The sequence below is a fragment of the Cupressus sempervirens genome, chromosome 6, assembly GCF_028749045.1.
Source record: "Cupressus sempervirens isolate cs-2001-9-10 chromosome 6, ASM2874904v1, whole genome shotgun sequence".
Taxonomy (NCBI): domain Eukaryota; kingdom Viridiplantae; phylum Streptophyta; class Pinopsida; order Cupressales; family Cupressaceae; genus Cupressus; species Cupressus sempervirens.
The window spans coordinates 418,826,869-418,898,957 of NC_143123.1; the positions used below are offsets into that span (position 1 = coordinate 418,826,869).

A 72,089-nucleotide genomic window follows, 5' to 3' on the forward strand; every position below is an offset into this window, starting at 1 on the left:
TTTTTTTCTAACTATAAAATAATTTTTGGTTTTGAATTTGAGATAAGGTTTTATCCCACCATTATTGATTTAATTGAAATGGATCCTTCTAGTAGCTTGATGGATCTCTCCAAAAGTAAAATAACTCTATACACATGGATAATTTTTTGATTAATGGTAAATACAAGTTTTGAAGGGACCCCAAAACCCTTTATAATCTCTTTAAGATAGATATTCAATGAGAATATTTTCAACAACAATCACTGATAAAAAAATAACATAGAAACATCAGATGAAAACAACAACTACCATTAATAGCTAATGGACAAAATAGCACTACAAACCCAACACAAAATATAGTCAAAAACCAAAAGAGATCAGCATAGGACTAAAATAACAACAAGGGCTAGGACCACCCAACTACATCATCTGCATAAGGAGAGTCTTTGTCTCCTTTTCTAGTTTCTCTAGTTTTTGTAAGGACTCAAGTTTATCAATCTTCTCTTTAGTAGTTTATTTTTTCTCACTCTCCATCTTTCTTTTGGTTCTTGTCTATGTTCTTTTTCCATGTCCTTCTTTAAACCTAGTTAAAGTCTCTTCATCATTTCCATATTAATGATCCCTTTGACCTTCAAACTTTTGAAGAAAGCATTCATGCCTTTGAGGTTGATCATTGAAGCCCTAAGACCTTCATGGTTATGGAGGAGAATGCTTCTAAAGATTGCTTTATTTTTATTAATTCTCTCATTGATCTATTTAAGTTGTACCTCCATAATTGCCTTATATTCATTATTTTCCTTTGTTTGATTCTCTTTTTTGGTTGGCCTCTTCCCTTCCTCATCCATTATTTCGTGAAGATCCTACATTCTATTATTAAGCTTCTTAATTTCTTCCACCATCTATTTGTCAAGTTTTTAGGAATACATGTACCTACCTTTAACATATTGAATAGTGTCCATAGAGTTATCCTGGTCAACTTTATCCTTGATAATATTCTAGTTTTGAAAAGTATCCACTTTACCTTTTTCTTTAGGCTCAAGAAAGGGGTTTTCTTCTATGAAACTAGAGAGAGGGATATTTGTAGGGTTATATTCTTTCTCATAAGTGTCATTAGGATCATTTCTCTCTAATTCAAGAACCTATGTTTCCTCATTGAATTCAAGAGCCCTATTTTTACCAATCTCATATAGAATAGAAAAGAATAGTTTTCCTGGGTAGTAATTTCATTTTCATCATTATCCTATTCTCCTTTTCTACCTTCCTTATCATCCTTCACTTGCTCATGTTCCTCAGCTTCCCCTTCTTCTTTACTTTCCTTTGTTTCCCCTTGATCTTCCTCACCTTCCCCCATATCTATAAAAAGGTGATCAAACTAGAAGTAATCTATTCTATCTTGATATAGAGAATGCTACTTTTCTTATAAAATTTGATGATGTATGGCTTTGGCACAAGAAGTTATGTCATGTTAATTTTGATAACTTGGTTAGTATTCATAACATGAAGAAAGTTAAAGGTTTTCCTAAGTTGAAGAAACCTGACAATGCAATGTGCAAATGATGTCAATTAGGCAAAATGACAAAGTCAAGTTTTAAGAATAAAACCTATGCCTCTAAAGAAATAATAGATATTGTTCATACTAACCTGTGTGGACCAATTGAAGTGTAAAACTACAAGGGAGATAAGTACATTATGCTATTTATTGATTATTATTTTAGAATGATGACAGACATATTTTTGAAATAGAAATCTGATGCTTTTCATAAGTTTAAGTGGTAATTAGCAAGAGTTGAAAATGCAATAGGTAAAAGTTTGAAATGTTTGAGATTTGACAGAGGAGGAAAATTCACATCAAACAAATTTGAGATGTTCTATAATGACAGAGGAATCAAAAGACAGACACTTGTCCCTAGAACCCCTCCACAAAATGGAATAGTTGAAAGAATAAATGGGTGCATCATGGACTATGCTAGAACACTCATGATGGAAAAGAATGTTGCTCTAAAATATTGGAGAGAAGCTGTAAGTATAGCTGTCTATACCTTGAACTATGTGCAAATCAAGAAAGGTACTCATTCAACACCTTTTGAACTATGGTATGGATATCAACCCAATGTAAAATATTTTAAGGTATTTGGAAGTAAGTGTTACATTCTTAAAGATGTTAGGAATGGCAAGCTTGATGCAAAAAGTGAAGAAGGTATATTCTCAGAATACTCCACAAGAAATAATTCCTATAATTTTTTGAATACTAACACTAACAAAATTGTGGAAAGTGCAAATGTTAATTTTGATGAATATATAGAAGTGCATGAGGTTGAACCTATGAAAAAGCTAGAAGAATACAAACCATTTGTATACTTTTATGAAGGAATGCCTACTGAAGAAGATGTTGCAAATCAAGTTACAAATCAACAAAAAGTTACAATGACTACGAAGTCACACCCTATGAATGTCAAGTTGCATTGAGGAACTGAGCTGCATTCAGATGCTAAGTTATAGAATAAAGTAGATGCACATTCTAATTCTGAGATTAGTACACATGAGAGAGATGTTGAGATACCTAGCAGAGATACACACAGTGATTCTAAAGATGAAAGACAAAATGAAGAAACAAGAATTGAGCCAAGATTGTCTAAGTATGTCAATAAACATCATCTTGTTGCTCAAATCATTGGAGACAAAGATGCTAGGCCAATGACAAGAAATGGATTGAGAAGTGAATCATGTTTGCTAAGCTTGAAGGAACCCAAAATAGTGAAAGATGCATTAGAAGATGTTGACTGGTACAAAGCCATGGAAGAGGAGATTGAACAAATAGAGAAGAACAAAACATGAAGTCTAGTTCCTAGACCAGAAGACAAGAATGTGATTGGTACCAAGTGGGTATTCAAAAACAAGTTAGATGAAAATGGTGAAGTCACAAGAAACAAAGCAAGATTAGTTTGCAAGGGATATGCACAAGAAGAAGGAATTGACTATGGAGAGACATTTGCCCCTATTGCTAAATTAGAAGGAGTAAGAACTCTACTTGCTTATGTTGCATACAAAGGTTTCAAAGTTTATCAGATGGATGTTAAATTTGTATTTCTGAATGGCATATTAGAGGAAGAAGTTTACATAGAATAGCCAGAAGACTAACCAATGATGATGGTTGTGACTTTTGGGATTGTTATCCGATTGGTACTTTAGACTATGAGAACTTGAAACCCAATAGTGAAAAATTGAACTTTTATGTTTTTCAAAACCTGATGATTTATGAAAGCTACATTTGTTATATACTTTATGTGATGTGTGTTTTACCTAGTGTTGGTTTCAGGTTTGATTTAGTATGTTAACCAATTAGGATGTTTACTAGAGGCTTGGGGAGTTTTGTTTTGTAATGATGTCATGGTTATTATTTGGTCACAATATTTTATACCTAACCATGATGATGTATTCGCGTATTTCTTTGATGAGTTTTGATCATTTTTTTTTAGTGATTTCTAGTTGCTTGTTTAGGACTAAGGTGAATGGTGTGATTTTCAAGGTGTAACCTTTGAGTTTTTGATCTATTATCTTTTGATGCTTTCTAGTTTCTTGTATAGGATTGAGTTTCTTATGTTGACTTATCTGTTGGTGCATTCTAGTTTCTTGTTTAGGATTGGGGTGAATATTGTTTTTTATCTATATGTTCTTTCCAGTTGCTTGTAAAGGGCTAAGGTGAAAATTTTAATTTTATGAGTTTTTGTTTTCATTAGCTTACGGTAGGTAATCTATGTGTACATTGGTAAGTGGCTTGCAATGGAGGCCAAAGCCCTAAAGAAGCTACCTGTGTAACCCATTGTAAGTTGTTTTAATAAGTGATAAAATTTCATTAAATAAGAGTAAAATGAATTAATAAGATTCAGTGTTGTCTGCGCCCATGCCTTGTGTGCTAGTACAAGCTAGGATGGGAGTAGAGAGGATGCTTGGTTGTGACCTTGCTTCATTAGTATGCCTTGTTTGTATGAAAGGATGTTGATGCCACATAGAGACACTAGGGGGCTAGAGTCTAGAGAGGTTGCTAGGGTAACCTTAGAGTTGGCTCATGCGATGACACTTGTCCACTTGCATAGTAGATTTCCTATGTGTCTTTTTTGCCTCTGAGTTTAGATGTCACTTGTGTCTTGGTACCCTTTGAGATAGATTTCTATCAGGATTTCCTTAACCTAGATGATGGTCATGATTTTTAGGATTTTTATCCAATTGGGACTTCAGATTATCTCCTCAACATGGTGGGAGTGGACTATTCAGGTTCCACAAGGTTGGGTGGTAGTATTTTTTCTTATACCATTGAGATCTGACAATTTGATGTCATTGTTCGATGTCCTTGTACAGTAATTCCTTTCATTTTGATCTTGTGTTTTCTAATGGATGGTTATATTATGTTGTATTGTATTTGATTTTCAGATATCTTATGAGATGATGTATTTTATTCATGATGTATATTCTTTGAGCTTTTCATACTCTGTGACTTGTACAATGGATGATTATGCAGTCTAAACTTTGACAAGTGACATCCTGTATAATTGTATATTATTGGATTCATACTTATGTTCTATCTATGATAAGAATTTTTTATGTATCAAATTTAATATTAATAAAATGTATATATGTGACTCAAGAGCATAGAACCCTTAGGAGATGTAATCTATTTATGGATTGTTTTCATGTATGTGGGTTTTAGCTTCCACTATATTATCTATTGGTTTTTATTATCTTTTAAAATGTTTGGCAAACTTAGTAAAACTTTAGGTTTATTTATTTTGGGTTCCTTGGTGGGGTTACAGTCTATCCAATTAACTTTGAGACAATGACAATATAACAATTGATATAACTCTTTTATAGATATTCATAGCATCATGAATTACAATATTAGTTGGGGCTAACAATATTAGTGTATCCTTTCCTCAATTTGTTATTCCTTTCATGTTTATTATTTAATATCTTTTCACATTATTCAATAATGGATATTTCCTCCCCATCCATTGTCCAAATTCACATCTTTCAAAGTTTACAATCCTTCTAGGAAACCATTCGATAGTTTGGTATGTCCACTAGCCACACCCTAATCTCTTCCTTTCATCTATATATAGAGATCTTATCCTCGGATTCCATACTACTTTATATATATATATATATATATATATATATATATATATATATATATATATATATATATATATATATATATATATATATATATATATATATATATATATATATATATATATATATATATATATATATATATATATATATATATATATATATATATATATATATATATATATATATAGGATTAAAATGAGTTTTTTTCCCTCTTTGTCTTGACCTTACAATGTCATTGTCTGACATGTAGTTTAGGAATATTTTCCCATGAAACTATTTTGGGGATTTCAAACAAGCACTTTTTCCATCACCTTCTTTTCTGACTATAAAATTATTGTTGGTATTGAATTCAAGATAAGGTTTTATCCCACCATTATCTATTTCATTGAAATGGATCCTTCTAGTAGCTTGATGGATCTCTCTAGAAATGAAATAACTCTATCCACATGGATAATTTTTTATTAATGGTAAATATAGGTTTTGAAGTGACCCCAAAACCCTTTATAATCTCTTAAAGATAGATATTCTAAACAATGCTTCATTTTTATTAATTCTCTTATTGATCTATGTAAGTTGTACCTCCATAGTCACCTTATATTGATTATTTTCCTTTGTTTGATTCTCTTTTTTGGTTGGCCTCTTTCCTTCCTCATCCATTCTTTTGAAAAGATCCTACATTTTGTTATTAAGCTTCTTAATTTCTTCCACCATCTATTTGTCAAATTTATAGGAATACATGTACCTAGCTTTAACATGTTGAACAGTGTCCATAGAGTTATCCTGGTCAACTTTATCCTTGATAATATTCTAGTTTTGAAAAGTATCCATTTTACCTTTTTCTCTAGGCTCAAGAAAGGTGTTTTCCTCCATGAAACCAAAGAGAGGGATATCTATAGGATTAGATTCTTTCTCATAGGTGTCATTAGGATCATCTCTCTAGTTCAAGAACCTATGTTTCCTCATTGAATTCAAGAGCCCTATTTTTACCAATCACATATTGAATAGAAAAGGACAGTTTTCCTCGGTATTAATGTCATTTTCATCATTATCTTGTTCCCCTTTCCTACCTTCTCATCCTTCACTTGGTCACATTCCTCAGCTTCCCCTTCTTCTTTACTTTCCTTTGTTTCCCCTTGATTTTCCTCACCTTCCCCCATATCCATGTCCTCCATTGAGATATCTATTTTGTCACTTTTTATGCTTTCTTTGGAAAGGGAAATCTTCATCCTTTTGGAGTCTTTTTCCTTAAATTTTGTATTCTCTATCCCTAAATCTAATGAAGAATCATCAAAGGAATCATCTATTTCTTCTTCATCTCTAACTTTCTTTTCAGTTTAATTTGGCTCAATTTTTTCACATTTTCTTTTCTTCTAGGCTTCTTCTTTTTCTTTCTCTTGATCTTTGGGTTCCATGATTTTCCCTCCCTTATGCTTCCCATAGCAATTCGATATGAGTTTTATTAGACCCTCATGGAGAATAAGGTTAGCCAAATCATTACAATGTTTGTTGAGGCTATAAACTAGAGAGTTGTATAAATAAAAAGAGATTAATATTCTCTTTTCATGACTAAAGTGATTGAGACGAACAAAGTGATAATTCCTAACCCTAGTGAATCTACCATCAAGACTTAAATATTCCATAATACATCTCAACACTCTTCTCCATTTTTTTGTAACCCCATTTTTTCTTAAGTTGACCCATTTCAAAAAAACGGTATTCTTCTTTACCAAATTTTCTTTTTCACTCTTACTTTTTGGGAATATTTTAACAACCTCCTTAGATTGCTTGATGTCTTTAAATAATTGCTTACACATGTTCTTGATCTTAGTCACCTTAGCAATCAGGTCCACCATCATGTCCACATTTATGTTGTGCGGGATGGCTCTCTCATTGCTCCAACTATCGATGAAGTTCTTGGTAATATCACTGTCAACTCCACAAGATTGTTTCCTATGAAAGTTTAATAATTTTAATCACTTTCAATATTTTTCAAAGTTTTAAGATACAAAACATTTCGAACAAAGTTAAAGTTTGAGAAAAAGAATTAAAATATATATCCACTTGTACAATTTATTTCATGCAAAATAAATTTATCAGTAATATTTTTTATCACATTTGGTGAAAAAAAATTATTCCAAAAATTGTAATAAGTAATTTACCATTAGGTTTTTTTTGGCAATTCTTTAATAGAATGGTGATTAAGATAGGGAAACAATTCATTGTCAAAATTAGTAAAATTGAATCTATAAAGTTCAAGAGGATGGAGATTTTACTTTCTTATTGGAATTAAATTCCAAATGATTTTTCTTTAATTTATTTTTTCAAAATTGACACCTCCCACCTTTCTTTACATTCAGTTATTAAAATATAGGCATGCTAGTTAATCCTCTCACGACAAAAAAAGTAATGTCATAGTTTTTAATTAAATTGATAAGAAATTACATGTCTTGTTACATATTATTAGAAAAAGAAGTGGATCATATCCAATCCTACTCGTAGAATGTGAATCATTACAAATACATGTAAAATGTGGAGAATATAAAACATATGAAAATGCAAGAGTCTTTAATTATAAATGCATGTGGAAGATGCATTCTAATTTAATTTATATTCAATGTGGGATCCATATTAAAACATAGAATTTATTATTTTTTCTAGTGATGCAATCTCTTCTTCACTACATTTAGAGGTCTTCCTTTGATCTCACTCTCTAACATTTCTATGACCACCTCTAGGTCACATATTAGGTTTAAATATTGTGGTAAAGATGGCTGACACATTTCCAATATAGAAAGATCCAATAGAATCTTGGTTTAGAATTCCCCTTTCTAACTTGGTAATATAATTTAGTCATCCTTTTAGATTTCACACTTATTAGGTTGATCACTTTCACCCATTTTTCATTTGTAGGTGTGATCTCTTAGTCTTCTATGAGAAAACCATGGGAAATGAATGACATAATAATTTTATGATAGGAAAGAGATTGGGTTTTTGGATTCCTGGCCTTTGTTGGCCAATTTTGAAATAGAGACTAAGGTGATTAGGAAAAAGAAGCTTAAAAATAGCGTCAATGTTGACCCTCTCCTTTGAGGTGATTACTCCAAGAAAACAATTATTATTTTATCGTCATGCATTTGTATTCATTATTAAGATTGGATTGAGTGCTTTGGAAACAAATTAAATGGCCTAAAGTGGATCCATTTTTTTTAATAGATACATCTGATGAGATTCCTAAGTGGATTTAGATGTGAGCAATGAAAAGAATAAAATAAAAAGAATATTAACAACATGAACCTTTTAGGACTACTTAAATAATAAGAACAAAGATATAAATCTCTTAGGCATATAATAATTCAACATAAACATTAGCAAAGTAAGTTTATCTTCACATTTATAAATTACATTAAAATAATCTTAAAATGAAAAAATACTCAAACCGCATCCCTATATTCTTAGCCTAAAAGATAAATCCACTTGTATCCACACAATCTGGCAAATGTATGATATCAATTCTATCAAAAAATAACAATCAAAAAAAAACCACAATAAACCAAATAACTAAATTTGTAAGGGTTTTAGGCAACATCATACACCACTATGATGATCACCTTAGCAATCAATTCCACCATTATATACACCTTTCTATTGTGCATAATGACTCTCCCATTGCTCAAACTATCAATGAAGTTCTAGTTAATATCATGGTCAACCCCAAAGGATTGTCTCCTATGAAGGCTTAATGATTTTAATTACTTTCAATATTTTTCAAAGTTTTAAAATACAAATCATATATATATATATATATATATATATATATATATATATATATATATATATATATATATATATATATATATATATATATATATCCACTTATGCAATTTATTCCATGCAAAAAAAATTTATCATTAATATGTTTTTATCACATTTGGTGATGAAGAATAATTCCAAAAATCGTAATATGTAATTTACCATTAGACTTTTTTGGTAATTTTTTAATAGAACGGTGATTAAGATAGGGAAACTGTTCATTGTCAAAATGAGAAAAAGTGAACCTATAAAGTTTAAGAGGATGGAGATTTTACTGACTTTCTTATTGGAATTAAATTCCAAATGGTCGTTCTTTAATTTATTTTTTCAAAATTAACACCTCCTACCTTTCTTAACATTGAGTTATTAAAATATAGGTATGCTAGTTAATCCTCTCATGGCAACAAAAGTATTGTCATAGGTTTTTATTAAATTGATAAGAAATTGCATTTCTTGTTACATATTATTAGAAAAAGAAGTGGATCATATCCAATCCTGCCAGTAGAATATGAATCATTACAAATGCATGTAAAATGTGGAGAACATTGAACATATAAAAATGCAAGAGTCTTTAATTCTAAATGCACATGGAAGATGCATTCTAATTTAATATATATATATTCAATGAGGGATCCATATTCAAAAATGGAATTTATTGTTTTTTTCTAGTGGTGCAATATCTTCTTCACTACATTTAGAGGTCTTCCCTTGATCTCACTCTCTAGCATTGCTACAACCACCTCTAGGTCACATATTTGGTTCAAGTATTGTAGTAAAGATGGTTGACATGTTTGCAATATAGTGAGATCTAATAGAATCTTGGTTTAAAATTCCCCTAAATCTAACTTGGTATTATAATGTAGTCATCCTTTTAGATTTCACACTTATTGGGTTCATCACTTTCACCCTTTTTTTCATTTGTAGGTGTGATCTCATAGTCTTCTATGAGAAAACTATGGGAAATTAATGAAGTGATAATTTTATGATAGGGAAGAGATTAGGTTTTAAGTTTACTAACCTTTGTTGGCCAATTTCGCAATAGAGACTGAGGTCATTAGGAAAAACAAGCTTAAACATAGCATCAATGTTGACCATCTCCTTTGAGTTAATTACTCCAAGAAAACTATTTTATTTTATGATCATGCATTTTTATTCATTATTAAGATTATATTGAGTGCTTTGGAATCAAATTTAATGGTTTAAAGTGGATCCAATTTTTGTTTAGTAGATACCTCTAATGAGAATCCTTAGTGAATTTAGATGTGAATAATGAAAAAAGATAAAATAAAAAGAATATTAACAACTTGAACCTTTTAGGACCAATTAAATAATAAGAGAAAAGATATAAATCTCTTAGGCATATATTAATTCAACATGAACATTAGCAAAGTAAGTTTATCTTCGCATTTATAAATTACATTAAAAAAATCTTTAAATGAAAAAATACTCAAACCGCATCCCTATATTCTTAATCTAAAATATAAATCCACTCATATCTACACAATTAGAAAATGTACAATATAAATTCTATCAAAAAATAGCATTCAAATAAAAACCACAATAAACCATATAACTAAATTTGTAAGGGTTTTAGGCAAGAGCCTACAACACTATGGTGACTTGTGAGCCTCTCCTATGGGAGGTCTTGGGTTTGAGTCTACTACAACTTAACACATAATGATAATAAATATCAAAAAAACAAAAACTAATCTAGGCTTTGGCCCTTTAACTATCAAAAAATATAAATCTCCAAGGGTTTCATAAAATTCTCCCAAACAAACAAAAACTAGTAGAACTCATCTTATTGATAGAAATGCTAAAAATGTTTGGCTTTGAATAAACCCCCCAAAAATTATTGAACTATTTTCCATAGTTAAAAGGAAAATAATTCAGGAAGAGGATTGATGACTTTTCAGAAGCATAAAGTCAGTTCGGGGAGCAAAGCTCACACACAAAGCATATCGGCTTAAAATTTAGAGAAATGTAATGCCCCGCCAAGGGATCCAAAAGAAATTACCTAAAGTTTTACTAAGTTTTCCAAAAAAAAAAAAAAATTACAAGAAAGATTAATCCATACACATCAAACACATAGTAGTGGAAGCAATAACATACAATCAACTAGAAGCATACATAATAGGTTACATTCCTTAATGATCCCATGATGTTGAATCACATTTAAATTTAACTAATATTAACTCTAGCAACTACCACATCCATATGAAAGAATAATTAAAAAATCCAATGTCCATTTAAATAATATACATTTGTTCTGAATGCCACTTGGCAATAAAATTCAGAATGCTCAATCATCCACTGTACATGTCACAGGGTATGAAAGGCTACAAGAATATACATATATAGAAATAGAAATACATCATCCTCCTTGAATCCATGATATGAAGTACAATAAAATAAATGAAACCATCTACCATACATGATACATCCATCCATCATAAAAGATATATACATCCATCATAATGATATATAGAAAGAATGAAAATAAATGCAAACAATGTAGCTCTAGCCACAGTGACTATGGATGGATCTCAATGGTAAGAGTGAAAAAGCACTACCACCTGAACGCATGGAACCTAAATGGCCCACTCCCACTGTGCTGAGGAGATAGTCTCAAGTCCCAAATAGGATATCAAACCACATATCAAAAGTACAAATTAAGTCTAGAAAATCCTGAAAGCAATCTAACTCAAAGGTTCTAAGACAGGTTGACATCTAGTTCCCAGAGGCACATAAGACACGTAGGAAATCTACTATGTAAGTAGGAAAGTGTCATCGCATGAATCATGCTGGAGTTACCCTAGCAGTCTCTCAGGACCCCAGGGTCCCTAGTGATCTCTATGCAGCCACTAGTATCCACTCATACTGACAAGGCATACTACGGAATGCAAGGTCACAACTAAGCGTTCTCTCTACTCCCATCCTAGTGTATACTAGCACGTTAAGCATGGGCGAGAACATACAAAGACTCTTATTAAGTTTATTTTAATCCCCATTTAGTGTAATATTTTCACTTATAAACAACTTACAATGGGTTACCTTGGCAGCCACTTAGGGCCTTGGCCCCCATTGCAAGCCACTTCTCAACACTACATACAAATAACCTACCCTAGGCTCATAGAGTACAAATCAATAATCATATAAAAATCACCTCAATCATACACAAGTGATTGGAAAGCATCAAAAGTTAAATCATAATAATCACATCAATTGTCTGCGAGCAACTAGAAAGCATCAAAGATAAATCACAATATCCATTGGTTCTCAATGACCAATTGGAAAGTATCCCAATAATATTGATTAAAGACTCCAAAATAGTCAAGTCAATTATGTCATAACATGACATCATGAAGAACAAAGAAACCAAACACCTTAGTCCTATCAAAGCGACTAGAAAGCAATTCAAATATAACTGATCAAGGACTCGTAAATGGTTAAGTCAAGTAAGTCATACATTCCCCTCAATGTCATACAAGATCATTGGAAGGCAATAACGAAGAGTAAATACAAACATATCATAGAGCATACTAAACACATTACCATGGTTGGGTTAAAAAGATCGAAATCAAACATCATAATATCACAAATGCAAAACTCCCAAGCCTCTGGTAACAACCTAAGATTGGTCAAAACTAGGTCAACTCCAAAACTCCAAAATATAGACAATAGCAAAATAGTACAGTTTCATAGTTTGGATTTGATTTGAAAGCATATTGATGAGTTAAACATGAGGTTTTCAATCTTTGCATTTCAATGTACGTTTTCAAGTAGAAGAATTCTCAGTTTATTCTACAAGTCAACTCGTTCATTAATTTGGATAAAATATAAAATTATTCCCATTTATATTAAGTCAATTTCCCTAATATACTCTAAGGATAATTTATGTATTTATCTTACAATTACTAAAATAATCCTAGTATATTTTCAATTTACAATTTCATTAAAATCAAAATTAAATAAGTTTTCAACCTTATCAACTAATAATCACTATTAAAGTCATTAAATTATATTAAATAAAATTATATTATGTAAAATTAATAATATATATATATATAAACTTTATTTTAATTAATTATTAATAATTAAAAATATTTATTAACTTATAAAACTATATATTTTTATTTTTATTTTTTTTAAATTATTAATGAATGAATTTTATTTAATTTACAATTTAAAAACATCACATAATATAAAAATTTAATAAAATTTAAAATTTAAAATAAATTAATTTTTTGTTTTTGTTTAAAACACATACATTATAAAGCGTTTATAAAGGCCCGCTGGCCTGTCTACTTACACAACATCGCAGCAACTCTACTACTACTGTAGCAGAGTAATGTCACGTTAACAATAGTACTTGCTGCCATAGTAGCAGTGTCTGCTATGAGTACCAGTGCGGCGACAGGGTAAAAAAAAGGTAAGGTGGTAGGGGGTGGGTAAAACCCACCCCTCTCCAAAAGTTATATTATAATTTTTTTTTTAATATTTAAATCAAATAAAACTCATCCAACAATAATTTTTGAATATAATTTTGTTTATTTAAAACAAACCCCTCCTTTATTATTAAGTTTTAATTATATATATATATATATATATATATATATATATATATATATATATGTATGTATGTATGTATGTATGTATGTATGTATGTATGTATGTATGTATGTATGTATGTATGTCATTTGCACATATAATCTAATAGAAGAATTACTATCAACCATTCAAATTTTCCTTTTTAGAATTTTCTTCTCTTTCAAACCCTACCCAAATTTAATTTCTTAGTTCTATTTTAATTCAAACCCAAATCCCAATTTAATTTCCAAAATTATGATTCTACTAAAGGAGGATTGCAATGATATTTTAATCTCCCATAATTAGACAAAAACAACATGCATACTTGAATTCCAAATTACAAGATTGAAAGATTCGTCACAGAGAATTATTTAGACAACCATTAATAGACATGATGAAGACAGAAGAGAGAGAGAGAGAGAGAGAGAGAGAGAGAGAGAGAGAGAGAGAGAGAGAGTAATAAAATATGCAAAAATCACAAGCATCTACCTGGACACTGATGCTAGTCGGTATGTCCTAGAAAATTATAGAGAAATCTGCTCCTCTTAGAACCTTCTCCTTTTCGAAAATTTCTTCCTTCTCCCAAAATTCGTGGTCAAGATTTGTGTCCCCCAAAAAAAGAACCCTCCAATTATGATAAAGAGTTCTCTCCTTAAATCAAGGCACTAATTGTGTGTTCACTTGGGAGAACTCCGTGCTCACCAGACTTCCACTCCTATTAACTTTTCTTAATCTTTTCTATGTCTTTTCCATGCATGTTAAATTGAATTATTAAATAACTTTATTTAATTTTCACTTGACTTCTCTTTTAATTAATTTATTAATTTTCAATCGCATTCGCACTTTATGCAATTAAAATATCTTTATTAAATTCACTTGTTTTATCTTTTAATTAATTTCTTATATTTTAATCTCATGCACGCATCATGCGAACTTAAAACTTCTAATAAATTAATTTCTTTTTTCACTTCTAAATTTATTTTCTAAACTTAATTGATAAAATATTTATAATATTATTTAGCATTTATTTTAAAATGAACTCTAAATATATTATTATTAAATTAAATAAATATTATCATGTTCTAAAATTATCCTTATAACTTTTATCTTTGAATTTAATTCTTTTTATTTAATTAATTTTGCCAATTAATTAAATATAATTAAATATTAAAATATCATAATAATTTTCCATTAAATTAAATCATTAATTTAATCTTTTAATTAGACTTAATTAATACAAAATTCACCAAAGACTCATAAAGCACAATACGAAAATCCATCATAGCAAAACACATTCAAAATCAAATTAAAGGGTTATTATCACGAATTAACGTCATTTGACACATTCGGAGGGTATTCAACTCAGATACAAATGGCTTAAAGGTTTAGGATTTGGACTTAAGAATTTATCTCCCCTCTCCTACCGTTGAGATAATGCGACAGGGTACACTCATCCTGGCAATTCAGGGAAGTGGATACCTAGTACTCGTAACCTACATAAAATCCATGCATGTACAAACACAATATTCTAAGCTAAATAGGCAATGGCTGGAAGTGGTGCATAGTGTAGATCCCGACTAACAGGTGAGTACGACTCCCTTCCTTAACCACATCAAAAATGCCATACATAAAGAAAACAAATAGGCACACCATACACATGCAGTATTGGGTAAGTATCCATAAGAAAATACATATGATAATAAATCTTCTAACTAATCATCATCAATAACTGCAAACACTGTGATAATCATCATGCATATTTCCCAATTTAGAATTTTCTTCTCTTTCAAACCCTACTCAAATTTAATTTCTCAGTTCCATTTTAATTCAAACCCAAATTTCGATTTAATTTCCAAAATTATGATTCTACTGAAGGAGGATTGCAATGATATTTTAATCTCCCATAATCAGACAAAAACAACATGCATGCCTGAATTCCAAATTACAAGATTGAAAGATTCGTCACAAAGAATTATTTAGACAAGCATTAACAGACACGATGAAGACAGGAGAGAGAGAGAGAGAGAGAGAGAGAGAGAGAGAGAGAGAGAGAGAGAGAGAGAGAGAGAGAGAGAGAGAGAGAGAGTAATACAATATGCAAAAATCACAAGCGTCTACCTGGACACTGATGCTAATTGCTAGGTCCTAGAAAACTATAAAGAAATCCACTCCTCTCATAACCTTCTCCTTTCTAGAAATTTCTTCCTTCTCCCAAAATTCGCGGTCAAGATTTGTGCCCCCAAAAAAAATGAAGCCTCCAATTGTGATAAAGAGTTCTCTCCTTAAATCAGGGCACTAATTATGCATTCACTCGGGAGAACTCTGTGCTCACCAGACTTTCACTCCTATTTTTTTAATCTTTTCTTTGTCTTTTCCATGCATGTTAAATTAAATTATTAAATAACTTTATTTATTTTTCACTTGACTTCTCTTTTAATTAATTTATTAATTTTCAATCGCATGTGCACTTTATGCAATTAAAATATATTTATTAAATTCACTTGTTTTATCTTTTAATTAATTTCTTATATTTTAATCTCATGCACGCATCATGTGAACTTAAAACTTCTAATAAATTAATTTATTTTTCCACTTCTAAATTTATTTTCTAAACTTAATTGATAAAATATTTATAATATTATTTACTATTTATTTAAAAATGAACTCTAAATATATTATTATTAAATTAAATGAATATTATCACATTCTAAAATTATCCTTATAACTTTTATCTTTGAATTTAATTTTTTTATTTAATTAATTTTTTTAATTAATTAAATATAATTAAATATTCAAATATCATAATAATTTTTCATTAAATTAAATCATTAATTTAATATTTTAATTAGACTTAATTAATAGAAAATTCACCAAAGACTCATAAAGCACAATACGAAAACCCATCATAGTAAAACACATTCAAAATCAAATTAAAGGGTTATAATCATGAATTAACGTCATTTGACACATTCGGAGGGTACTCAACTCAGATACTTGTCCTAATTTTCAATTAGGACAAATGGCGTAAAGGTTTAGGATTTGGACTTAAGAATTTATCTCCCCTCTCTTACCATTGAGATAATGCGACAACGTATGCTCATCCTAGCAATTCAGAGAAGTCGATGCCCAATACTCATAACCTACATAAAATCCACACATGTACAAACACAATATTTTAAGCTAAACAGGCAATGGTCGAAAGTGGTGCATAGTGTAGATCCTGACTAGCAGGTGAGTACGACTCCCTTCCTTAACCACATCAGAAACGCCATACATAAAGAAAACAAACACGCACACCATGCACATGTAGTATCGAGTAAGTATCCATAAGAAAATACATATGATAATAAATCATCTAACTAATCATCATCAATAATTGCAAACACTGTGATAATCATCATGCATACATGAAATATAAAGTACCAAGTAATCTCATCATAAATCAACTAAATCTAAAACAATATTTGATAATCTCAAAACAATACTACTAGTAATCAAGCATAAAATTGGCCTAAAAGAGCTCGGCAATGATAACAAAAATCAAACTAGGAGTAGGCACTACAAGAAAGATCATTGGTTGGCATCTTTGAATTGATGAATCTAGTATCTCAACTCTTTAAAGAAATATACAAGCACCACTATACATAGGAACAATTTATTATGCATGAAAGAAGAAGATGGAATCTGGAGTTCATACTAGAACTTAGATCATTAAGAATGACTAGTACAAAGAAACGTGCATGGAGAGAACCATGTTTATGATGGTGACTAGTACAAATAGAAGTGAAGGAAGTTAAAACATCATGTTCAATTGTTGAAACCTAATACTAATGATGCACCAATTTATCTCATCATTCAAATATACTCAACCATGTGATAACATATTTGAAAATAATTTTTTGAGAATTTCATTCATTTGATTATTTATGATTATTTTCTTTATAAAATCATAGAATGATTTGTATGCTAAAAAGGGGGAAAATAGATTAATAACCAATTTATGTTTTAGATTTATTATTAAACCAATTATTATTTCATTTAAAAAATAAAATAAAATATCTTTAGTTAAATTTTGTGATTTGAGATTATATGCATGAAAAATGACAAAATCAAACATAAATGTTGCTTACATATCTAGATTTTATTTTTTAATTTATTGTACTATAACTTAGTTTAATTCTAGAATTTGGAACAATTGACATGCAAAAAAGAAAAAACAAATTATAAATGTTGTTCATGTCTAGATTAAGTCCTATTTTCTTCAATTTGACAATTATAAGAATAGAAATGACACACATGCAAAGAGACAAGATAGAAGAGAAATGTTGCTAACAAATATTGCATTTATATCTAGATTTTAGCTTTAAATTTAGAGTCAATTCATTTCAAAAAGTTGAAAATAGATATTGTTTTAGCTTTGAAATTTCAAATGACTTGCATGTAAAAAGAAAGAAAAATTAGAAATGTTATTGTTGTTGTTTTCTACTTTACAATTACAATATATTCTATTAATTTAAAGTCAAATGATTTTTACTAATGCCTACATACTTAATAAGATACACATATATCAACCTGCATTATTAGCATCTTATTCAATTGCCATTAAAATCTACAGGTAAAAATTAGTTTTAGATTTTTTATTTTATTTTTAAATTTAAATAATAAACATGTTGATATGATCATAGCTCTCTGAGATTGAATTTTTGTTAATATAAAAAATAGGCTATTGGCATTATTTTATTATAATTAAAAAAAAATTGCAATCTTGTTATTCCCTGTTTAAAGTGCAAGCACTGGGGAAAAGAACAATGAAGAAAATGCTCAATCTATCCAAAAAGGTAATCATCCACTCTACTTATGAATATAATTGCCTCCTAATAATTGAAGAGGGCTTTGAGAACACATTCCTTCCCTTACATATATAAAATTCATTTTATTATAACTTATATTTTCGCCTCTAAATTTCACTAGAGGGTTTTGAGATTGCATATCTTCCTTTGCATTGAGTCATTTGTTACATTAGAAATACCAACATTTTGCCCCACATTTGTGATGACTTTGAGAAGGAACTACTTTTCTATTAAATCATATTATATAGGTTAGTTATAATTAAAGAGTCTTGTCTAGGTTCCAACTGCTTGATAAGGAAAAAACTTGTATGCCTAATAAGAACTTCTTAGCTAAAATGTGTGATGATTAATGAATCATCAGAATGTGGATCAATTTAGAGAATTTTTTTAATAAAGGATTGGAACAAATGTGAAGAATACTAGTCAAATGAAAGAAGAAACCACCCCTGGCAGAGCAAGAGGGAAAGAGGCGAGAGAGAGAGAGAGAGAGAGAGAGAGAGAGTAGAGAAGTAGCTAAGAAACAAGACAACCAAAGGAGTCCATCACAAAGGAGGAAAGGGTACAACAAGGGAGCCAGAACAGGGGAGCGAAGATCAAACAACAAAAAAGAGGGATTGAGCTCACCCAAATACAGAGAAGGTGATCTCGGACATGAGAATGAGAGGAAATGCATACAAGAAAGAGGCATACCAAGATAAAAGGATATTTATAGAGCTACACCTACCATAATGATGAGGAAAACAGTTCAAAATTGTCGTTACCATGAAAGATAGTGTTATGCCTAACATTTATCCAAACATCTATCAGCCCAAAGTCGCCATGTTAAATAACATATCCATAATTTACTAATTTAGAATCAAACAAGAACTTGATATACAAATATAAAATTATTTAATATTTTTGATTTAAGGAGGATTTTTTTTTAAATCTTTGTTTATTTGCGAAATTCTTAATTAGAATTAAAATTCTATCCTATTTGATATCGCACAAGAAATATTCAAATTGTTTAACAATTACAGTTTGCACCACATTTGCATAGTCCGTAAGGTAGGGTAGAGGGAAGTATAGAGATTAGTGAAGACATTTTGCATCTTGAAAAGGTGAAGAGGATAGAGGCAAAACTTGTATGATGAGAGTGAAGTAAAAGATAAAAATTCACTTGGACAGGTAGCACTGGAGAAATGTAGAAGAATTTCAAACATCCGTTGTCGTCTAGTCCGGTTAGGATATCTGGCTTTCACCCAGACGACCCGGGTTCAAATCCCGGCAACGGAACAACTTTTAACTTTAGCAGGATTGAGAATTTTCTCTGAACATCTCCAAAGTAGGAAACACAAATTTCAGGTTTATGTTTCGATCAGAGAAAGTACAACAGCTGGAATAGCTCAGTTGGTTAGAGCGTGTGGCTGTTAACCACAAGGTCGGAGGTTCAAGCCCTCCTTCTAGCGCACCTAATCTTTAGAGCTTTTGCATTCCAAATTAAATTTTGGGAAGCGTGATCAATCATTATTTTTTGGGTTGACAGAACTAACAAAAGCTGTATTGCCTCCATAGCATAGTGGTAGTGCGTTCGCTTCGTAAGCGAAAGGTCGCGAGTTCGATCCTCGCTGGGGGCTCACGTTAACCACCTCTTCCCCAGCACATGATGGCAGTATTCCCAACAGAAATCGACTCTGCTCCCCAAAAAACGCTTTTATCACTTGCAAGTTTCTATGTCTAAAATTAATCTTGTAGGTGATTTTAATAACAAGGATCCGTGGCGCAATGGTAGCGCGTCTGACTCCAGATCAGAAGGTTGCGTGTTCGATTCACGTCGGGTTCAATCCCTCATGGCTTTTGCAGAGCTTTGTTGAGTTGCTGATATCAACAACCTTCTTCATCCGGCAAATGCTTCATCTCTTAAACACACTTGTATCCTTTTCATTTATGCTCAGAAAGAGAAATTTCACAAAACGGAAACATGTTTTCTTTTCCACACATCGTCCAACATGAGCACGCTGCTTGATCGTCGAATTGCCTAGAAAACTGAATTCAATTTAGTTTTGTCACAAATGCCCCTCTAAGTAAAGTAGGCATTTGAAAAGCTGGAGATGCGGGGTATCGATCCCCGTACCTCTCGCATGCTAAGCGAGCGCTCTACCATCTGAGCTACATCCCCTACGCCTTTAAACTCATTTCCTTTTCTGCTTACCAATGATTTAACATCTGCGGATTTATGTTATTAATCACCATCCCTCTGCCGAAAATCCTTGCAACTAAATCTACTGACCATGTCCCTTGCAGATGCGACAGGTCAAGAAACCATTATTTTGTTGAGGCATCTCCCCATACTCCATTCAAAAATCCCCAATTCGGCACACAAAGGAAGGAAGTTAGCACTAGTAATGGAGATTTGCTTCAAAGTTTCTGGCCACCATGGAAATCTATGCAGAGACATTACAATCTCTTTCAACAATTGGTTTAGTTCTTGGGCATTTTTAGGGTGCCCACTACAATTGTGATTCGAAATTTTTGTCATTTGTAGAGCATGTGCATAATGCAAGAGGAAAATGATGAAGGTTTATCTTGAGAGCCTCTTTGTTGTGTAAAACCTGCTAACTCTTATTGAAGCCGTTCGAGAATGATGGGTAAGAGGAAGCTACAAATGACACCACACACAAATAGTGTTACAAAACCCGTAACCTAAGTGAAGTTGGGTGCATTCTCTTTGATTTTACCCATTATTCCTTGATGTAATTCACCAATGTTAAACCCTTAAAGATCAACAAACTTAAAAACCCAAACATGGTCAAGAAACCATTATTTTGTTGAGGCATCTCCCCATACTCCATTCAAAAATCCCCAATTCGGCACACAAAGGAAGGAAGTTAGCACTAGTAATGGAGATTTGCTTCAAAGTTTCTGGCCACCATGGAAATCTATGCAGAGACATTACAATCTCTTTCAACAATTGGTTTAGTTCTTGGGCATTTTTAGGGTGCCCACTACAATTGTGATTCGAAATTTTTGTCATTTGTAGAGCATGTGCATAATGCAAGAGGAAAATGATGAAGGTTTATCTTGAGAGCCTCTTTGTTGTGTAAAACCTGCTAACTCTTATTGAAGCCGTTCGAGAATGATGGGTAAGAGGAAGCTACAAATGACACCACACACAAATAGTGTTACAAAACCCGTAACCTAAGTGAAGTTGGGTGCATTCTCTTTGATTTTACCCATTATTCCTTGATGTAATTCACCAATGTTAAACCCTTAAAGATCAACAAACTTAAAAACCCAAACATGTGTTAGCCCAAAGAAACCCGACAGGTAAACTAACTGAGTTGAGAATAAGAATAATCTACGTATTGATCTTTTGAGACTACCACTTGATAGACCAAATCATCTCAAACAAGTGGAGAGTCCTAACATATTGAGCCTATCACAAACAAGCGGAGAGTCCCAACATGTTGAACCTATGCATAGACCAAAGGAAACATGCATAACTAATCATGGTGGATCTATTGCTTTAGTGGAGCACTCCCCTCTAGATAGCCTTAGACATTCTAAATCCACCATAAACTCTACATCTCAAAATTTGGAATTAAAATCAATTAATTACTTTTCTTTACCTCTTATTCAAATATATAAGCAATTCTCCCTTAAAAAGATAGTGACATTCCTTCCAAACATTTTTGGAAGCTTCCTCCCTATTTCTTTGTCAGTGCTACCTTTTCTTTATATTTCTCTGCCACCACTTCCAACTCCATTTTGAAATTTTTCATGCTACACAACCCTACAGCTCCCTCCCCCATCTGCACTAAAAATGTTGAGCTACAAATAAAGATAATTGTTTAAGGAGGAGGTAGTCCTCTTTCTTGACACCTAAATTGGAATTGTTGAGTGGTTTTGTCAGGATAAATTAAATTTCTTTCTATTGTATCATCAATTTCTATTTGAATGGCCATTTTTTCCTTAAGATTTTCTTGTAGTGGTTGGGTGAAGTTGTGGATCTGAATGCAAACAAGTGGGAGTTGAAAAACAGAAACACTTCAACATGTATAAATATTGTTGCTCGTCTACCATGTTATAAATTTTATGAGATACAACAGACCCAAGGATGACTATGAAATTTGTTGATTCCCATCGTATCATCATGGCTACAAGCATAAGCAAGAAAAATGAACCTGCATGTGACAATAGGGCCAACTTTATTTCTGACAAAATGAGCAATTTATGAATTGATTCCCACACACTAGGTGAATCATAATAATAGAACTCTGGTGAATGACCAAGTCCAAGATTTTTGAAGGCCATTTATTTTTTAACTACGTTTAAATATTATTATTTATTTGTCACTTTCACGATTTGCACTCCACTAGACATCAATTTCCCTCATTATCTTGAATGAATCTGTCTTCTATCTTAACCATTTTTTAGTCATTCCGTTTTAATTTAGGCTGCATTCAAATACAGACATTTGTGTTCATGTGTTATTTTCTTTTCAATTATATAACTAATGACCCCCAGTGAGTTGTGCAAGACTTGGGACTAATTTCGTTTGTCAAAGACTTTTTTTTACTAATCAAAGTGGTTTGAAAGAGTCATGTGTAATGCAAATTATTTAAATAATTTGATTGTTCAATATTAATTATATGAAAGTGGCTATAAATTTTCCCAATATTATATTTTCCATATAAATGGGAATGCAATAATGATATGCACTTGTCTAAATCAGACGTCGAAATAGATTGACATCTATATAAATTTTTGTAATTGATTAAGAATCTACGAATACCTAATATCTATCTTATATGGTATGCATTTGTGGTACTAGAAAAAAGATCAAAACCCAACACATATTTAGGTTGGCCTCTACAAGAGTAATTGACAACCCAACAATATAAAGTATTAATGGAGCATATTTGCATTGTATGGAAAGGGTGAAAGGCAATGGTTTTAGTTAGAAATTTGTGATGGCTAATATTGTGATCAATTTTTTTTAAAAGTGACCAAGAGCTTGATAAGGGGTGAAAATAATAAGAGATTAGTAAATATCAAATAGGGAGAAACATGATGAAGTAAAAAATATATTATATGAAAGCATATTATAATATAAACAAAGTTTATGACCTTAAAAACATGTTGAATAGTGAGAAGTAAATATTAAAACACATTATCATATTTAATATTTAAAAAATATAAACTCAAAATTTATTAGTAGAACAAAAATACAAATTTTAAATCTTTAGTTTAAACCCTTTAATTTTTATTTCTAAATTTAGTTACACAATAGCTAATTAATAGAATGTATATTTTATTAAGAGGAATAATATGTTTCTATTATCATATTATTTGATGATTTTAATAAATAATACTGACTAAAAAATAAAGTGTGTGTGTGTGTGTATAAAATTTCATATTAAAATATCAAATATAAGATATTTAATTTTTATTAAAAAAATATTTTAAAACCTTACTTTTGAAATAGCTAAATAAGCCTCATTTTTATATAAAAGTTAAATTTCTTAAATTATCTAGTAGGATTCTCCATTCAATCAATTGAATCAACTCACTCTAATATTTAATTTATGATAGGACAGATATTATAGGATACTCCATTCAATCAATTCAATTAGCTCACTCTGATATTTAATTTATGATAGGACTGATTATTCTTTTAATTTATGACAGGACTGATATTGTATGTCCAGATCCACTATTCTTTTAATGCCACCAAAATATTGACTTTTAATGGCATGCCACTTCACCAAATTCAATATTTTCCAAAAGATTCTAACAAGTATTAAATGCATACTTATCAATTACTCTTTCTTTGTTTTGTTATTTAAAAAAAAAAAAAAAAATTTGGCAAAAGTGGACGAACCACTAAATATATTAATTTTATATAAAATCTGATTCAAGAGAGCTCAACCAGGAAAGAATCAATAAGAAAACCTAGCATCATCGCTCATAATAAAGATTATCAACATTTGCAACCTTTTATATCAACAATTAACTATTCAATCTTATAATTTTGAGAATTTCTATCCTTCCAAAGTTTCAAAATATGAAAAATTATAGATACCTTCATCAGATTTCAGCAACTTTTTAAACATATTTCAAAAATTCAAAAAATTATAACAAATTCATTATTACTCCTTAAAAACTATGCAATCCTCCCCATGTGAAGTCCCCCAATCTTTTTCCAAACTCAACCTACACATTGGAGATTGTGAAGTTGTTTCCTCCCGAGACCTGCATACCAAATCTGCAGAGACCTCAAGCATCCAATGTCAATTATTCACACCCAAATGTAGCAATTTCCTATCTCTTCTCACAACCACCTTACCAATTGATGTTGAAGCCTCGTGATCATTAACACCATAATCATCTTTTAATCCTTGTACAAAAATCTGAGTATCCGTATGCATCCAAGGAGAGACCCCTGCAACCACAACCTCACCACATTTAACTTCATAATCAGTGTTGGATAGACTCAACATGTCCAAATATAACATATCCCATATGCTTCACCCTCTCTTGAAGCTGGTAGCCCATAGCCCTACCTGTGGTTTGAAGAGCCGACTTCATTATGTGAGGGTTCTACATAGCCAACGAATTTTGAAGAGCTTCATACATGACCATAAACTCATGTTTCCATAGTAGTTGAGACCTTTGAAAAAATCCACCAACTAAAGCGTGCCCAAACCATAAATCATACTTGTGCAAATCCATTCTCAACTTGTTGTCATTCCAAAACTGTGGAATAATAACCTTTCTTGCCAAAACTTCTAGTAGGGGAACCAACTGTCGAATACATCGACGAATCATAGGAGAGTTAATATAAAACATCGAAGCCATTACCCTTTCATCAATTTGCAAAGGCAGAACAACTTCATCCACATTTAGAGGTATCCAAATTTTGTAATTCTTAGGTAATAAAGAACTATGATATTGATTATAGGACTCACATTTGATGGAAGACTCCACTGGCATTGACATATTTTGGGAGAGGGACACCAAGAACTAAACAATCTCTTGGAATATGAGAGAAAGAATGCCAAAAACATCGGGCGAGGTACACCACGTGGCCAATTTGGGAAATAATCGTATGCAAGTGACCTCCACCATATATCAACTTGGCAGCAATGAATGAAATGATGCAAGATTCATTCACATCTCCCACTATGCTTTGGTGACAAATTCAGATAGATGTAATAATATATAATTACCACTAATAATTCACTAACTCATTGGTAATCAACTTTTTTAGGTCTATATATTGCTCTATGAATGTGGTAGGATGTAATGTAAAATTGGTAATCCCATCACAACCTAGGTTAGAGAGGCAATCCACAACTTTATTCCCTTCTCTAAATGTGTGTGAAATTTTCACTTCAGTAATTTTGTCAATTAAATTCCAAATTTGTTGTAGGATATTATGAAGCGTCCATGACAATGTTTTCCTCTTAACACACACATTGACTATTACTTGGGAATCACCTTCAATTTGAACTTGTTGAAAATCCCCTTTCTTAGCAAGAAGTAATCCTAAGAATAAAGCTTCAGCCTCTGCTATATTGTTGGTTCCTAAAGGAAGGGGGGCCATTAAAATTGCATGCAAAAAACCCCTACAATCTCTTATACATGCACCTATTCTAGACTTTCCTAGGTTTCCTTTGGAAGCCCCATCAAAATTAAGCTTCACAAATCCTGCTTGTTGAGGTTGCCATTGTATTAATGACCTATCAATTTTTTCTTGGTTTCTCTTGAATTTGACTCCTAATGGAATAAATAATAATTTACATTCACGGATGATATGTCCATCCCATGTAGTAATAGGTGGATTGAATTTACATTTACTGATGTTGGCATTAGTAGTCTCTAAAATCAATTTTTAAAATTCAAAAAAATGATTTGTTTGGTTTTGTTTTGTTTTTAAACTTTAGCTTGCAGTAATTTTTTTGAGAAAAAGGAGGGCTAATGAAAACGTTAGTTCCCTCTCTCAAGGACTAATAAATTTAATAAAATTTTAATTTTAAAAATAGACTTTTAACGTTTTTAGTTTATTCTGTAAATGATATTTATTTTTTTTGTTTAAAAGTAGACTTTTTGACTGATTTTTTCTTTATTTAGGTTTTGAATTTTAAAATATTTTTCTAGTCACCTTCAAATAGTGTGTCTTTATTTTATATTGTATATGTTATTTTAAACTAAAATGACACCAAATGTATTATTAACTCAAATTCTATAGCTCAATTTAATCTTACGTCCACATCAACTTACATTGGAGGTTTTCTTCTATGTTCTTTCCTACTAGTTCCCATTTGAATGGAGAATTGTAAGCTTTATTCTATAAATATAATATATGGCTTTAACCTTTTAGTTATTAAAAAAAAGCTAAATCTTTTAGAAATATAATAAATCTTTGTTATTTGACCATATAATAATAGCCTATACATATCAAAATTGATATACAACATCCAAAATCTACATAAGAAAAGTAACAGAGCTACTTGAAAATTTAAAGTCATCTTGGAACCCATAAAAAAGGGCACACAACCACAAAAATCCACCAAGTCAGGAGACCAAGCATCTAGATGAGGAAGAAAGAATCCAAAGCAGGCCAAAAGATCAACAAGCCACCTATAGGAATCAATAGAGGCCAAAAGGACCTCATCTTCACAAAACCTAATAGAAACTAGAAAATGCAGCAATGAAGAGATAAAATAGAACACCCAATTTGTAGACACCTTCCCAAATCCACCATAATCATCCTTCTCATCAACATCTTCCTCCCCAAAACACTTAGAATTTGAAAACCCACATATATATATATATATATATATATATATATATATATATATATATATATATATATATATATGTATGTATGTATGTATGTATGTATGTATGTATGTATGTATGTATGTTATAATCAATTTGAGCTTGTTTTGTTGCATGTGAAATAGTGAGCGTTTCCACACACTTCAAGAAGATGTAACTTATACCTTTGGATACCCTTTGGTCTTGCATCTTCTTGGACTGAAACAAATCAATTATAAGGTGCATAAAATGTATCATTATCATTTAAGTATAAGTTGGCATACTCTTCTTTCTTTTAGTTAAGATATATATATATATATATATATATATATATATATATATATATATATATATATATATATATATATATATATATATGCAATGATTCATTTGAGATAGGTTCAAACCCTCTATGAGTTAAGATACAAATTCTAGAAAATTTCAAGGCTTCAAGATTTTAGACTTAATCAAATTTCAAGGCTTCATGATTTTTGACTTAGCCAATTTTAGGGTTCAACATTTGTCTTTCAACATGGTGTCTAGTAGATGGGTGGATGTAACCTTGAGCCTCATCCTGTGTGTGACCTCTTGAGTGTGTCTACTTATAATTCTTAATAATGTTATGGTTAATTGGAAATGGACTTGTATGTTTAACCATGCTATGAACTTTTACTTTGAACTTAGAAACAACATCTCCTTTGGGTATTCTCTTGGTTCATGTGACCTTTGGTATGTAAGTTATGGTTTAGTGCTTGGGGATCTTTGGAAGTGTTTGTAAGGGTTCTACTTTTGTAAGTGAATACTTGAGTTTAGACATTTTCCCTATTTTATTATTTTGATTAGATGTTTTAGTCTTGCACTTGGTTACTTTATGTTGTTGTTAAGTAACTTATCTTTAGAAAATAATTATTTAGTTCATGTTTGATCTGTTGGAGTTAATGAAATCCTTCTCCGAAGATGCCCAAGATCACTTGCATGCAAAAACCTATCAAAGAGAAGCCAAAGAGAGAAGAGCATGGAGCAAGGGAAAAAAACCTAAATAGACATGAGGTAGGAAATATTGCAACACAAGGAAAAATGTATTTACAATAAAATGAGATGTTGTGAAATACAATGAGGGAACCCAAATATAAAGAGCTCCAGGAATCTCCTAGAACAAGCTAGAAGATGCTAGGAGATAAGTGTGACAACTAAGCATACATCCACATAAGGTGGAAAGTCCTTGAATAATGTGAGAGGATAAGTATGACTTAGGAGAGAAAAAACTCCCGTATTGTCAACAACTTATAAAAAACTCCTAAGATACAACTAATTATTAAATGTATTAACCTAAGTAAGCTTAAGTAAATAGAATAAATAATTAATAATTAATTAATTACTCTAACACCCCCCCTTAAGTGCAACTTAGGGAAATGTCTTAAGCTCACAAGACTAAGATGAAATGCAGAATGACAAAATGGGTCTTGAAAACAAAGCCATGTTATGTACCCATGAACAATGCAATGAAATGCAACCTCTAAAAATGGGGAAAGAGAGAAAACCATGTGGGAAAAACCCTCCCCCAAAAAGAGGTAACCTAGTGAAGAATTGAAGAAGCCTCTAACTAGGGGAATGTCCCCTAAAACAGGAACAAGAAAGTGATGATGAAGAGCATCACTAAAGCATGAAGAAGCTGCAAATCTGCCATTAGAAAGAGAACTGCTAATCTAAAGAACCTCCATGGAAGAAGATGGCACGAACCGAGCATGTCTATATGGTAGATGATCCATCTTACCAAAATGCATAGGTAGCCAGCCACTGCAATCGCCTTGTATATAGGATCAACCACTAAATACATAGCTCACACTATCAAACCATCAAACCACAGATGCATTAGAACAACAGCGTAACCCCCCCTTAATGTAGATCGGTTGAGATGATAGGCAATTGAGAAGGTGGGCCGAAGTCTCCTGCAGACGAACCAAGAACGACGAGAGAGGAAGAGGTACAAACACCTATAAAGACACAATCAAATTGACGTTGCATGGGGCTAATGTCATGGAAGGGACACTCACTTGACAAAGGGAGAATGCCTAAAACAACAAACAACTATCCCCCCATGGTGCTTTATGAAAATAATGCATGTACAACTGACTCAAAAATAACGTTCATGATCCCCGCAATGTAAAAGTGACACTTTATCTCAGTATGTATACAAAAGAGCTTCAAAATGATAGCTACAATGGTCAAAACCAAAAACAAGCTACAACAAAAGAAAGTACAACCTAAAACAAGAGAAACCATGCTAGAAAAATGATCCTCGAGCCTAAAACACTCAAAATATCCACCATATAGCAAAAATGCAAAAAATATGATAGAAAGAGCATGGGCCAAAATCTAAGGAAAAAGACCACATTTCTGAAAAGGTGATAGAACTAGCTTTCCAAAAATATAAAGTTTTCAAAAAATGGGCATGGGACACAAAAGATATGCTTGCCGGAGTCAAAAATAGAACTTTGGACTTCAACTAAAAAAAGGGCATCAAAACTTAAAAATAATTAAACTAATGTCTTTGTCTCAGAACTAGCTTTTCAACGCTTCTTTCGGATTGGAAAAATACCTCCGTATGCTCAAGTTATGGCCAAAAAATTGCAAGTAGGTCCAAAACTAACCTTAGAGAGATGCAAGGGCTAAGATGCTGATGACATCATGCTGACGTTAGCAATCCATGACCTTAAATTTGATGGCCCCGTGGCTGTTGCTGCAAAAAAGAAGCCACATGGCAGCCACGTGGCAAAATAGTGATGTGGCAGGGGGACGTGGCTGGTCCACATGGCAAGGTGCCACGTGGCACCCAAGCCACGTATCACACCTGCAGGCTGCCAAGTGGCGCTGACTGGGCTGACCCCGCTGATGCAGGCATTGACTGTGTGAAAAATTGACATGCAAACTCTGGGCAGCAGGCAGAGAATGAGCGGCACACAGGAGGGAGAAGCTGGCGGAGGCGGCAGAAAGGATGCTGCACTCTGGTGGTGGTTGTGGGAAAGGGTGGCACCACTTGCAGTGCTTCTGCAGAGGAGGCCAGGTGGAGCCCAGGAGCCCAGGTGGATCGTGCATGGGTGGCGCAGTGGTGGCCTCACAGTGGCATGGCGGCTATGTGCCCAAAAAATAATTTTTAAAAATTTTTCGGCTCTATGCGTTCATACAGTCTGTACGACAAGGCCTGGACTAAAACATTTTTGCCTTCTGGAGCCCTGTCTCCAAAATTGACAAATTTTATATGGGTCCTAGCTAAAAAATGCCTTTCGGATCCAATGGCAGCATCCGTTTGGGCTAAAAGTGCTCCAAAAATTTGTTGTTCCCCTTATTTGAAGAAAAATGTACAAACAAACTAGGGTTTGTGACTTCAAATCATGGCTTCAAAATTCTTCAACGAAGTAGCAGCAGGGAGACTCTGATACCATGTTGGAGTTGATGAAATCCAACTCTGTAGATGCCCAAGATCACCTGCATGCGAAAACCTGTCAAAGAGAAGCCAAGGAGAGAAGAGCGTGGAGCAAGGGAAAAAAAACCTAAACGGACATGAGGGAGAAAATATTGCAACACAAGAAAAAATGTATTTACAATAAAATGAGATGTTGTGAAATAAAATGAGGGAGCGCGAATATAAAGAGCTCCAAGAATCTCCTAGAACAAGTTAGAAGATGCTAGGAGATAAGTGTGACAACTAAGCATACATCCACATAAGGTGGAAAGTCCTCGAACAATGTGAGAGGATAAGTATGACTTAGGAAAGAACAAAATCCCGTATTGTTGAAAACTTATAACAAACTCCTAGGCTACAACTAATTAATAAATGCATTAACCTAAGTAAGCTTAAGTAAATAGAATAAATAATTAATAATTAATTAATTACTCTAACATGATCCTTGTGTTCCAAGGATCTCTAAGTGGGGCATTACACATATAACTTTAAATTCATTGTAGTTTTAAAAATATTTCTAATTCTATCCATGTGTGATTTAAAGTGATTTAAATTTTGAGCATTAGAAGTTCCATATTAAGAAATATATTGTAGGCTATTTAGCTTTGGGTTCATGATCTTCTATTTATTAGCCTTACATCTTATGCAAGACATAATATTTCATAATCCTCCTAGTTATAAATCATAAAAAGAGTAGTTTTATGTTTTTCATATAATATACTCACTTATTTTTGTAGTTGCTTCTTCTTAACACCCACAACATTACCCAGAAGATAACCACTCTTGGATATTTCTATTAACCTTGAATGAATTAGGGCAATGTTTGTTGTAAAAAAAGGCACTATCCCCATTTCTCTCTACAATGAAAATATGACAAAATTGACCATGTATTTCCTTTCAAAAATACCAATAAAAGCTAAACAAATGACAAAGAATAGATGCAGTTGGCCACTTGTGGTTGTATGGAAAAAATAACATGTGTTTAGAAAAAAAGAACCTTATAAAGCTTGAATTGTAATATCTTGCTTCTCTAAAAATAAAATCATCTAAAAATTTGATGATATCCATATGTTTTTATTATGATTTTTTAAACCTTAAAAGCGGATAAATAGACATTAGTTGATGATGTTGGGTCAAAATTTTAGATGAAATGATTACTTTTACTTATATTGCACACATGATCCATGTGCCCTCTCTTTTGCTTCAAGTTTTTCACATGTCTACAAACGCACAAACAAAAACATGCTTGAAGTTTTTATCTGACACCTTTCTTCCTATACATATTTAGAATAAAAAATTGCATACATTATATCATAATCAAATGGGCATGCATCTAACAATTTCTTCTCTATGATGTGTTAACAAGAGAACCTAGAGAAATGTTGAGTTATAGGGTAAGTGCACCAAGTTATGGTGCCAAAAGCGAGGTATAAGTGGCCACTTTTTTTTTTTTCCTCTAAAATCAACAATTTTTAAATTTTGATAAGAATTTGAAGATAGTTATGCTCAAAATTTTAAGATATGACAAAAAAAAAAGTAGTAGTCCTTTGATTTTAGTTCCTAAACTACTAATTATTTTTTTTCAAAATGGTTTAGTTTTAGGTCCTCAAAAAAGGGGGCCACAGGAAGTGGTACTACTTTTTTCAAAAAAAACATAACATAGTGCAAAGTGTGCTCCCCCTAAAGTTTTAACTTTTTTTTTTGAAATTCTTTAATTGCTCTAGTCAAAAGTTACCTAACACCATGTAGTTTATCCCATTTTTTTGGGTAATTTTATAATGTGTATTTTTTTATGAATTTTTTAATTGGACACATCCCACAAATGTGAAATATCTATGTGCTCTCCCTAGAAATGATTGAAAACTAATCTAAAATCAAAACCTTTTTTTTTCAAAGGGTGTAGAATGGACTCTAGTTTTTTTAAAAATAAGTTGTAAAATTCGATGAATGAGCTAAAATCTACACCCCAATAAGTACACACATTCAAAAGAAATTATAGTTGAAAGGCTTAAAATAGTTCAAATTCAAAATAAACTATATGGTTATATAGCTAACATAGAGATCTACTACATACTATAACCTAATTTTATCGATGCTCAACCATAAGGAAACTTAAAGGAGAGCACACAAGAAAAATCACTCATTTTTCATATGTTAGTAAAAGAGAGGAGTGGGAGAGAGATTTAGCTAGAGAAATATGGAGATGAAGATCAAGACATATATATATATATATATATATATATATATGATAGATAGATAGATAGATAGATATGCAGGAGCATCTTGGGTGTAAAAGCAATCTTGCATCACCCAAAAATATTTTCTTTCTAGTCTTTTCTATTTTAATAAGGACTAGTAGATAGGGTGGTTACTATTTATGTGAACTTGTTATTGTTAGTAAGTTTTGCATATGAGCTCTAAATGTTCTTATTTTCTACTTGAAGGTTCATTTTAGAGTTATAAACCTATCACAAAAATCTCATTGATCCAACTTAAGTATCAGAGAAGTTATTGTAGATTTCCGATGGAAATATTTGTAAAAAAATCTTCAGGTTCATTGTTGGAGGCCTTAGAGTGGCTAGATGAGGTCCAAAATCTCGATGGTAGGGTGCTTGTACCATATTGAGTCTATAGATCAAGAGCTGGTGTTTCCAAAAAGTGGTTATAATAGCCAATCAGAGTAACGGTTGGTGAGTAATGGCCTTTCAAAGTTGGGCTACTTGAAATATCTAAAATAATTGTCGAAAATGTATTTGACTGACTCCATTTGTATTGTTACGGTATGCCAGCCCTAGGTATTAAGTTTCAATGTCTAGAACCTTCCCGAGTGGCATAAAATTACCTATTTAAGAAAGGCTCAAAAATTGTCTAGGAAAACTCTAGGAGGTAGTTCACAGCTTAGTCTTGCAGATTACTATGATGAAGGCACCCATGTGGGTAAGCATTTTGTATTTGTAGCATAAAGAAGTCCATATTTTGTTCTCAAATTTGCTATTGTTTCTTTGTTTCAATTATGATTTTATGGTTTTAAGGAGAGCACCCTTCATTAGAGAGGGTGGGATATATCTAGAGAGAGGGCAAGATAGAGAGAGAGAGAGAGAGAGAGAGAGAGAGTAGGGGATGAGAGGGAGGGAGGGAGGAAGGAAGAGATAAGTAGAAAGAGAGTAGGGCATGGGAGAGAGATAGAGAGAGAGAGGGTGGGATAGAGAGGGGATGGGAGAGGGGATGGTAGGGAGAGGGGGGGAGAGAGAGAGAGAGAGAGAGAGATAGAGAGAGAGAGAGAGAGTTTAGGGGATGGGAGAGGGTGAGATTATGTGTGTGAGAGAGAGAAGGGGATGGGAGAGGGCAAGGGGGGAGGGAGAGGGCAAGTAGAGAGAGAGAGAGAGAGAGAGAGAGAGAGAGAGAGAGAGAGAGAGAGAAGGGGATGGGAGAGGGAGAGAGGGAGAGGGAGAGTTGAAGCCTAAACAAGAGGACGAGTGAGCATGTGAGGAAGACCCCACCATCCCCATCATCTCCCTCCATGCAATGACCGAATACCTATAGGGATTTTTTTCCTTCCCCTCGTGGGAAGAAGAAGATATAGGGATAGACACATGAGAGAGAGTAGAGGATGGGGATAGATCCATGTATAAGTCCATGTATAAGAATTAGTTGACATATATGTTGGATTTTATGTTAGTGAACATATTCAACATACATGTGATATATATATATATATATATATATATATATATATATATTTGATGCATGATATTATTAGACTTATGCCATTATTGGTTATCATAATATATATCTTATTTTTCTTGTTTACATTATTAGTACATTTCATGTATTTCACTTTAATGTAATTTGCATCCAAAATGATGTAGAGTGCTCACACCAAAAGATAGTGGATTCCCAACAAGAACAATTTTAAGGAAAACTACCTTTCCCACCTTCCTAAGTGTCTTCAAAGAATCTTTCCAACTTTGTTACAACATTGAACAAATTTCTACCCAACTTCACAAAACTACTTGATCACTTTCCCTATTCAAGACTTGGGAAGCAATAAGGGAAAAATGAGAAAAATTGAGAAATGGAGTCTAATCAACTTCTTGCTTCAAACTAACACCTTAGACACTTAAAGGAAAACCTAATGATGAGGTTTCCACAATTGGTTTACTTTTCTAACATGTATTTTGCAAAATTGCTCTCAATAGGCATAATTGCCCTTATAGCCCTTTTTGTGGTTTTTGGACAACAACTTTGTTTTTCTTCACTGAACCTAGGATATTGATGCAAGAAGGAGGCGGTGATACTATATTATTATTACCAAACTCTCATCACTAGTATTCTTGCAATCCTACCAAACATATTAGCATTAGTCCCTTAGGACTCTTCCAAGACTAGAGACTAGGTGGTTGGCCTATTCCTTATGCTGCCCTCACCTATTCCAAATGTCTCTACCTAACCCTTCACAAAATCAACTAACTACTTCTCACAATACCCAACACCTCCACTACCTTACACCCTCTAGGATCTTTCACAACACCATACCCCAATAAGCTTCCAAAAGGTTTAACTCATTGTCATTTAAGTTGTTTCAACATTCATTAGGTGCTATACACCTTAGTGGGCTTCAAAACTTCAATTCTCACAAACAAACCTAAAGAGGCTCTTTCTTCTAGCCCTACCTTTGGGGTTTTAAGGTAGGAAATCAAAGTCTCTCCAAATAACTACCAAAACCAATGAGGGATTAAGATACCTAATACTAAGTTTGACTGAATTTCAAAAACATAGACTCCCAAGTATTCAATAAAGCATATAACTTGCAAGGTTGAGTTTAGACAAATAGGCCTAAAACATACCTTATAACTCCCAACTCATTAAACTTTCAAATAACAATAACAAATGAACTTGTTTATAGTTTTACCTTACCAAGATCTTACAAACTTCTAACTTTCAAAGTCCTAACTATTGAGGAAATACACAAACACTAAACCCTTGTTATAATGAGGGTTTCCCTTACTAAATAAGATATATATCTCACAAACTTCAGTCTCTCATCTATTCCATCATTCCAAGATATTCTTCAACATCCTTTGAGTGAAAACAATCTTCCAACATGCATGCAGATCATACACCAACCTATGCCACATTCTTATTTGTTGATTCACTATATTTTGTTTGCAACAACATGTAATTTGTTGATTTTTGGCCAAATCTTCACAAAGGGAAGTAATTATGTTTCAAACCATGAGATAGATATTAAGACAGCCAAGAAGATCCTTAACATCTTCCACTAAATCTATTTAGTGATAACATGCAATTAAAATGGTGTTTCATTTTGACAAAGTATGAGTTTGTTGTTCTAATATAGGGAGTAATGATATTTGAAAATAACTCAATGATCCTATATACAAGTTTAACATTAGAAGTGATTCCTTTCCATATAAAAAGAACTTAACAATCACCAAAACCTTAAGACAAAGGAGAAGATACTAAGACTATAACTCAAATACCAGTATATGTTGGTTTTCACAAAAAATAAAACAGACTTGTATTATACAAAGTTATACATCACAATCTACACCTTTCTACTCCACCTCTCTTCTTCTCTATCTTCTACATGAAAATGTATTTTTCTTATACAAACACATGATCTTTCACCTCCTCTAAGAGGTCAACCAAGATGGATGATTGTTCACCTTCAAAACTTGTCATTTTTTTGCAAACAAATTATTGACTTCAACTTTTTGACAATTTTACATAATTTTGCACATATTTGCATTTTATGATTTCTCATGCTTTATAGACACCCTAAATAGGTCCAACATCTCAACATGACATTTTAAGACTTCATTACACTCCATTTATGGCCTTGTATGGAAATTTTCCACTTTTGACTTACTTTGACCCACATTGCTTAACACATGAACTTGGTCAACATGACCTTAATTGAAAAGTAAATACATGAATTGAAAAACTAATGACCTAACCTATCATGACATAAAAACCTACTAATTATGACTCCAAAATCCAAGAAGATGGTTAGGGTGCTCTTGCACCATACTCCTCTTGTTGAAAAAAACTCAAGTCCCTTGAGTTTGCTACTAGGACTTTGTCTGGTGTTGATGTTGCCTCCTTGTTCACTTGCTTTCCACCTTGTCCAACCATTGTCCTTCATCTCCTTCATCTTGTTCCAAATGATTATGATCTCTTCTATCTTTCTTGGAGGCTCAATTATGATCTTCAATTCTTCAACTTTGTCTTGGACTAAAGGAATGACCAACATTGTGCCAATTTCAAGTGGGTTCCTTTTCTGAGGTACCTTGGCTCCACATGAACCAATCAATTTCATCTTCACCCAAGGTTTTCCTTTCCTTGGTGACACAAACACAATATATTGATTACTCGTCATGTTATTTTCCAAAAATTATGGCTTCATCGACAAATTTATCCTTACTATTTTCACAATTTCACTCCTCTAATTACCAAGAAAGCATGTTAAAGTATAAAATGCAAAATCTGCAAAAAATGTAAAATTGTCAAAAAAAAGTTGTTAGCATTTTTTTTGCAAAAATGAAAAATTGTGGAAGATGTGATGTGATGTAGAAGATAAGGGAAGTTATATGATCACAATACTTGCATGTTATCTTTATCTAAAGTGGAGGAAGATTTAAAGCTTCCCTTGGTTTTTTTAGATGACCATCTTATAAGTTGACACCATATCTTTATTTCTTATTATGGATATGACTGAGAATAAGTAAATACCCATTGATTGCATGGAAAATACAGAGGATCAACAATTTAAAATGTGATAGAGGTAATGAAACCCTCATGGAGACAAGGGTTTGAATAATCTACCTTCTACTTAATGACCATGGGCCTAAAAATTAGTAGTTGGAAAGGTTTTGATAAGGTAATCAAGTATTGAAGTTTGTTTGTTTGAGTTCTTTGAGAGTTTTGAGAGTTTCTAGTATATATTTTAGTATTGGTAAGTGATTGGAATATTTTGATTTCTTACCTAGTCTCTAGCCTTGGAAGAGTCTTGAGGGACTGAAAGCAATATTTTTGAAGGCTTGGAAGAAGCCTAGTTATAGAATTTGGTAAGAAGAACAAGATTAACACCTCCTACCTTTATCACAAAATCCAAGCCTTGTCCACAAAATCAGCATTTTAAGGACTAAAAGAAAAATATTTTCACACTAGGTCACGTTCATTATCCTCTTAGATCATCTGAGAAAAATATGAAACTTAGAAATCTTAATCTACTTACCCTAACCTTAGGAATTTCTCAGAAAATCTGTATAGTTGGTATTAAAAATTTGTTGAACGTACACCTTATGCATCTTCTAACTTCATAGAGGGTATTTTCATCATTTGAAATCTATTCCAACCAATTACCAATTGGTTTGATTGGTTACAAGGTTAATTTCAATGTTTTCCAAAAATTTGCTAAAATTGCCAAACAATTATCAACAACTTTTATTGCAAAATACAAATTTTTGCACTAACTCTTCCTAGAACTTAACCAAGTGGTTTTTGGTAACACATAAGACCTATATAAGGTGTAATGACTCTCCAAACGCGTCTTGAGTCAACTTATTAACAAAAACAACAAAAAGTAAAAATCCTTAAAACTAAGACAACTTAGGTTTATAAGTGACCTCAAGGTCCTTGACCTTACAAAAAAGGATTTCCTTATTACCATAAAAAAATAACATGATCAAAATGAGGTGTATGATTAATTATTTACCTTATATCATGAGTCTCTATCATTGGATGAGATGACATATCTAGTTGCCACCTAGGTGCCCTACACCACAAGTTTCAGCATCACCCAAGATGGGGTTGCAAAATCAAAATGGAACCCAATCTCCAAAAAGAGAGAGAGATTATTTTAGGTGTTACCAACATGATCCTATAGCACCTAGAATTTTATCCATACCTCACATGAGCTCTGAGATATGCAACATCAAAGATTGCTTCACTATGGCATTTAGTGACTCTTAGGGTCAATTTGGTTCGGTGTGCCCAAGAACGTTCAAGTAGTCAACAGGACATGCCAAGCTTGGGAATATGGTTTACCCAACCATCCAGAGCTAATAGAATAGATAGTTTGATCCCATGATGAATTATTAGAAAGATTCACCAATTCTCAACTTTATATTGGCCAACACTACAAGTTTCACCATCACCTAAGATGGGACCACAAAATCAAAACAAAATCCAATCTCCAAAAAGAGAAAGGTTATTGTAGGTGTCGGCAAGACAATCCTATAACACCTAGAATTACATCCATACCTCACACAAGCTATGAAATATGCCTCATCAAAGATCGTTTCCCTATGGCATTTAATGACTCTTAGGGTCAATTTGGTTCAATGTGCTTGAGAACGTTTGAGCAGTCAACGAGATGGGATGAGCTTGAGACTAGAGTTTACCTAGCCACCTAGAGCTAACAAAATAGATAGTTCAATCCCACCCTCTCCCACCCCCTTCTCTCTCTCTCTCTCTCTCTCTCTCTCTCTCTCTCTCTCTTCTCTCTCTCTCCCTCTCCTCTCCCATGTCCTAGTCCCCCCTTCTCTCTCTCTTGACCCATCCCACCCTCTGCCATCCCATCCCTCCCCCCCTCTCTCTATCACACCCTCTCCCATCCCCTACTCTCTCTATCTCTATCTCTCCCTCTCTATTTTTTCTTCATGTATCTATCTTGATCTTCATCTCCATATTTATCTAGCTAAATCTCTCTCCCACTCCTCTCTTTTACTATGTATTTATCACACACATCTCTCTCTCTCTCTCTCTCTCTCTCTCTCTCTCTCTCTCTCTCTCTCTCTCTCTCTCCACTTCTCTATCCCTTTTCCCTATCCCACCTTCTCCCATCCTCTCTCTCTCTCTCACTATCTCTCCCTATCCCACCCTCTTCCATCTCCTACTCTCTCCCCACTCTCTAATCTTTCTCATTCTCTACTCACTTTCCCTCTCTATTGAAATTCAGGCTTACAAAATGCATGCGCACTATAACATGTATGCACTATGTAAGCCTCAATTTCAAAATGCTTTAAATAGCATGTGCATGCTATTTAAAACTTCTAACTCCACCAAGCCTAAGGCTTGGATTTTCCCTCAGGATCCAACCCAAAGGTTTGGAGTCTCTAAACTAGTTTGAGACATGTTTCACAACAAACATACAAGAAATGATTGATTTTTCTTGTGTGCTCTCCTTCAAGTTTCCTCATGGTTGAGCATCAATAAAATCAGGTTACATGACATTGTAGATCTCTCTGTTAGCTATATAACCATATAATTTATTTCAAATTTGAACTATTTCAAGCCTTTCAAAGTATAATTTCTTTTGAATTTATGTCCATTTTTTTGTCAAATACCAATGTGTACTAATTGGGGTGCAGATTTCAGTTCTTTCATCAAATTTTGCAACAACTTAGTTTTAAGAAACTAGATTCCATAGTACACACTTTGAAAACAAGAAGTTTTTATTTCATGTTTATGGGGTGTGTCCAATTAAAAAATTCATTGAAAAATTACAAATTGTAAAATTAATTACAAAATCTGGGATAAACTACATGGTGTTAGGTAACTTTTGACTAGATCATTTAAATAATTTCAAAAAAAAAAGTTAAAATTTTAAGGGGGCCACACTTTGCACTATATTATATTTTTTATGAAAAATAGTACCACTTTCTGTGGCCCCCTTTTTGAGGACCTAAAACTAAATAATTTTGAAAAAAAATAGTAGTTTAGAAACTAGATTCAAAGGACTACTACTTTTGTTTTTGTCATATCCTAAACTTTTGAGCATAACTATCTTTAAATTCTTGTTGAAGTTTATAAATTATTGATTTCAGAGAAAAATGTGGCCACTTATACCCCCCTTTTGGCACTACAACTTGGTGCACTTACTTATATCAGTTTGGATAATCCTTTGGATTAAGGTTGACCTAACAATCATGAATAAATCCTTTAACAATTGACATTCTAATGGAATGTTCTAAATTCCCCTAACAAGGCTCACTCCTAACAAGGTGATTGAAATCCTTTAATCAAGCTCACATTTAACATTGTGCATTGTAACCTTTAACATGGTTGGCTCCTCATAGAGCTCACTTTAGAAGAGTAAAAATTGGTAGCATGTAACTAGTGGTTTTTCATAAATTGGGTTTCCATATAAAATCCTTATGTCAAATTGTGTGAATAATTTTGTGGTATTTCATGTTTACATTTTTGCAAATTTAATTTGACCCAGGATAGTAATATACTATGGTTTGAGATATTGGATGATCAATGCATGCATATGTATTTGTTAAGTACTAAAATTTTTTATCTGTACATTTGGACCTTGGATAACTGATTCACCCCCCTCTCTGTTATTCTAAATCTTTCCAATAATTGGTATCAAAGTTTTTGGTGCTTGTGAAGGAAAAAAATTGAAGGTACTTGAAGCTAAATATCAAGATGTACAAAAAGGAGTTGCCCAAGTTAAACAAAGAAAAATTTCCTACATGAAAAAGTTTGATGAAGCTGCATCTAGGAGGACTTGGAGATTATGCATAGACAACTATCACCAGTGACAATGTTGAAGTAGTTAGAGCCCTAACTACTGAAAAACTCAAACAAAAGAAAGAACATAATCAAGCAATGTTGGAGATTGAATTTTCCCTAATCTATTTAGAGTTTGAAGACATCAAAATATGTACCATTTCTAAAGGAACATGGGATGAACTACAAAAGATCTATGGAGGAGACAAGAATGTGATGAGAGCCAAAGCAAAAAGTCTAAGAGGAAAATTTGATGAAATGAGAATGCAAGAAGGTAAGACTATAGTCCAATATTGTGCATGAATCAAAGATGTTGTAAATGCAATCAAAGTAGCAAATGGAATTATTGAAGATGAGACTATGATTAAAAAAGTGTTAAGAACCTTACTACCTATCTATTCTATTAGAGTCTCTGCTATACAAGAATTGAGGTGTACTCATGGTAGTGATCTAACCCTTGAAGGACTAGTTGGTAGACTCGCTGCTTTTGAACTTTCAAATTTTGATAATTTCAAGTCTCAAAATATTGATTATGCTTTCAAAGCTTAACTAACATGAAAAGAACCTAAAGGAAAGAAAAAGGTCAAGCATGTTGCTAGTGACTATGGCATAGATGATGAAGATCTAAAAGAACTGAAAGCACTATTGGCTAGGAAATTTCATAGAGGGAAAGGAAAATACAAAGGTAAGTTACCCATCATGTGTTTTAATTGTAATAAAGTTGCTCATATTACAACAAGGTGTCTTGAGAAGAAAAACAACAAAAATGAAGATAAATTTAGAGGTAGAAAAGATGAGAGTAAAAAAGGCTATAAAGGAAAGGGAAATAAAGCTTGTTATATTGTTGAAGAAGAGTATAACGATGAATCAGATGATCATGATGAAAAGGAAAATAAAAAGGTAAGCTACCCATCATATGTTTTAATTGTAATGAAGTTGGTCATATTAAAATGAAGATAAATTCAGAGGTAGAAAAGATTAGAGTAAAAAAGGATATAAAGGAAAGGGAAAGAAAGCTTGTTACATTGTTGAAGAAGAATCTAATGATGAATAAAATGATCATGATGATGAAGTTGTGTATATTTCTATGAAATATGATTTAGATGAAGATGAGGAAATTGCATTAGTATCTTATGTAACAAAAGGTGAAAGATGGATCATTGACAATGGATGTTCTCATCACATGACTAGTGAAAAAGGTAACTTCATTACCCTTGAGAATTACAATGGAAATAGTGTTAGATTTGGTAATGATGCACCCTATCTAGTGAAAGGTAAATTATCAATAAGATTGAACAACAAGATCATTTGTGACAATGCTTACTATGTAGAATGACTTAACTATAATCTATTGAGTGTGTCACAATTGAATAGTTCACGATACAAAGTTAAATTCAAACACAAGAAAGCTAAGATTTATGATGCTAATGGAGAAATCATTGGGAGCGGAGATCAAACTAGAGGTAACCTATTTTATCTTGACATGAATGAAGCTACTTGTCTTGTTACATACAATTTGATGATATGTACTTATAAGAAAACTTAGGTGTGAAAATAACTTCCTACACTAATCTCTTAAGGAAAGTATTATGAAAATTCTTTTTAATCCTTACAATTTTAGATTCAATATTATGTAAACAATAATATTGCTATCAACCATGAATGTAGAAAATAGATAGAGAAATAATAACACATAAACACAAAGATATGCTAGTGGGGAAAAAAATTTCAGTAAAACAATCCAACCCCTCCAAAACCTACAAAATGTATTATCTTCAACTCAAAGGTTACAATACACTTGTAGTGCAAGCTCTTTCAAGACATAGAAGACTTATCTAGTAGCTACCAAGAATACACTATTCACACTCCACTATCTATAGCCCTAAGAATACTAATATAATGCACTTTTGATTTTTAGGGCATCTTCCAAAGATTATCTCTTACACATTATATGAATCCATCATAACCATTTTAGTCATGATCTCCTTGCACACAATTAAATATTCCAAAGATATCTCTTACGCATCATAGGAATCCATCATAACCATTTCAGTCATGATTTCCTTACACACAATTCAAGATGCCAACACATGCAAGTAGAGTGACACATCAACATGCCAACTAGACATGTACACTCAAACTTAAATACATTATTTGCAAAAAAATAAATTTACAAAACAAATAATAAGAATAGGAACTATCCAAGGTTGAGACACCTTATTCCTAACATTCTCCCACTTGTTGAATACCTTGTAAGAGCAATAGGAGCATAACAAGAACTAACCACTATAGGCCAAAAGGCCCATAGACTGTGAACACCATTTGAACTTCTCTGTGCCTACTGGTTTCGTTAATGTATTTGCAACATTGTTTATATTATCTACCTTCTCCAAATTAAATTTTCTATCTTCCACCATATCTCTCACAAAGTGAAACTGCACATCATTGTGCTTCATTCTGGCATGGAAAGTTGGATTCTTTGCAAGAAAAATAGAAATCTAACTATTGCAATAAATCGTAATTTGTCCTACATCAACACCAATATCAAAACATAATCTCCTAAGCCAAATGGCTTCTTTACAAGCATGAGTAGTAGCCATGTGCTCAACTTCTGCAGTAGACAAAGTAACCATAGGTTGTCACTTACTCATCCAATTGATGGCACCACCAAACGTAGTGAACACATAAGCACTGGTGGATCTCATGCTGTCAATATCACCTACCTAATTTGAATCTACAAACCCACAAATACAAACTCAATGCAAAGATCCATAAGAGTTACCATGATAACAAATGGAGTAATCTGATGTACCCCTCAAATATCTGAATACTTGCTTAACTACATCCCAATGTACCATCTAGGATTAGCCATAAACTGGTTCAAAACTCCCACTATTTGAGCAATGTCTAGTCTAGTATAGACCATAGCATACATAAGACTACTAAGTGCACTAGCATAAGGTACTCTACTCATGTCCTCCACCTCACTAGGATATTTTGGACAATCATCTATAGATAACTTTGTTCCCATAGAAATAAGAACACACAATGATCTACAATCTACCATTTTGAAGCTGTCCAACACAGACTTCACATACTTACTCTAACTCAACCAAAGTTTTCTATTAGACCTATCTCTATTGATTTCTATACCCAAGATGTACCTTGCTTCCCTAAGATATTTCATCTCAAACTATATTGACAACTGAGACTTAAAATTAGAAATCATACCCTTACCCTTCCCAAACAACAACATATCTTCAACATATAATGCAAAAATAAGAAGGCGATCATTTTCAACTTTGAAGTAAACACAATGATCTGATTTCAGTCTTACAAATCCAATTGACAACAAAAAGGCTTAAGGTACCACATCCTAGGAGATTGTTTCAAACCATATAGAGACTTCTTTAATCTGCAAACCAAAGATTTTTTACCTTTAATAATGTAATGCTCAGGCTGTGACATATAAATCTCTTCCTCCAAATCACCATGAAGGAGAGGTATCTTCACATCCATCTATTCTATCTCTAAATCATATGATGCAATACGAGATATAAGAAATCTAATAGATGTCAACTTTGCAACAAGAGAGAATTTTTCACCATAATCTATTCCCTCTACCTATGAGTACCCCTTTGCAACCAATCTAACTTTGTACCTTTCAACACTTCCATCTACATAAAATTTCTTCTTGAACGCCCTTTTGCTACCAACAAGTTTTCATCCTTTAGGAAAAGGTACAAGGTCCCAAGTTTTTTTTTTATCCAATGAAGCCATCTCATCATCCATGGTCTCAATCCAGGAACCTGCATCTTCCATATCCAAAGCCTCTTTCATAGATCTAGGCTCATCAATGTTAGTAATCAAAGAAAAAACACAACTAAAATCTAACATAGAATAACCAAACCTTTTTGACTGCTTTCTTACTCTTGTAGATCTCCTCAAGGGCTAAGGTTGAGGTTTTTCTTCCTCCTCTTTTGAACTATCAGAGCTACTAGAGCTCTCCTCATCATTAGAGCCTTTCTTCTCTTTTTCATTTGGTTGTAGCACAATAGGAGAAGATGTTAGCTCTCTAAAAATAACATTTCTTCTATACAACACCTTACTAGTCAAAGGGTCCCAAAGCTTATATCCTTTCATACCAACATTATATCCAATGAAAATACATTTGATAGCTTTGTTTTCCAACTTATATCTTTTCTCTTTTGGAACATGTGCATAAGCTTCACAACCAAAAACATGAAGATGTCTAATTGAAGGCTTCTTACTAGACCACACCTCCATAGGTGTCTTACCAACAAGAGCTAATGTAGGAGATCTATTAACTAGATAGCAAGCAGTGGCTATAGCTTTAGCCCAAAACTTTTGATCAAGACTAGCTCCACTAAGAATACTCCTAGCCTTCTCCATCAATGTCCTATTCATTGTTTCTACAACTCCATTTTGTTGTGGAGTATAAGGAGTTGTCTTATGCCTCTTGATACCTCATTCTTTATAGAACTATTTAAACTTTGCTAAGAAAAAGTCACCATCATTGTCAGTTCTTACACACTTAATATTCTTACTAGTCTAATTCTCTACAAGGGCTTTAAATTTTTTGAACTAACTAAAGACTTGTGTCTTACTTTTCAAGAAATAAATCCATGTCCTTCTACTATAATCATCTATGAAAGATACACAAAATAAAAACTTTGAGATTGAAGGAACTTTTATAGGACCAAATACATTAGAATGAATAAGATCCAAAACATTAGAAGATTTGTGAGAACTAGAGTAAAATTGAACATGATTTTGTTTACCATAGACACAATGTTCATAGAAGTTGAACTCAAGATTATAATCAGCTAACCCTTCAATGAGGTTTTTGTTTTTTAGGGTTCTAAGACCCTTCTCATCAATGAGGCCAAATCTCTCATGCCACAACATTGTCTTTTTTGCAAGAAGGTTTCCTTCCAATATGTTTGCAACCTTAGGTACACATGCTACAATGCCATTGGAACCAATAACCATAATCTTCTTTACTACTCATTCAGATGGTGGGGATGAAGTGATAGCTAGTCTCTTCTTTGAAATAGAAGAACTATTGCACTAAGAAATTCATGCATCAAGCTGAAATAGAGTACCTTTCCTAGTACCCTTAGCAAGCACCATAGCTCCTCTCATCATCTTACATCCATATTTAGAAAAAAGACAACTTGGACACCTACATAATTCAACATACTTACAGATAATAGGTTTCATGCCAAATTAGGGATGTGCATTACCCCTTTGATCCCCTTTACTCATCCATCAAGGAATCTGATAGTGACCCATCCTTGTCCAACTATCTTTAAGTGAGAATCATCACCCATGTACAAATTTCCACCATCAAAAAATTCATACTTTGAGAACCAAATTTAATGAGAGGTCATGTGGAAAGAAGCACCCAAGTCTATCAACCACACATCATTAGATGCATGCACTATGAAGGCTGTGATGAAAGAATCACCATCTTCTTGAGATTTTTCTAACCCTAAATATGAGGCCTTCTTCTTCTTTGGCTCTTTACAGTCTTTATAGAAGTTCCCAATCTTATCATAGTTCTAGCATTTTGCCTTGGACTTTCTAGGAGTCTTTAATTTTCCATAGAATTTGGATCTACCCTTTCTAGACTTGTTGTCATTTTGTTTCCCTCTATCATTGGATCTCTTGCGAACAACAAGAGCTTCCTTAGTTGAATCTGAAGACTTTCTCCATGTCTCCTCAGATAAAAATGAAGACACCACATCATCCATTCTAAAAGTGACTAAAGTACTTCCAAGAGCCATCACAAGATGGTCCCATGAATCTAGCAAGGAACATAATAGGGTCATATATCGATCCTCCTCCTCTATCTTGACACTAGATGATGTCAACTGTGCAATCAACAAATTAAAAGAATTTAGATGATCTATAAAAAATCCTCCTTCCTCCATTCTTAAAGAATACAATTTCTTCCTCAAGAACAACTTGTTCACTAGAGATTTGGCCTGATACATAGACCCAAGCTGTGTCCACAAACTATTTGCGTTCTTCTCATCAAGAACATTTAGGAGAACTGAATTAGCTAGACAAAGTCCAATGAGACCTTTAGCTTTCCAATCTTGGAGATCCTAATTTGCTTGAGATATTGTTGTGGGTCTCACATCAAGTGAAGTCACCTCCCATAGATCATAATCTTTAAGCAAGTCTTCCATCTTGAGTTTCCACAACTCAAAATTACTGTCATTAAATTCCTCCACCTCTATTTTTTTGTATGATGAACCAACCATCTCAATCTACAAATAAGATTCAAAATGCTTTTCACAAAACTTCCACTCAACTTGAGATTAGCTCAAAAAACCCTACCCAACAACTAGAATTGAAAGTTGATCAAGCTTTGATACCACTTGTAAGGAAACTTAGGTGCAGAAATAACTTCCTACACTAATATCTTAAGGAAATTATTGTGCGAATTCTTTCTAATCCTTACAATTTTAGATTTGGTATTATGTAAACAATAATATTGTAGTCAACCATGATTATAGAAAATAGATAGAGAAATAATAACACATATACACAAAGATATGCTAGTGGGGAAAAAACTTTTGGTAAAATAACCCCACCCTTACAAAACTTGCACAATGTATTATCTTCAACTCAAAGGTTACAACACACTTGCAGTGTAAGCTCTTTCAAGACATAGAAGACTTATCTAGTAGCTACCATGAATACACTATTCATACTCCACTATCTATAGCCCTAAGAATACTTATATAATGTGCTTTCCATTTTTAAGGCATCTTCCAAAGATAGCTCTTATGTGTGATAGGAATCCGTCATAACCATTTTAGTCGTGATCTCCTTACACATAATTAAATATTCCAAAGATAGCTCTTACACATCATAGGAATATGTCATAACTATTTTAGTCATGATTTCCTTACACACAATTCAAGATGATGGCACATGCAAGTGGAGTGACACATCAACATGCCAACTAGACATGTACACTCACACTTAAATACATTATTTACAAAAAATAAATTTACAAAACAAATAATAAGAATAGGGATTATCCAAGGTTGAGACACCTTATACCTAATAGTGCTTATGGCACAAAATGTTATGTTATATAAATTTAGACAACTTGGTTAGTATTAGTAAGATGAAAAGAGTCAAAGGTTTGCCAAAACCAAAGAAACATGATAATGTAATTTGCATACAGTGTCAGTTAGGCAAGATGAAAAAGTCTAGTTTTAAGAGTAAGACACATACTTCAAAATAAATCTTAGAATTAGTGCATACTGATCTATGTGGAGCAATTGATGTGCAAAGTTACAAAGGTGATAAGTATTTTATTCTATTTGTTGCTGATTACTCAAGAATGATGACAATTATGTTTTTGAGAGACAAATTTGATGCTTTTCAAAATTTTAAGTGGTATCTAACAAAAGTTGAAAAGGAAATTAGTAAAAGCTTGAAATGTCTGAGATTTGATAAAGGTGGAGAGTTTACATCAAATAATTCAATAACTTTTATAATGATAGATGAATCAAGGGAAAAACTTTTGCACCTAGAACCCCTCCACAAAATGGGATAGCTAAAAGGAGGAATATATTTGTGATGGATTGTGCCAGAACACTAATGATGGAGAAGAATGTTTCTTTAAAATACTAGAGAGAACTTGTCAGTACAACTATCTATACCTTGACCTGAGTACAAGTCTAGAAAGGTACAAATTTCACACCTTATGAATTATGGTATGGATACTCACCCAATGTCAAATATTTTATGGTATTTGGAAGGAAGTGTTACATTCTTAAGGACACATAAATGGTAAAATTAATTTAAAATGTGGAGAAGGTATATTCCTAGGTTATTCCACAACAAGTAAAGCTTATAAGTGTTTAAATACTAACACAAACAAAGTTGTGAAAAGTTCTAATGTAAAATTTGACAAATATATAGAAATACATGAAGATGAACAAAAGAAGGAACCTAGAAAATAAAAAACCTTTATGTACTACTACAAAGGCATGTCTACCAATGTTGATGATATTATAACTACTAATCAACAAAAATTAGTGACTATCGAGTCACACACAATGGATGTTGAATTGCATTTTGGAGCTGAGTTACAATCAGAAGCCAAGGTGCATTCTGGTACTGAGACCAATTTACATGAAAGGAATGTTAAGTTACCTAATAGAAAAGTACATAGTGAACCTGAGATTGAACTTCATGAATGACCTATTATTGAAAGAAGGACATAGCCAAGATTATCAAAATATGTCAAAAGACATCATCCCACTGAACAAATCATTGGAAAAAAAGAGGTTGGACCAATGAAAAGGAATAGATTAAGGAATGAGACATGTTTGTTAAGCATACATGAACCTAAATAAATGAAGGATGCATTAGAGAATGAAAAGTGGAGTCAAGCCATGAAAGAAGAAATTGATCAAATTGAGAATAACAAAATATGCACACTAGTGCCACGACTAGAGGACAAGAATATTATAGGAACCAAGTGGGTGTACAATTTTTTTTTTTGATGAGAATGGTGAAGTAACAATGAATAAGGCAAGGTTAGTCTGCAAAGGTTATGCACAAGAAGAGGGAATTGACTATGGAGAGACATTTTCCCTAGTTGCAAGATTGGAAGGAGTAAGAACTCTACTTTCTTATTCTGCCAAAAAAGATTCAAAGTTTATCAAATGGATGTTAAGTAAGCATTTTTGAATGGTATATTGGAAGAGGAGGTTTACACTGAACAACCTAAAGGATTTATTGATCCAAACAATAAGAACATGGGGTGTACACTACACAAAGATTTATATGTTTTAAAGCAAGATCCTAGAGCATGGTATGAAAGATTACATAGTTATCTTGTGAAGACTGGTTTGGAGAAAACTAATGACAAAAAAAATCTATACTTAAAGACACAAGAAGGTAAAGAATTTTACTAACTGAAATATTTTTTGATGATATCATATTTGGAGGACAAAATGCATTGTGTAAGATATTTATAAATAAAATGATGAAAGAATTTGAGATGTCTATGTTTCAAGAAATAAAGTTCTTTGTTGGATTACAAGTTTACCAGATATAATATGGTATTTACATTACTCAATCCAATTATGTAAAGGAAATCTTGGAAAAATTTGGGATGGAATTTTCAAGACCAGTTAGTACCCCCATGGTGACAAAACATAAACTATCCAAAACTGATGATTCTATTGAAGTCAAACATTGCACAAGTCTATGATTGGAAAATTGTAATATGTAGTTCATAGCAGACCTGATATTGCACTATGTGTTGGGATTGTTGCAAAAAAAATTGCAAATCCTAAGGAGAATCACTTAATGGTTATTAAAAGGATTATGAGATACTTGAAATGTACACTACAAGAAAAATGACAAGTTTGAATTGAGAGCCTATACAAATGTTGATTGGGATGGAAACATTGACGATAGAAAAAAATACAAGTGGTGGAGTATATTTCTTAGGAAAAAAATTAGTTACCTAGACCAGCAAGAAACATAACTGTATTTGACAATCTACTATTGAAGTTGAATATGTAGTTGCTGCTGTAAATTGCACAAATGTGGTGTGGATCAAACAATTAATCAAAGGAATGAAGGAAGAAATCACCCAACCTATGGTAATTTACTATGACAATACAAGTGCTATAAACATATCTAAGAACCCTATAATGCATACAAAGAAAAAACACATTGAAATTAAATATCATTACTTGAGAGAGTTGGTTCAAGACAAAGAAGTGAGAATAGAATATGTAAATACCAAGGAACATATAGCTAATATATTCACAAAGGCTTTACCTAAGGATGCACATGAATATCTTAGAGGTAAACTAGGGGTGATACCCCCATCCAAATTTACTTAAGAAGTAAGAGTAGTTCCCCGCATCAACTAAGTTGAATCGAAAATATCTACAACTTGATGTAGTGGATCTTACTTTAGGAATTTCTTGAACTAAGGAAGGATTTGAAACAAAAGATTTATGGTCGCACGTAAGGTGATAGAGGGAGAACTTGAATTGTTGATATCTACATGAAAAGATGTCAAGTCTTTGGCATTGTTCTCAAAGAGGGAGAAAATATGTTGAAATTTAGAGAAATTAGGGAGAAATAAGAGAAATAAGGAAAAGTTTACTACAAGTTACTACAAGTTACTACAAGTATGAGGGAGAGTTAGTACTAGAAAAGAGAGAGATCAGAAAGAGGAAGAGTTACACTAAATATATGAAGAAGAAGAGAGATTGTAACCTATATAGAAGAAGGACATATACTAATGGAGGGAGAGATTTCAATACAATGTATTAAGTTTTTTTAAAATATTTTGTTGGTATTGGTTTTCCATCAATGGCAAAGAGAGAGATTATTTAAATGAAGAAGATTGTTGAAGTATAGAAATGAGGAGATTGATATAACCTATCATGGAAAAATCATTATTTTGTCACTAATGTCAAACATTCTATTTTTTAGTGAGACAATTGCTAATTTGGTCTAAACACTATCATTTGATTGATTGATGAAGATGATTTGAAAGGAAAGGATAATAAGAGACCCTAGAGAAAGGTTGAGTTATATGGTTTATAAAAGAAGCACTAAGACCAAGTAAGAATTTGATGATATAGTATATTATTTACCTACTTAAGGATACAATAAAAGGATACTTGAGCAAAGACAAGAAGAAGACTAAGAAAAGAAATGTGTTTGCCAAGCTTGACCAAGCAAACAATGGAAGTTGAGCAAGTCAGTGCAGGTCAAGCAAAAAGTTAGTTGAAGTTGAATGAAGGAAATTTAGTATATATTGAGAAAAGAGAAATCTAGTAGGTTTTAGGGGAAGGAATTTTAGTGTATGCTGAGAAACAACAAGACTTAGTGTATGCTAAGCACCAGAAGATAGTTATTGCCAAGAAAAGAACATGTTATTTCCGAGTGCCAGTAAAATGAGTTTGATCAAAGATTTGACAAATTTGAGATGACAAAGTTGATTTCTTGAATTTTGTGAACTGTATGGAAGATAAGTATGATGAAAATTTGACACAAAATTCAAGATAAACCATTTTGTGATGAATTTGAAGAGGATTGTAAGAGAAGTTTCTAGAGAGAACAAAATGGAAAAGAGGGTAGATTTGATGAATCTAACCTAACCCTAAGATGGAAAATTGTTGTGAAACAACAAAAGATCTAAATTCTCTATATAAGGAGATAACATGCTAGAAGAAAAGTGTCAAAGTGTGAACTAGAGAGAGATAAGGAGTTTTGAGGTGTTGCTTCATTTGGTAGCCGAAGGAATGAAATTGTAGTTGGCACACTCAACATGAATGCTTAAGGAGGTGAAGGCTTGAAGGATGAACAAGAGGTTAGAAAAAAAGGAGATTGAATGCCAAGAAGAATGGAGGACTGCATAAGAAATCTATAATCTGCAAGTGAGTTGTTTTGTTATCGAACCAAGTCCTACTATTAGTTTCTAACAATTATATCGGTCTAGATAAATCCTTTGGATTAAGGTTGACCTAAGAGTCATGAGTAAGTCCTTTAATAGGGTGAAATTCTAATGGAATGTTCTAACAAGGATCACTCCTAATAGGGTGATTGAAATCCTTTAATCAAGATCACATTTAATAATGTGCATTGTAACCTTACTAGGGTTGGCTCCTCATAAAGATCACTTCAGAAGAGTGATAATTGGTAGCATGCTATTGGTGGTTTTTCCCAAATTGGGTTTCCACATATGATCTATTGGAATATTGGTTGGAAGCATGAATACTGATGATATTCATATGGGGGAGTACTACTATGATGATATGTTACATTTATAACTGAGTTTATCATTGATGTCAACATAGTAGTTTTATGTGGTATCTAATAAAAGAACAACAAAAAGATCAAGCTGGTACAAATGGCTAGTTAAGCATTATAACTACCTGAGGTTATAAGTGATACTTCTAAGTATCTAGTATATGTAGTTAATGTCAAAAGAAGAAATGATAAATGTAGAAGAAGTTATGTAAGTTTTGGAGATGTTTGTTCTGAGATAGGGTTTATAGAGGCATGTTCTGGTAAACTTGTTATATCTCTTAGAAGAGTTAATATCTTCAAGATTGAGGTTGAGGACATGAAGAAGACATGTTGAGGATAATGTGGCTAAGTTCACTAATCATAATATTATGTGTATGGAAAGTTATTCAAGTTGCAAGGTGGAAGATTAATGTTATCACTAAGTGTAACATGTTCTTAATGTGGTCCTATAATAATTAATTAAGAAGGTCTAACAACCAAATCAAGAATTTTTTTTATGGACTTGATATAAAGGAAGGACATTTTCCTTTATCATGGTATTGAATGAATGTGATGATATGACTTTATGATCGATGATAAGCAACAGAGAGTGCATAAGTGAAGGAAACTTCTTTATCAAGGTTTTACTGAGTGATCTGAGGTTTGGTATTTGGATCCAAGGTTCATGACTGGTCTAAAAGATCTAATAGTGATTGGTTCTGTTGATAGGAGAGAGGAAAGAAAAAAGAAAAAATGAAGATAATAGTAAATTACTTGTTTGAGTAGCAAGCTCTTCTTGTAGTTGAAAGTACATGTTTGGATAGTGGCCTCTTCTTGCATACATTATACCACAACTCCTAATAGTGTTGGCACAACTTGTAATAGGGTTGGAATCTCCTAACAGTGATTTAAAGTCTCCTAACTAGAACTCATTATAATAAATGTTGTAATAGACTCCTAATAGGGTCCATCTTATAACAAGGAATATTTATATTAATACATCATCTTGTGGGCATCATTCCCACCAGGGTTTTCCCTTTGATCAAGGGTTTCCCTAGTCAACATATCTAGTGTAATTGTGTATGTACATCTTATTATGGTTGTTTTTTACTTTGGTTGAATGGTTAAGTTTGTTTAATGAAGATAAATGCTTTAATTGCCAGATAACTGATTAACCCCCCTCTCTTAGTTATCTTGGTGGACTATTATTTCTAACAATTGGTATTAGAGCATCAGGTCCTTGAAGATAAAGTTTAACAACTTGGGATATCCATGGAGAATATGTTTAGGAAAGATAGTTTAAAGTTTGATGGAAAAAAATATGATAGCTAGAAAGAAAAGATGAAGACACATTTGTTGTGTATGGGTCCAAGATATTGGATCTTGACAAAATCAGTGAAGACAATCATTGAAGAAAAGGATTTCAAAATTTGCACTGATGTAGAAAGAGATCTTTTCATGTATGACATGAGAGCTAGAGAAGCACTATTGACTGCAATTTTGGAAATTGAGTATAATCAGGTAAAATCACTTTCTACTTCATAGTTGATTTGGAAAGCTTTAGAAAATAGGTTTGAAGGTGGTGCACATTCTAAGAAGTTGAAGCTAAAAAGTTGGATTTGTGTGTGTCAAGATGTTAAAATGATGGAAGATAAATCTGTAAGAACATATATAGGTAGGATATTAGAAATTGTTGTAGGTATTAAAGCTCAAGGAGGAACTAGAGAAGATGATGAGGTTATATGAAAGTTATTGAAGACATTAAAACCACCATTCAAGTCAACAATTCAAATGATATAGTTGTTGACTTCTTATACCAAAGATTTAACAAAGGAGATATTTCTTGGAAGACTTGAAGTAGTTGAGAATGAACTTAGAGAGTCTAGAGAATTGACCAAAATAGAGACAACTTTTAGTGCCCTGACTATTCAACATAAAATTGTCAAGGAGCACAAGTGCTAGAGGATATTTTGCTAGCAACAAAAAAATTGAGGAAGATAGAAAGATTGAAGGAGTATCCCTTTTGGTAAGAAGAGAAAAAGGAGGTAATAAAATCTTTAATGTTAGACTTGTGATGAATATGGTTATTATGCATCTAAGTTTCCTAAAAGGGATAAAAAGTATAAGGGAAATCATAAGCCTAAAAAAGATAGAGAATGTTTGTTTGCAAATGAAGATAATGACTCTGATGAAAAAGCATTAATTGCTAGTGATGATGAACTTGGATTTGTGGCAATTAAAGAAGAAATTCTAGAGAAGGTAGCTTTGGTATCATAGGTTGAGAAGAAATCTAATTGGAAAATTAATAGTAGTTATTCACATCATATGATTGGTGACATGAACAAGTTTGTTGACTTCAAAATTTAGGATGGAGGAATTGTTAGAGTTTCCCTCTAATCAAGGGTTTCCCTAGTCAACATATCTAGTGTAATTGTCTATGTACATCTTATTATGGTTGCTATTTACTTTGGTTAAATGGTTAAGTTTTTTTTATGAAGATAAGTGTTTTAATTGCTAGATAACTGATTCACCCCCGCCTCCCTCTTAGTTATCTTGGTGGACTATTGTTTCTAACAAAATCCTTGTGGAAAATTGTGCAAATGATTTTGTGGTATTTCATGTTTACATTTCTGCAAAGTTCATTTGACCTAGGAAATTAATATACTATGGTTTGAGATATTTAATGATCAATGCATGGATATGTATTTGTTAAGTACTAAAAAGTTTTATCTATACATTTGGACCTTGGATAACTAATTCACCCCCCTCTTAATTATTCTAAAGCATTCCAACATGATATTGTACTAAACTTGAGTTAAATTTGACACAAAAATTAATATCTAATGTGAAAATTTTAAAATAATTTGAATAAGGACTCCAATGTAGACATCTCAAACATTTTTAATGATAAGAAGTTTAATGTAGATATCTCACACAGTCTTAAGCTAATGGGTTTTGACATCTCAAACATAAAGCTTCTTATGTGTTTTTTGTATGATTAGAAATTCTTCAAGTAAAGTTAGAACATTATTATGTAAAGTATTTTTCTTTAAATAGACAATTGCCTAACTGGATCATTGAACAAACTACTACTATTATGATGAGACACCTGTAACTTGACTTTGCAGGTCTTATGCTAAGCACCTCACTTATGGACCAGGCTCCTAATGTTATTAACTCTATTGATTTCTTGAATTCAAACTTGTGGGTTAGTATGAAATTTTTTCCATTTTCCCATTTACTAGGGTCCCTATTCAAAATCTAGGAAAAATTTCATTGTTTTATCAATATTCAAATTGCCTTGATGTTGATGTATATTTTTAGACTTCATCTAAATATTACCATCTTATCTTTCTTCCTTAGTCTATTATACAAAGAATCATGACAATGAAGGCATGATTTGATGATGAATACCAAAAGAAAGTCAAATTTAGTGGCATATTAACTACAATTGGTATGTGTCATGAGTCTCAGAGTTGTAACCTTTATTTCTTAATTGGTATGTGTCCCAAGTCCATAGAAGTTCATACACAATGTTACTGGGATAATTTTTGGGAATGCATAGCATGACCATATTAAAATTCCTTGGAAATTTTTAATCAAATTTCATAGGACGCTGTAAATTTAGATTTAGCAATCTTTGTTAGAATATTCTAGAATTGGTGGTTTAGAACATGGCATACATATTGATGAAGAACTTTTCAAAAATAGATATTTGTCAAATACATTTTTTAATCCCAAGTTGTATGATTGTGGAAGCATTCCAAGATTATATATATTGTTTAATGATATGCATGAAGGAGATAGATGTTTTGTCAATATCCAACAAAGTCATAAGGATTTTCTAAGTTTTTTTTTATTTTTTTGATAGGTAACATTATTGATATTAAAGAGAGAAATTAGAATATTTTAAGTATGGCCATATACCATACTACCATATATATGATTTTCCAAAAAAAATCCACAATTAATGTAGTTGAAATTCCCATTAGTCATTAATGTTCTCATAGATAGTTAAATGTTTCCCTTAAAATACAAATCTTAAATGAATTTTAAGTATTCATACAAGTGTAATACCACTATTCTTTATCTATTCCTCTCCCTTTTATGTATTTATTCATAATTGATCCTAAATATATCTTCAACGCACCTATTGTCGATTCATTAGACTATGTCAACCTAGTTGTAAGATGTCATCCCAAGTAGACCTAGTCCTTCCATCTTAGATTTCTAGGAGATTTTTGGGTTTTGTTCCTTTTATCATTTCATTCTAAGATCTATGGACACATACTCCGATCTAGTTTAGATCTTTAATTTTTTGAGCAAAAACACATCTTCCTCTACACATTTCAAGGTGAGTTATTTATATTTTATTTCTTTTCATATTTTTACCCTAGATTTACATCTTAATTGATCTTATTGTGTTTATATAGCATTTAAATTTACATTATTTAAGAAATTAGTTTAATTTCACATCTACATTATCCTATTAAGGGCCAAAGATAGTACATTTCCTTGTGATGCAATCCCCTTTATAATTCTAATTTAGTATTAGCTCCATTATTCCTTTGGGTCCTAGCTAATCTAATTTGGATCATAATGGAATCATATTTCAAAATTTTAGTCTTTCCCTCACACATATTTGAATGGCTTAGTGACCCAATAAAGTGGAGGTTTACATCTTATTAAAGTGCTTCTATTTTATTACTAAACAAGAAGATAATATAAATGATGTCATGCTAAAAGAGGTTAAAGTTGTGCAATTTACATTGGGCATAATCCTCAAGTGTATTGGGAGGGATACAAATTAATTTTCTACCAAGCATAGCATTTAAAATGGGTGCAATTATCTTGCTATACAAAAAATGGAGAAAACAAGTAGTGATATGGGGCTACTCCCCTTACAATATGGTTGAGTTGATAACTTCCTCAATAGAAAAAACAAGAAGTATGGGATCTGCTCCTTGTATGTTTCCAATGATTGTAAAGAAAAGATTGATCTTCAACATTTGGTTTTCTCAGATGTAAGATATATTATGGATTCTAAGGTCAATTTTAATATGATAGAGAACCTCTTAAACAAAGAAAGAGGATCCAAATTTGAATCGAAGGGAGGTATGGGATTTTATTGGTATAGAATGATAAATAAATGAAGGCTCTTTGACACTTTTTCTAGTAATAAGAGTGATTCTAATTCCATATGGTCTTTATGGTACAACTTTTAGAAAAGAGGAAAACAATTTATAGAAATTTGGATTGATTGTATGACATTGAAGATTTGTTCCATTTTTCCAAAGACTCAGGGGGTAATATTGTTAGATTTATTCAATACTATTTGTCACATCATCATCCTATCCAGGATATCATATCTTGTAATGGTTTACACTATTATTTTCTAGTAAACTACACTAAAGTGAATTCCTATTTATAGAATCAAAGTGAATTGGTCCATTTTGGAATTTGATCATTTGATTATTTTATCTTAATGGCTTAAAATGTGTCATATAATTATGCATTATACTTCATTTTCTATAGTTAGTATTTTTTTTATGACATTTTGTTCCCAAAATCCTCTTGTAATCATTTTCAAAATTTTCATTTTGGGTGAGTTCTATCTAATAATTTTTTGTAGGTAGTGGATCATTGGATTTGGGTCTAGATAGTTGCACTTTGTGTTAAGGCTTTTTGTCTTTGCAAAGAATCATATTCCTTCTCTTTGTTTTAGTGTTTTCACCATGTGGCAAGGTTTGGCTTTCTAGAGCATCAAGTTTGTGTTTTTATTTGAATTTAAGTAATGTATTTTTAAATTTCATGGACTAAGAATTAGTATTCCCCAAAATTTCATTGATTAACATTACCTTGTTGAAAACTACAATTGGAACAATTTCTATGTTCTCATTGATAAGACACTTATTGGCAGTGTAGAGTTTCATATTTTATGATTGATGAAGATGATTTGAAAAGAGAGATAACTAGATGTACTAGTAAATTTGTTGAGTAAAGAGGAGTAAGTATGTTGGTTTTACAAAGGGAAGTTGATCAGTTAGTCTTTCACAAGATAATGTGTTGTTTGATCATTATATTAAGTGGAGAAGAAAGATGAGATGAAGTTTGAAAGAGTTGATTGATAGAAAACATCAAGGAGAGTAAAATACTAAGCTTGACTGAGTGACAATTTACAAGGTCAATCAAAAAGTTGAAGCAGAAGATTAAGAAACTTAAGTAGAAGTTGAGTTGAATAGTATTAGCCAAGTGATAATTATGGATGAGAAAGATGAAGAAGAAAATTGAAGTATCAACCAAGCATGGAGAAGGTCAAGCAAGACAAACTAGTAGAGACCAAGCTGAAGAACACAATGATGAATGAGTGTTAACAAAATGATAGTTTGAGAAAGAATCAAGTTTTACAAAGGGCACTTGACCAGTTAGTCTTTGACAAGATAATGCATTGTTTGATCATTGTATTAAGTGGAGAAGAAAGATGAGATGAATTTTGGAAGAGTTGATTGATAGAAAACACGAAGGAGAGTAAAATACTAAGCTTGACTGAGTGACAATTTACAAGGTCAATCAAGAAGTTGAAGTAGAAGATTAAAAAACTTAAGTAGAAGTTGAGTTGAATAGTATCAGCCAAGTGATAATTATGGATGAGAAAGATGAAGAATAAAATTGAAGTATTGACCAAGCATGGAGAAGGTCAAGCAAGACAAACTAGTAGAGACCAAGCTGAAGAACACAATGATGAATGAGTGTTAACAAAATGATAGTTTGAGAAAGAATCAAGTTTTACAAAGGGCACTTGATTAGTTAGTCTTTGACAAGATAATGCGTTGTTTGATCATTGTATTAAGTGGAGAAGAAAGATGAGATGAAGTTTGGAAGAGTTGATTGATAGAAAACATGAGGGAGAGTAAAATACCAAGCTTGATCGAGCGACAATTTATGAGGTCAATCAAGAAGTTGAAGTAGAAGATTAAGAAACTTAAGTAGAAGTTCAGTTGAATAGTATCAGCTAAGTGATAATTATGGATGAGAAAGATGAAGAAGAAAATTTAAGTATCGACCAAGCATGGAGAAGGTCAAGCAAGACAAACTAGTAGAGACCAAGCTGAAGAACATAGTGATGAATGAGTGTTAACAAAATGATAGTTTGAGAAAGAATCAAGTTTTGAGGCTGACATAATTGAATATACAAATTGGTCAGAATGTGTTAATGATAAAGATTGATGAGCTTGCATATTTAATGCATAAATTGAGTTTCTTAAGCAATATAAGGAATGGATTCAAGGAGAAGTTTTGTAATACCCTATTTGAAGATCCTTGGAACAAGGAAAAGTAAAAGTCAATACATTTGTTTAAGGTATCAATCATGGATTCAAACAACATCAAAATGTAATTGATCAAAAGATCACAATGGAAGACTTAATCAAACAATACAAGCAACCAATGGTCTCCAAGCATCACTACTTACCAACATGTCTAACAACCAATTATTAAAGCCAAACAAATAAGAACACTAATCTCCAAACTATCGGGACTTAGGAAGGGGCACAACCCAATAGGGTATCCAAAACATCCTCTGAAACTCATTTGACAAGTCCAAAAATACTTGATGCTTTTCTAAGCAAGTTTTTGCAGAAAAACCATGTAATGCTTTTCCAGTATCGCACAATACTTCTTATAACTATCATGTAATACTCTCCAGTATCATATGATAAACTTTACTATTACTATGCGATACTTTACTAGTGTTGCATGATAGAACTTGTTATTGCCATGTGATACTTTCTAGTGTCACACAATATTTCTTCCCATAGTTGTGTGATACTTTTCTAGCATCACCCAATGCTAAACTAATGTCACCCAAGTTTACAAGGAAAAAGCCTAATGACAATTCTAGAAGGAAGATAGAGTTAGAACCTCTACACTAGGGAGTACCAGAACCACTATAGTCAAGGCACAAACACTTGAAAGCATAAAGGAGATCAAATACATCTAACATCTAATCCATAGCATCTGATGTAATCATGCACAAAGAAACATTGCAATAAATATACATGTGCATTAATCAAATATCACATAAAATAAAGCACCAAAAATGAAGCTAAACTAAAAAAAACTGTGCTCATTTCTTCTCAACCATAATAGCATCATGAGAGTTCAAAGGCCCTAGCCATCCCTCAAGCATGAATATCAAATTGCCAACAAGATAGTTGGATTTGTGTCATGAGATCATTCTTACCAATAACCATCAAATAACATCATAAGGACAAGTACATCCAATATGCTAATCTACCAATAGCATCCCTAATCCAATGTAGAGGTAAGAAACATCATCTAGCAACATGATACAACATCATGGTAAAGGAATTCATCAAGTAACATACTAATAATAATCTAAACATGATATCCATACATCCAAAGTAAAACAAAAATCACTAAAGAACATACTCCAGATATGCCAAAGTACCAAGTGAATAACCAACATCAACCTCAAACTGGAGATAGACCATCTCTATACATTGGTCCCCCATAGTGGTACAGGTAGCTATGCCTCCCAACTATGTGATACCTGTAGGACCACTCTCGACCATTGTGGAATCCTAAATACATAGATACACTCACGAGTCTAATCACATAATGCATTATTAATCTAGATTTATGAATTACAAGACGATTAAAATAACCATAAAGATACATTGCCCATACATGGATGATATTGGCTCAACATGAAAGGTCTAATTACTAACTCCATGTGCCACTATTACGGATATAAGTCTTGCACAATAAATGAACACCATCAAGTGTAGATGCACAATAATAATAGTCGAAGCAACAATTATGCAAAATTATGTAATTAAAGCATATAATTAATTTAATTTAAATAATCATTGATATAGCTCATTTTGCATAAATTACTAAAATGAACAAGGTAAATATCCATAGCACATAACTAATGAATCCAACGTGGACAATTTATTTCTAATTATTTAAGCATTTAATAATAGAGTTAATAACAATTTTTCAACAACTTAAAAAGGGACTTAAAAAACATAAGTGAACATGGTCAAATATATGACTAACCAATACTACAGGAACCTAGTCAAGTCTAGCAAGATAATAATACATAGTGCAATCTCTATAGACATCTCAAGATAATCACAAAATAACATCATGATACCACATCAATCATAGTAACCACTAGTACAAACCTCAATGAAACCATCTAACACATCATAATCTCATAGATCAGCCATAAGCATAATCAATCCAATTGATACAATAATGTATAAATCTAATCACCTCAAAGGTGTAGACCACTCATGGTCCCAATCATGATTAGTCACGAAGCAAGATCATCAAGGTTGCATCCATTAGGATGACTTACAAAAAACAAATGGGAAAGACATTAGACCTAAAACAACCAAGATATCCACCAAAATGCAAAAAAATTAATCCCTGGACCTAAAAGAACAAGATATCCACTAGAATGAAAAAAATGCAAAAGACTGAATATAATGTGCTTAGAAAAAAATTTGTAAAACCAATTAGCATCACTAGAAAGAGATTAGAGAGACCTTTCCAACAATATAATGAATTTCCAAATTGGAGATAAGATGCTCAAGATATGTCTCTAGGAGTGTAAAAAGAAGTCCCTAACTTCAACAGTAGAAAAAGCCATAAATAATGCATCAAAATTAAAAAATACCTATACCACTATGATGGGATTGGAAAAAAATTTCTAGCAATATCTTGTTTGTATAAAATAGAGTCTGTATGCTCAAGATATGAGCAAAAATACAAAGGTAGGTCCAAATAGAGCATGAAGGAGTGACATGAATGTTGATGCAATGCTGTCATCAATAAGTGACAAGAAAAAATTTGACAATCAAATGACAATTTAGGGAAAAAAAAATTCCATAAAAATGACTCCTGATATTAGAAAAAGAATATCTAGTATGTCAGGAAAAACTAGTTCATCAGAAAACAAAGGGTCAGTGTTGGAAAAATCTGGTGGCCAAAAAATGTGCCATTAAATAACATGTTATATCTTTTACCAGAAGACATGAATGCTTTCCATTGTTCATCCATAGACATGGAATTATCATGTTTATAGTTTTGAGTAATTAATAGGAAAATTAATAAATAATCACAAGATTATTTACCAACCCGCCCCTATGACAGAAAAATTGAAAGGAGATGAATGCTCTGATCTATGGCATATGAGTACATAAACTAATAGATTTATTCATATGATAAAACACAAAACAATGTTTGAAAATTGAAAGGGAACAATTGCAAGATTGATTACAATCTAAGAAACTAGATATTTAGACCATAAGATCTAATCAATATCAAGACTCCATTATCTCATATGAAAACATAATAACCACATGATTATTCTGCCTCTATGCTATTAGATGACCCAAAAAAATGCAGTAAAATCCTATCCCTCCTATCATCTCTATTATAAATAGAAAATATATCCTCCTCTTCTAGCAGCCTCAAGACTCTCCCCTCAAAAAGAAGAATCCCTATTTATATCTCTTTCTTGAACTTTTGGTTTCTCATAACTTTTAGTTATAATAACTAATTCTTTTAAAATGGAAGCTTTGAATATTTTTCAATAAATTGTCTTTGGCCTCGATACTTCATAAACACAAGACATATATCATTTTTTATATTTATGCCCTCCAAATTAAATTAGTCTGATAAGTGTACTAGTATCTAATAAAATGATCCTTCTAATATATTTGGATGCACCTACTCTTTGAAACATGTGGCAATTGGAGGAAAGATTAGTGAGAAAATTGTCCTCAAATCAAGCCAAAATTTATCAAACATACTGATTTGACATCCATTATACTTGTGCCAAGGGTTTGTCGAGATGGTATTTCTATGGGGATAAGCATGGTTGGTTCCATTTTAAATATGAAATTATAACTGAGGTAGTGTAGCTCAAAGAAAATCACCAAACTCTTTGAATACTCATGACATCTACCATTATACTAGGGTCTTGAACATAGATAATACACATACTTTCTACACAATCATTACTTGGTTAAACCAACAATCTCCATATATGTTGAGGCTTCATACTTTCATGAAGTTAGCTTCAATGAGCTTAGGTAATTGTGATGTGATAAACACTGAGATCTTCAAGATGAAATGATCACCTAATTAAATGATAGAAGAAGGTCTTCCATTCATAAATTTTTGAATTAGGCCCATAATTCTCTTAATGCAAGACTACCATGGATTTTAGACACCTCTAAATTATTCTGATCTTTGAACTGTTACCATTCCATTGGAAATTATGACATGTCTTTGAGCTATTTTCTAACACCCTTCCAAGGGATCCAAAAGAATAAACCTAAAATTTTACTAAGTTTGCCAAACAATTTTTTTTTAATCATGAAAGATAAACCATTCACATCAAACACATAGTAGTAGAAACAATAACATACAATCAACTGTAAGCATACATAACAGGTTACATTCCTTAAGGATCCCAAGACTTTGAGTCACATTTGATCTAATTACTACTAAGTCTAACCACTACCACATCCACATGAAAGAATAAATAGAAAGTCCAATGTCCATATTACACATTTGTTCCGAATGCCTCTTGGCAATTAAATTTGGAATGCTCAATCATCCACTGTACATGACACAAGGTATGAAAGGCTTAAAAGAATATACATGTGTGATAATGAAGTACATCATCCTATTCTAATCCATAAAAATGAAACCAAATTCCATACGTGATACATCATCATAGAAGATATAAACATCCATCGTAAAAGATAGCCATAAATCATAAACACAACACATAATTATCTAAATGCATAGTTCCTTCCAACCATGAATAGCATCATTAGACCATCATGGGCCCTAGCCATCCCTCCATGCATAACATCCCAAGTCACTGAAGAGATCATCGGTATTATCATAGTAGGGACATCACTCCATACTACATCATATGCAGAAAACAATCTAACATGCTACAACATATGCATCAAAAATCTAATCATGCAAAATAAGGCATAAGATAAGTAAACAACATCATCTATCATATGCTAATCATCAATATAAGAATACATGTCCATCATCATAATCCAAGAATAGAATGAAGATAGATGCGAACAAGGAATGCATCAGCCACGGTGTCTCAGACGAATCTCAAATGGTAAGAGTGAAAAAGCACTACCAGCTGACCGCGTGGAACCTAAATGGTCCACTCCCACCGTGCTAAGGAGATAATCTCAAGTCCCAAAAAGGTTATCAAATCAAATAGCACAAAAACTCTCTAAGTCTAGTATACTAACTCAAGGGTTCCAACACAATTCAACATCTAATCCCAGAGGCACACAAAGACACATAGGAAACCTACTATGTAAGCAAAAAAGTGTCATCGCACAAATCACGCTAGAGTTACCTTGGTAGTCTCTCAATAGACCTTGGCCCCCTAGTGATCCCTATGTAGCCACTAGTATCCTCTCATATAGATGAGGCATATTATGGAATGCAAGGTCGCAACCAAGCATTCTCTCTACTCCCATCCTAGTCTGTACAAGCACTTGAGGCATGGGCAAGAATATACAATTATCTTATTAGGTTCATTTAATCCCCATTTAGTGTAAATTTTTTCACTTATTAAATAACTTACAATGAGTTACCCTAGCAGCCACTTAGGGCCCTAGCCCCCATTACAAGCCACTTCCCAACACTACAAGTAGATAAACTACCCTAAGCTCATGGAATCATAAATCACAAAATCACCACAGTCCTATACAAGCGACTGGTAAAAATACCAAAAGATAATCCACAATAAGAGTATCAAAATCTCCATGAGCAACTAAAAAGCATCAAATGATAATCATGACTACAACAGTTCTCTATCGAAAACTGAAGGCATCAATGAAAATCACAATATCCATATCAATGATAAATCACAATATCCATTGGTTCTCAATGAGCAACCAAAAAGCATCTCAAAATAATACTAATTGAAGACTCCAAAATAATCGAGTCAAAACATGTCACAACATGACAACATCAAGAAATAAATAAACACTTCAGTCCCATCATGGTGACTGGAAAGTAGTCCAAGGATAACTGATCAACAACTCAAAAATGGTTATGTCAAGTATCTCAAATACATACACCTCAACTTCACTCAAGAAGATTGATGAGCAATAACAATTAGTAAATACAAACATCTCATAGAGCATGCCATCACATTACCATGGTTGGGTTTTTAAAAGAATCGAGACCAAATAATATCAACATGCCATCACATTCGCATAACTCCCAAGCCTCTAGTAGACATCCTAACTGGTCAACACTCTAGGACCACCCAAACCCCAAACATGGATAGCATAAAGAACAAGATACAAACACATATTTTAGTTTTCTTTCACAATCACATGGTTAAGCCAAATATTAGGTTTCAATTTTCATTTTCAAGTACACTTCAAGTGTATAAGATTCTTCGTTTAATCCACAAGTCAACCCATTTATCTCTTGAATAAAATATAGAATTATCCCTCCATTATTTTAAAACAATTCTCTAAAATAATCATAAGATAATTATTTACTTATTTAAATCATTGAACTAGTTTCCATTGACTTTTAGATAAAGTCATTCACATTATTTATCAACTTTCAAATAATTAGTTTACAATTTCCTTTAAACACTTCAAGGACAATCATTTATTTAAAATAATCCTCATTGATTTTAAGTAAAATCAATCTCATTAATAATTCAATTATTTAATTCCACTTATTAATATCTCTTTTCTTTTAATTTTCCCTCATTAAAAAATCTATTTACTTAAATTGACTAATAATTAATTACACTTCTTCTACTATTAACTGGTGCAACAGCACCAGGGCCAAGGACAAAAGGCCTAGAGGAACTAGGGTAACTAAATAGATCCTAGGGGGATCAAAGAATGAACATAACCTTGAAGGGTCATTTGATTGTAATAAGTCCACAATGGTCACTTAATAATGTTTTGTTTATGTTTTAAATGTTTTGATTGATCACTTTGTAAAAGGATCAATGATGTAGCCTTAATAGCATTTTGGGAGTTAGTGTACCTAGGGTTCACTTCGAGATTCTAAGGTAGATGAATTATTCAAAGACCTTCAAAGGTCCAATTTATTTTAATATGGCAAGTAGAGCCTTTATATGGTGTCAAATGCACTTGAAGTGCCTAAAAATGTAAATTGCCAAAAATTGGCAAAATGAAGCCTAGAAGGCTCGTAGAGGGTTTATGGAATTTAAGAGTGGTTTGAGGATTTAAGGTTGGGATAAAAATCTTTAAAATACTTTGGAATACTAATAAAATGCATAATTATGTAGGGCTATCAAAGTTTCATACAATACCAAATTAAATTCTCTGCAAAGCCCTAGCTTGCTACCGTAAGGGCATAGTCCTCTTTTTGTATGTAAAAGACTTATCATTTGGATAAAATCTTGAGTATAAATGTCTTAGATCTATGTTGGTTTAGTTTTTAATTAATTGCATGCTTTGATAGATTATTTTTGTGAATTTTAAGCACAAAGAAATCCTGGTTATGGAAAATGGAGGAATGACTGTCATTGAATAAAATAGTCCCAGTACGGGGGCCATATCTCCCTAATGAACAGTTGGATTGAGCCGAATTTGAAATATGTTCGGGAGGAACAATTTATGCTAAATTTGACCAGAGTGATTGAATAATTTTGGTCTAGATAAAAAGTTATGAATGTCTGAGTTTGGGTCTATGTAAGGGGCAGTGATAGGGCAGTTTGTGATGAAATTCCTTCCTAAATAAAACTAGGGTTTGTAGACACCTAAATCCTTTAAAAAATAAAGTATTTTTATTTTAAAAAAAAATTCCTGATGACATCATCATTAATTAATTAATTAATTTATTTTTATGCCATTAAATCCCTTTATCTTAATTAAAAATATTTAATTAAGGAATCCCTCCCAAAAATGTTTAAATCTTATTTAAACATTATTTCTTTATTTATTAATTATTTAATTAATAAATTGACCAAAAACTTCCAAAATAAATAAAAAATTTATTTTTGCCCAAAATTTGGCCAATTTCCTTAAGACCACTAACCTCTTCCAAAATCTTCTAATCCTTCTTTAATTTTGATTAAAGGTTAATCCCATCATTTCCTACCCCTAATCCCAACTCAAAATATTTAATTAAGATTAAATATTAATCCTTATGTTTATTAAAAAAAGTTTTAATAAATATCTCTTCAACCCAAACCCTTGAAATAAATAAAACTTTATTTATTTTCTAAAAATCTAATTTATCCTCATCCTAAGAAGTTCTAGACTCTTCTAGAAAGTCTTCATCCTCATCCTAGGAAGTTCTAGACTATTCTAGAAAGTCTTTATCCTCATCCAAAGTCTAGACTCTTCTAGAAGATGTCTTTAAACCCAATCCTAATCCCCTCCTAACCTTGTCACATTCCCTAAACATGGGTTAAGACTTATTAACCCAAGCCAAAGTTAACAAATATCTCCTCCTTCACCCACCCTCATTAAATGCCATCCACTTGCCTATCCCTAAGCTAATCCTAAACCATCCTAATCCATCCTCTAATCATTTGCACAATCCTAAGTAAGCTTAAAACCTTTCTAATAAAGCCCAAGTCAAAATTCCTCTCATCTCCCTCAAAATATCCCAACCATAAAACTTTATGAAGCCCACTAGGCCATAATGACTCTTCCAAGCCCTTTCATTGCTCTTACAAGCCATTATGAGGGTCTTTATGAAGATTTTATCCCTTGAACCTCCTTTGTTGACTCATCCTTCCCCTTTCCTCCATCCTCTCACCCTGTGACATGTGTCACTCCCTGATTGGCTATAAGGAAGCACAATCCATGTGCTCTCCTCTCATGTAATTTGAGCCCTCCATGAGCTTTTTCCCATCCTTGCATCTTAGCCCTCAATCCCTCAAACCTCTTGCCTATAAATTGGATCCTTCTCCTTTGCAAAAGAACACAATCCATGAAGTAAAGTCATAATGCCATTTTAAGAAGCCATTTTACATCAAAACCATACACTCACACCCAAATTCTAACTCCATTTGAAGCCCTTTTTGAAGCATAAGCTTGAGCATACATCCTATCTATTTAGACAAAGCCACTCAACAAGAGAGCTTCTCATTGAGAGAGCCCATTAATGGCTCACATTCTCAATTGAGAGCTCATTTTAGTCTATCTTGAAGTTTATGAATTTTGTTTAGTTTGTAGAAGCTTTATTTAAATTTGGTTTCTATTAGCATACTAACATTGATCATATTGTGGATACCCTCCCTACCTTGAATGAAAACATTGTTAATCTGGGGGACTATTTGACCAATGCCGATCTTGTGGGGAATGTGGAGCAGAGTACAGAGCACAAAACCAGTCGAGAAGATCCTTAAAAAGAGACTGGAATCTAGGAAAGTCACGGGGACCAGATGCATTTCCTCCCCACGATCCGGGAGGAAGAGGCCAACTAGAAGGAAAGTGACGCTGCAGAAACCCTGCAAGCAATGGAAAAGAAGGGACACTAGTCTGCCCGCCAGGCTCTGTTCCTGGCCTTTGTTTCTCAGGCTTCGAGCCTTTTTGTTTCTAGCCTTTTGAGGCAGCCTTTTTTCTATCTTTTCTACTTTAAGTTATTTTCTATTGTAAAACTTTGGGTTTCAGGATCCCTGTAAAACCTGTTTTCCTAATCAAAAAAATTGCTCATATACATTTTGGCACGCTCGGTGGGACCCCGCATGGGTCATCTTCATTAGCTTTTTTAGTCAAGTTTTGTATGTAATTTGCTAATTTTGGCTAATTTTTCTTGTTTTTGTGATTGGTAAGATTGTATAAATTGGTTTTATAGGTCCACATGAGCATGAAGAAGACAAAGGAACTCATAGTCTATCTCATAGTGTTTGCAGATTTTTCAAGCTTATAGGTGGACAAAGCACTTGGAATTCTTCTTCCTCTTCTTGTCTATATTCTTCTTATTCCATCTACTACTTCTTCTTCTTCTTGTGGGAGATCTTGGCCTTTTTTTTTTAAGGAAGCAAAATCATACACACTTCTTTTTAGTGCTTAAAATGAACCTCCAAATCATACTTAAATCCATTAAAAAACTAAAAATTTGCAAAAAAATAAAAATCTTTTAACAAGTGAAACTAAACCAATCCAATCATTTGCATCCTTGCAACATCAAGGTTTTAGATGCATTCATGCAAAGTTAGGAACACTTCATTTTTGGGAATTTAAAAAGAACTTCAAGTTTCCATTTCAAAAGGTTCAAAATCAACACTAAGTGCACACTAAAATCTAAATCAAACTCAAAGCATCAATCAAGGATAAAATGAACCTCATTTGCAAATATTTTAAAGTTCTTTCAAAAATCTCATGAAAACTAAGAGTCCTAAATGGTTGCTAAAATTATCCTAAAAGTTTTTTTATTTGTTCCAAACAAATGTCTTGTTGCAAAATCTTGAATGTTTCTTAGATTTTTTATGCATCAAAACAATCTAGGAATATCATTTTTGGGCTTAAAACATGCAAACTAGAACACAAAATCTTCAAATGAAAACCAAAGTCCATAGAGTCATTTTCACTTTTGAGTTCAAAACAATCTTGAATGATCTAAGGTTAAAACAAAGTACTTCAAAGTTCTTAAAACAACACTCAAAATCTCAATCTTGAATGCTCAAAGGAAAAAACTTGAAAGTGTTGCTAAAATCACTCTTGAGTGCCATGGATTAAAATCAAGTTTGTTTTTTTAATGAATGCATGATTAAAATAAAAAATCCAATCTTGAATGCAAAAGGTCAATTAATCATTACAATATCTCACACTTCATCTTTTGGGGCATAAAAAGAATCTACATTTTAGAAATTTTCTAACTTATAAAAACAAATAAAGACACTTTGAGTGAATTTGTTGTTGGACTCACCCTCTTTAATCACCCATCATTCTAACCATTGGTTTCAATATCAGCACCATATATGGGGATGGGTCTACCTAAGAAGGTGTTAAGTACTCCACAAAAATCAAATTCCACTCACTTGAGTTTTTATTGGTTTTTCTAAGATAGAATTTTTTTTGAATGCGCATTAGTTTCATGAACACTTCATTTGGGCATAAAAATTGAACAAATCTTGATGTGGAGGGCCTTCGGGCACATGCTTGGAACTGAGTCTTACACATCTTTATTTTGGGCTTAAGATAAACTCACACTCAATCTTGAATGCCTTAAAGAAAAATCAATCGATACTTGACGTGGAGGGCCTCCGAGAAAATCTTCTTGGTGTATTCATTCTTCGATTGATTTTACTTTTGTTAATGCTTCAAGTTGGAATTGAACATTTGCATCCTAAACATGTGTGTTTGCAAGGTCTAGATCTGAAAAAATTAAGCATCTGTTGGAAAAGAATTCTGTCTTTTATCCCAAGATCATCCAATTCTTCTCTCCCCTTGTCATCTTTTGAGGCCATCTTGGGTGCATAAGATCAGGACTCAAAATCTTGTTTAAATTTTAGGAGGCCTGCTTGGGGATTTCATCACCCCTTGGGATGACCTCAACTCCAACGTGCCAACAGAGTATAAAGATCGGGAGGTGAATCCAAAGACACCTCTCTTGGGATCAAGATTTTGTCACTGTGGCTAAGCCTCAAGGAACTTTATACCCTTGAGAAGTGAAAGAGGAGAAGTGGGTTACCACTCCTCTTGGCTGTGTGACATCTTTTTATTTTCATCTATGGATTTGGGCCTCATGTACCTTGGGTATATCAAGGACTCCCTAGCTAAACCAACTATCAGCCTTGTAGACAACCATCTAGGGTGTTAATGTGTTTGAAGTGACTGATCAAAAATTTGTAAAGCATACACCCTCCTTGGCGCAAGTATCACATTCTGAGAATCAAAAACTTCTATCTAGTTGTTCCTATCTATTGCTTGATTTTTTACTTGTTGAATGAATGTTTGCCAAACTTGGTCAATCCTAGCTTAGGGCATACTTAGCATAGTCACTGCCTATTCTAGAAGTTGAACGAGTTGAAGAAAAATAACCAAAATCTCTCTAAGCAAAGC

General features: G+C 32.6%; 5 non-coding genes across 5 annotated transcripts; 4 read left to right on the top strand and 1 right to left on the bottom strand.

Annotated features, from left to right (window-relative positions):
• Positions 1 to 19,560: 19,560 nt before the first annotated feature.
• TRNAE-UUC (transfer RNA glutamic acid (anticodon UUC)) lies at positions 19,561 to 19,634 on the top strand. Its single transcript has one exon. It is a non-coding gene; the product is annotated as a tRNA-Glu (tRNA).
• A 99-nt stretch (positions 19,635 to 19,733) lies between these two features.
• On the top strand, positions 19,734 to 19,807 carry TRNAN-GUU (transfer RNA asparagine (anticodon GUU)). The gene has a single exon. It is a non-coding gene; the product is annotated as a tRNA-Asn (tRNA).
• Positions 19,808 to 19,903: 96 nt separating this feature from the next.
• On the top strand, positions 19,904 to 19,975 carry TRNAT-CGU (transfer RNA threonine (anticodon CGU)). Its single transcript has one exon. It is a non-coding gene; the product is annotated as a tRNA-Thr (tRNA).
• A 134-nt stretch (positions 19,976 to 20,109) lies between these two features.
• Positions 20,110 to 20,181, top strand: TRNAW-CCA (transfer RNA tryptophan (anticodon CCA)). The gene has a single exon. It is a non-coding gene; the product is annotated as a tRNA-Trp (tRNA).
• Positions 20,182 to 20,444: 263 nt separating this feature from the next.
• TRNAA-AGC (transfer RNA alanine (anticodon AGC)) lies at positions 20,445 to 20,517 on the bottom strand. The gene has a single exon. It is a non-coding gene; the product is annotated as a tRNA-Ala (tRNA).
• Between the last annotated feature and the right edge of the window lie 51,572 nt (positions 20,518 to 72,089).